Source organism: Gordionus sp. m RMFG-2023, chromosome 3 (assembly GCF_954871325.1).
Source record: "Gordionus sp. m RMFG-2023 chromosome 3, tfGorSpeb1-WG-v2, whole genome shotgun sequence".
In the NCBI taxonomy this organism is placed as follows: domain Eukaryota; kingdom Metazoa; phylum Nematomorpha; class Gordioida; order Chordodea; family Parachordodidae; genus Gordionus; species Gordionus sp. m RMFG-2023.
Window position 1 is genome coordinate 37,666,689 of NC_088777.1, and position 72,089 is coordinate 37,738,777.

At 26.2% G+C, this 72,089-nt stretch overlaps 4 protein-coding genes across 5 annotated transcripts; 2 read left to right on the top strand and 2 right to left on the bottom strand.

Moving 5' to 3' along the window:
* The first annotated feature begins 3,791 nt into the window (after positions 1–3,791).
* LOC135926250 (uncharacterized) lies at positions 3,792–5,519 on the top strand. The gene is made up of 3 exons (XM_065462053.1): positions 3,792–4,080; positions 5,016–5,145; positions 5,253–5,519. The coding sequence occupies exons 1-3, from the start codon at positions 3,960–3,962 to the stop codon at positions 5,368–5,370; spliced, it is 369 nt and encodes a 122-aa protein (XP_065318125.1). The 5' UTR covers positions 3,792–3,959; the 3' UTR covers positions 5,371–5,519.
* Positions 5,520–19,830: 14,311 nt separating this feature from the next.
* Positions 19,831–40,080, top strand: LOC135926945 (collagen alpha-2(IV) chain-like). Its single transcript, XM_065462878.1, has 15 exons — positions 19,831–20,135; positions 23,478–23,597; positions 25,615–25,835; positions 28,922–29,313; positions 30,007–30,265; positions 32,507–32,667; positions 32,838–32,963; positions 33,321–33,446; positions 33,872–33,997; positions 34,530–34,655; positions 35,175–35,552; positions 36,067–36,246; positions 38,475–38,547; positions 38,840–39,028; positions 39,390–40,080. Exons 1-15 carry the CDS (start codon positions 19,831–19,833, stop codon positions 39,929–39,931), a joined length of 3,324 nt encoding a protein of 1,107 aa, XP_065318950.1. The 3' UTR covers positions 39,932–40,080.
* A 2,739-nt stretch (positions 40,081–42,819) lies between these two features.
* On the bottom strand, positions 42,820–58,656 carry LOC135927419 (monocyte to macrophage differentiation factor-like). 2 transcript variants are annotated; one of them, XM_065463396.1, is made up of 6 exons: positions 58,499–58,656; positions 58,266–58,447; positions 54,229–54,303; positions 54,079–54,180; positions 50,369–50,441; positions 42,820–44,120 (listed from the first exon to the last, which is right to left on the bottom strand). In XM_065463396.1, the coding sequence occupies exons 1-6, from the start codon at positions 58,571–58,573 to the stop codon at positions 43,926–43,928; spliced, it is 702 nt and encodes a 233-aa protein (XP_065319468.1). In that variant the 5' UTR covers positions 58,574–58,656; the 3' UTR covers positions 42,820–43,925. The 2 variants fall into 2 exon arrangements, with proteins under 2 accessions (XP_065319468.1, XP_065319469.1); XM_065463397.1 differs by having other exon boundaries at positions 58,495–58,614.
* A 4,781-nt stretch (positions 58,657–63,437) lies between these two features.
* Positions 63,438–67,304, bottom strand: LOC135925653 (N-acetylneuraminate 9-O-acetyltransferase-like). Its single transcript, XM_065461060.1, has one exon. The coding sequence runs from the start codon at positions 67,288–67,290 to the stop codon at positions 63,781–63,783; it is 3,510 nt and encodes a 1,169-aa protein (XP_065317132.1). The 5' UTR covers positions 67,291–67,304; the 3' UTR covers positions 63,438–63,780.
* Between the last annotated feature and the right edge of the window lie 4,785 nt (positions 67,305–72,089).

Consider the following 72,089-nt stretch of genomic DNA (forward strand, 5'->3'; position numbering starts at 1 on the left):
CAGTAGGACGTGCTATTATTAGCAGTCCATAAATCTGTACTTAAGGATATCATATTACTTTTATTTTTTAATTTATCAATTAAATTATTTTTTGCAAATTTAAAAAAAAAAATATATATTAAATATAAAGATTTCATAATTTGGAAAAAAAAAATATTATACATCATCTGATATATCATATAAATTCCTATCCAATTTATATATATACTAAATACATCATCTGATATATCATATAAATTCCTATCCAATTTATATATATACTAAATGCAGACACTAAATCAAAATAAATATTATCATTCATAATTAAATATATCGTATGTGTAATTCACATTACACCCTATTTCATAAAAATGGTTAATTACTTCAAAATAAACAACATTAACTCACCCTCAATAGATCCTTTAATAACATATCAACCTTAATTGAAACTAAATTACAAATACATTATATTAACATTAATTAACAATAAATGATCCCACACATGTCCATACCTTTAAAACCCCAAAATGCATAATTGTAATATACACTTTATTACAAAAGTCTATTTCCATATATATTTTCCTAAATTTCAAATATTTAAATATTTAGCAATCCTTTCTGTCCTACTGATCATGAGGTCTTTTATCTTCCTATGACGGAATACCTATAACACCATTCAATGAGTCTTAAGGCATATCAAATAATAATCAAAATTGGATGTACCATATACATCTACACATAAGATAATATACCAAATATTACTGTCTTAAATTCCTGATCTTATTTCCATATTTCTGCCTAATACTCATTACATACTTTCTATCTTACACCTTTTAATAAAAGTATAGAAATCCTTAAACTCACCCCTTAATCTCACTTACCCCTGTACAGTGATTAGTACTTATGCGTTGTGTACCTAAATCCATATGTTGTCGATCCTGGTCACGGCACCACTTTTACAAGTTAACTTAAATATAACAAAAATGCCTTTTACTCTCAATTATATAACATTGACCATTAACGACGATCCATATTTAACATAACCCATTTATTCAAAATTATCTTTATCCATAATAAAACAACAACAATCTATCCATTAAAAATAATATAATATAATAAATCATAATTATCCAATTCTTCATTCCCCAAAGGTCCACAGCTGACATCTTCTACCATTAATCCAATATCTTCAAATCTCCAACTAATGGCTTTTTCCTAACAATAAAACCCCATGTGATCATCATCTCCACTTCTTCCCCCAAGGAAAACTTAATTCCCCTGTCAGAAAATAACTGACATTTTATGTATTATATTAAATTTATTTCTTCTTTTTTTCAACAATTATAACAATATCAATGAAATTTTTTACCTATTAAGCATAAATCACTTTTATATATCATTTTTATTATAAATATATTGATATTTGAACCTTAGATAAACACTTTACATCATAATTTTATTTACATATTTTTTTTATATCATTTTGTAACATTTTAAAATTATTCCATTTTGACTCTCTTGGCAAAAGCTATCAAAAAATTTTAAAATAACGATAAAATCGTAGTTAAAGTCACATTAGAATTTATTTAATATATGTTTAAAATATGAAAGCTATAAATAATTTTATTTCTAAGATATAGCATATCAAAATTGGGGTTTCTTGTCTTTTTTCCCCCTTTGCTATGAAGGGGTAGATTCTTTATTACTAAAAAATCTTAGATATTGTTCTATGATAAACTAGATATTTCTGCAAAGTTTTATGCATTTTTATCAAATTTAAATAAAATCTAAATTAATTCCTGATTATTGAGTGCATAAACGTAACAATGATTTTCCTGATGCTTTTTCCTTCAATAATATTTTATGGATATATTACAATTTTATTTTGTAATATATTTTTTCCTATACATAATTTGATTTTCTAAAATTATTTTAATTAAATAATCATTTATTAAAATCTGTTCTCCCAAAATTATGAATATTTTTGGATATTAACAATAAAACTCCTATTTTTTAGAAATTTGACTCCACACTTCTTCGAAATAAAATCCCAGATTCGCCTCTGGCTGTTGTAGACTATCATTGATTTGAAGTAGATAACTTTATTTTTTAAGGACAAATATTGCATTCACATTGTAATTGGTTTCCTTTATATCTTTTGGGATCCAGAATAAAGATTAGGTTCCCTTTGTATTTTAGGACACATTGTTATGGTCCCTTTATATCTTTAGGATCAAAAAATATTTGGAATATTTCGATTCGTTCTCCCATTCTCATTTACTTTTATATTTATTTCCGCCAATTTTTGAGTATTTTATTTTAAAAAATATACTTAATTTTTCATAACATTTTATGTATTCTTCACACTTATTTTTTCGTGTTTTATCACATTTTTTAAATAGTTTTTATTAATCAAGGATAGATTTTATGGTCTTGAGACGGCTCAAAGTATTATAAAAATATACAAGAAAAAAATTCGACTTAGCTGATTGTTGAATTCCGACCGACGGGTCCCACCGTCAGAGTGGGGAAAACACAGTGATCGGGGGTCCAGGATGGTCGATAATGGGATCCAGGGGGCCGGGTTTGGGTATCGATTTTGTCATGGGATCACGCGGACAACGTAGTGTAAATATGGTAAAACAAATTTATTTTTAATAGTTACAAAAAAGAAATTAATCAATCTTTCATAAAAAAAATCACATCGTTTACATTTTTTTGGTGGTCTTTATATAGATAAATTAAATAATAAAAAAAAGAATGTTAATAATCCAAGTCCATCTCGAAAACTGGCTAGAACCAGTTTTGAGGATGAAATCAAAACAAGCTTGGTATACGTGAACAAAGAAAAAAAAGATATACATGATAATGAGAAAAACACATCACTTCTAATTGAACAAAGAAAAACAAAAATATAAATGGTAATATAAAAACATATCACTAGAACAAAGACATAATAACTATTATAAACTAGTTAAAACACAACACTGATCTAAATTATTTTTGGATAGTTTAAAAATTTTTATTTTCTAATCTATATCGAAAATAAATCTAAGGAATGTACGAGTAAATTGCCTAAGCATTGTATTGTTAAATAACTTTAAAAAATGAAATAGATAGTTAAATCATTGCATTGGGGAAATGGAGAAGGGGGGGGGGGGGGTATAAATGTAAAAAAATATGTCTAATAAAGTAGATGATCAAGTAAAATTTAGATATATCAGGCCAAGAAATCTTTAAAAACTTAAAGTAAAAATGGATAAAAAATGCAAACAAATTTTTAAAAAAATTTGAGGAAAATATGCATAGTATATTAAATAAGAGAAAAATCAGATTTAAAATTAAAAAACATAAAATACTCCAAAACTTGAAAAAGGTTATAAAACAAAAATTAGCCAATTTATTTATAAAAAAGCATCTAGTATAATTGTATAGTTTGTATGATAGCTAAGCCTCTATCTAGTTTGTATATTAGCTAGCAGTGTGAAAAAAATTTAGCAGGAAAAAGTAATCCAATCTAAAACTAGCAAAAAAGGAAAAGAAATGCAATCTAAAAATTATCAAAAATATTAAATATTTCGGAACTCATTCAATTGCCTAGCCTAGTTTGTAAATTGCATAAGCTCTTACTGTAAACTGGTTAAGTAGCTGTAACAGAGTCATTATCATTACACATTTTGTTTATTTTTATAAATAAAAAAAAATTTATTGTCATTTTTTTCTTTTCTAAATAAAATATTTTTTTAAATTTTACACCTGTTAAAAAAAATTTATATGAGATGGAGATCTTTAATAAATAACTTTAAAAAAATATATCTTATCATTATGACTCCTCCGGCATTCGATTAAAAAAACAATATTAATCCGAAAATTTGAAATAAATATAAAATTGTTCGTACATTTTATTATAATTAATTTGAAATATTTTATAAATTTGAAATAACATAATTAATTATTATATAAAATTGCAAATCTCAAAGATGTCTCAATTAAATAATATTCAATCTATTCTGGTCATGAGTTTGGTATTGGTATGTGTCATAATATGGCCAACCCATAATGTTCAAGGAGCCACCTTTAGTGTAAGGTCTTTTAATACTAGTAAGCCAGAATTAATATATTACAAAATTTTAAGCATACTAATTTTTAAAATTTTTAATTAATTTTTTAAACTAATATTTCTTTCTTATTTATTCTCTTTTCTACTTTCCTTTTTCTAAAATGTAAAATTGGATATGGATTTCTTTCTTTTTACTAATTTTAGATTATAATATCTTCTTAATTTTCTATTATTTTTTCTAAAAAAAAAGGGGTTTAAATTAAGAAAGATGAACGCAACAAATTTCTAAACTTATGAGTTTTTTGAAGATTTAGAGGGTTACGTTATTCTACATTATAGGGGAGACTGGCTAAAGCCGTTATAGCAGTAGCATTATTAATCCCAATAACTATCTCTGCATAAGGACCTTAAATCTGGAGTATAAAAATTTTTATTCATGTTATTTTGGAATGCACTCTTTTAAGAATAGCAATCTTAATTTTTGCATAACCCTATTTCTTACTATAATATTTTGCCAATCAACAATATTTACCCTTTTACTAGAATGTAAAATAAATTCTGAGATATAAACGTCTAATATACTAATAAATGATGAAAAAATATTAATAAAAGGTTATGAAGTTTTTTTAGTAAATAGTGTAGCCACATTGCGTCTTTTTTAATATAAAAGATCATTTTGCCACATATAAATATTTTTTGTCCTCAAAAAATTCCTGCAGGCTCTTCTGCTAGGGACATCTATACTCCCCCCCCTCCCCAAGCCAACCCTCTGATAACCCCCCCCCCCAACTAACTCTTACAAAATTAAAATTAGCAAAAAGAGGAAATCCAAAATAGTCTTTATGACTAGTTACTCCACTCCAATTTCAAAGATGTTATTACATCCTACCCACGCCCCCTCCCACAGAGTAGAAGTTTCTGGGCTCTGCTACTACGCATCATGTATTTCGCTAATTTTTTTTCATATTTTATTTAGGCAAATGTTCAATGAATGCCTTAAACTTAAGTTTTACTTTGAGCCCAGGTGATGAATGGAAATGTGATCAACCTTGTATGAAATGTATGTGCTCATCATATGGTCTTGAAACGAATATGGAATGCCACACGTATATCACAAACATTTTTAATATGTGTCAGGAAGGGATAGGGAAGGAAAGAAGAAAATTTATATTCTATTATATTCATTTTACTTATAAACTATTTACATTTTAAGGTGTGGAACATTCTCGTCACCTTGTGTTACTGTTGATAAAAAAGCTTTGTATCCGGATTGTTGTCCACGCCCCTGCAGCGTCATGTCATCACAAAATACCAATATTAACTTTATTTGATATTTGTATAATTTATTATTTTTGAACTGGAGCAAACATATTCTAGCAACAAATTAATTATTATTTAATTTGACAGATTGTATTATATTTAATATTATGATATTACTCATTATTTTTGGAAGCAAAATTTGAAAAAATAAAAAAATTTTAGTGATAAAAATAAAAATTAAATAAAAATCGAAATGGTGATAAAAATATTATATTTTTGAAAATGATGACTTTCATTTTTTTGTTCGTTTTCCTTCTTCGTAAACAAAGCTAACAAATATAATAATATATTGAGATAATAGTATCATGTAAGGGTTCTCACGCAGGAGCATGTAATTAATAATGTAATTTAATTGGAAGAGTTAGGTTGTCATGTTATTGTAAAACTAATATAATATTTAAATTAGTTACCACACTAAGTGCATTATGTAAAATACGAATACTTGTCATATTTTTTTAAATTCTAACTTGTTAATACTTAAATGCGTAAAAAAGACTCTCGCAAAGGGTGATAGGAAAAAGGGGGGGGGGTGCTATAATTTTGCAGATAAATTGGTCTTCAATTATTAGGGGGAACAATAAGATTATTTCAGGACCCAAAATTTTTGCGGTACAACTGTCAAATTGACAAGAGTAACATACAAGAACAATGAAAATAGAATAGGAACCTCCATTAGTCGTGTATCACAGGTCGGTAGACCACTTGGTGAAGAATGGTCTCACGGTTTTAGAAAATTTGAGGGTTCCTAAAAGGAAAACATATTTTTTTTATTTTTGGGGGAAATTACCAACATCCAATCTTCATTCATGTTTAACATATAAAATGTAAAGCAATTTACGCTGTCATGAATAAGCTAAGGACAATTTTATCAGTTTTGTGAATTTGATGATATAAAGAAGGATAAGAATAAGAAATAATTATGAAAAATACATTAAGGGTTCATGTAGGTGTCACAGAGTCCAAATTAAAGAGGAATCTTCGGAGAAACAGATCATATTTAATGGAGATGGAAGATATAAACAACCAATTAGGAGAATTGTGGCTAATCAGGGGGAATAATCTTAAATAAAATTAGAAGGGACTTCTATAGTGTCAGTTAAGAATTGAGAATATTCTAAGAGGATAATAAGGGCTCTTAAATTTATGTCAATTAAAGGGAAGGAATAAAAGAGTATGGGCTTAAAATTAATATTGAAAAGGAATTTGGTTATAGAGAAATAGGATATGATTATCTTTCGGAAAACTCCCGTAAAGGAAGATGTTTTATTTGTTGATATTTCATTTGTGTATTTTTTTTATATTATTTCAAATAATATTTGGTGAAATATTAGATAAAGTTTGATCTTTACGTTTTGCATATTATATAATATTAGATTAAATTTAGTAGAAAATAAAAAGGGGAGCAAAAGAAATAACAGTGCGGGTTTTTTAAAACATATTTATTTCTACATATAAAAATATAGATTTAAAAAAGATTTTGTATTTTTGATTATTTTGTTTTGTCACTTTTAAAACAAAAAATATTGAAGAATTTTTGTAAATTAAAAGAAAGTATACCGTGCTTAATTAATTTGTTAGGCTGAATTCACATTTGTTTTAAAAGATCCAATCTTTAATTTACTTAAATTTGCCTGATTATATTAACTTAAACTTTAATATTTCAATATTACTTTCAAAACTTAACATATAACTATTTACTAAACCTTGTATATCTTTGGTAATCATTGAAATAATTACTGATATTACTCGTAATTTATAGGGTTATAAGCCTCCAAAAGATTTATAAATTAAAACTATCACATTAGTTTCAATATAAAATTCTCTATCACATTCGTTTCTCTATGAAATTCTATGTTGATATTTAATAGTTTTGAATATACCGTTTTTGACATTCTAATTTGATTTAAGGCAAATGATCTTTTAAGAAAACCATTTAAATAAAATATACTATATTTTTTATTCCGCCGATGTTCAGAATTCGGATATTGCTTATAAAAGTGATGTTAACTAAATTATTGATAATAGTTGTCAGAATTAGACATACGATATTGCATTATAAATTGTAATATGTTATACAAAGCATTAGATGAGTTTAATACTACATTATAACTAATATTATGCTTGACATATTATATTTCCATTAATAGACCATCTTAAATTGTCTTCCCTTAATATTGAATCTTTAATGACAATATTCTCAAAAACATAATATTATACTATTTAAAATAGTATCATAGGCGCAGGCAAGTGAAGGGGGAGGGGGGGGGGATTCCCCCCTGCCCACTCTCTTTGGAAATTTGCTTGTTTTCTTAAATATCATTTTAAGAGAATAAAAATTTTCCCCTACATACCTTCCTCCACTAAACTACTTATCCATGAAAACCATTTTAAATGACGACCTAGTTCTATATTACAATTAGTTTTAAAGCTTAAGTGTAGGTGGTTTTTAAATGGCCGCTAAATTTATTTTGCTCCATTAACAAAAAACACGGTTTTGTATCTTACCTATCATTTTTATCTTAAATAATTTGATTTATTAATTTCAAAAATTAGGCTAAGGTCATTTAAGTCATTTAAATAAACTTTTTTTCCATTATAAAGAGGTCATTCAGATTATAAATGTTACAATATTTGCTTAGCTATATTAATAGAAATTTTTTAATTAATATACCTAATCCGAGTAAACTAATTATAATATAGGACAATATTTAAAAAAATAAATAATTAACAATTATATAAATCTTCCTTGATATATTCCAATATTCATTTACAAAATATTTAAATTATAATTAACGCCAGATATCCTTAGATATGGATTTTATGGGGTTTTCAATATATATCTACATCTTGTTTGATATATGTATATCAGCTCAAAGGCCCAATCATTCAATATCCAAAAGTATCTCCACTACCCTCAGCAATCTCATCGTGAATAACAATAAAAAAAAATCAAAAGTAACCAAATTACCATTTGGAGTCCAATTGGCTTTCATGTTAACCAAAAATTCTTCTTATCCGGATGGTTTTGACAGTGACGATATGCTTAAAATCATTAAGGATATGGAAATTCTTAAAAATCGGACAATCGAGGCTCAAAAACCAAAAAAAAAGAAGAAAGTTAAGCCTGGTAAATAATTATATTAAAGATGCATATAAATATTTTCTTGTTGTCAAAATTTTTTGTCATTTTGAAAAATTTAGACGGTAATCATTAAAGGAAAATTGGAAATATGAGCAACAAATGAATAATAAACTCTTTTATATGATTCCGATTAATGGATATAATTTAAATTTATTAATAAATATCGACCTGGCTCAGGGATGTTGTAAAAAGTCTTTGTTAGGCCCCACTCCGATTTATTTTTTTTAGAACATTTTGACTTTCGTCCAGGTCTCAGCTATTTTAAAAAAATTTCTTCCTGAAAAATTGAAATAAATGTATTTAAAATATTTAAAAATTTAATAACATTTTTCAACGTATATTATAAGAATGCAAAGAAACTAATCCACATTCGCTGTGTTGCGTGGTATATAAAGATATGATATTAAAGACGAAAGACATTTCGCCAGAATTAGCCAAAATCGAAGACATGTAAAATTACTAATAGCTATGTATTTTATTCAATTATCGCATCATTTTAATTTTTTTTTACATATATAAATGATCACCAAAAAATAATACGCGCGAGTAGTATAAACCAATGTTCGTAACTATTAACATATTGATAGAAAAAATCAATAAAAAATTTATATAAGTGAATTTTTAAAGCGAAAAGGGAATATATTTCAAATAATCAGCACTTTATATAAAATATTTCATATAAGTTGTTAACTTTTAAATTTTACATAATTTTTTTTAAAATTATATGTACAGTCCCGAAGCATTTATCTTACTAAGAAGAGGGGCAAATGTGATCCTTCCGCTAGATGTGACCGATGATCTCCTTCCAATTAAAACTAATAAATCATTGAATATTGATTTCAACAGTTCAATATCAGAGCTAAATTATCACATCTTGAAATCCATATTGAGTAACGTACCTGATGTCAAATTGGAAATAAGGAGTGATGTTAATATAATATTATATGTGCTATTGTTTATTATTCCATTATTTTTCGAATATTTTTATGGCATTTGATTATTAAAAAATGCGTAGCAGTGTCATAACAACCAAGGTCTTAGAGGTTAAGACAAAGCGGTACTTTTAACCGGGTTTTGTGCTGAGGACATTTCTGACCGATTATTACTAAAAGCATTTTTTCATTTATATAAATCTATAAAGAGAAATCATGACTTTTAGAAGAATCTTAAAATTTTAGTAATCCCGAAATAATAATTTTATTTCAGAATATTTTTTTAAGATGTTGTGACTTGTGAGAATGTATGTGCAAAATTTTAGCCTTGAAATCTACGAAACCTATTGAGATAAATGTAATTGAATGTTGAAAAAAGGTTCCACCTTACGTCTTTTTTTTTAACCTTTTTATGGTTAAAATTTTTACCCTATTAATATCCACTTGTAAATAAAATGGATAAAATCGGAAATATGATAACCAATAATAAAGTAAAAATTTAAACAACTTTAATTCATAATTGATTATATTAAAAAATATATTTTTAAAGGTATATTTGAGATTGAAATATTCTTTTCCCGATTATCCCTATCGACTATGCTTATTGATTCTTCGCGAAAATAAATTAGAAACGAAATGTTTGATGCCAAAAAAGCGATTCAGTGTTGTAAGTTATCTTTGTTACATAAATTTTTTTTATTATCGAATATATAAAATCAAAAAAATGACTCAAAAATTATGGCAGACTAGCTTTAACCTAGTTTCCCAATTAACTCAAAAATGATTTTGAAAAGAATTGACTTGAATTTACTTTATGTTTAATAACATATGTATGCTAAGGGGAGGAAGGGGATAGATGCGTATGATGAATTTATTGAAAGTGTTTTGGTCCACTTACTGTAAAAAATCTTTGGTCATTATATATTTTTTTAAGTAATTTCATTTTTTCGCCTTTTTTTAATTATTAAAATGCTTTCTTTTAATGGTCATTATTATTAAAAAGTTTTATTAACTTTTACATCTTTTTCTTTCAAATTATTGATAGATTATATAATTTTGGGGGGAAGGGGGAAAGGAGTTTTTTTTTATTAGCATAAATGATATTTACTAACACTCGGACCTCCCCCCTCCCCCTTCGCTGCGCTTATGTAATAATAGTGCCATTACTTGAAAAAAGTATCACGTTATTACCGTTACTCGTTATCTTGTTGAAAGAGAAAGTGTTACTCTCTATTCAAATAAAGTAGCACGTTACACGTTACTTTAAAAGATACTAAATATTTTATATAAATTTTCTTTTTATTAATTTTTTTTCCCCGTAGATAATAAATAATATGATTATACAAAAATAATATATAATAAGATAAGATCTTTTAATTGTTAAATCTTAAATTTTATGTTAGTTAAAAACATTTTACACATTTTATTTTCAAAATTTTTATCAGATAAACAAGAGCACATAGTGCTCTACCGCAGAGGATAGGAGGGTTGTATTATATTTATTAAATAAAAATTTAATTGGGGTATTTTAAAAATATTTAAAGAATGATCTTCATTTTTGAAAAAACTTATTAGACCATCATCTCAAGTATCTGCATTCAGAATCCTTATCGATTTTTTTATTTCCTTTAACAGAAGTTAATCTGGTATGTGCAAAGTCTAATTTTTATTTCTTATGGTTCAAATATTTGAATTAAAACACATTCTACGCTTACAAAGTAGACATAGAGCATTAACTTCCTTTATTGGTGTTAAAAAAGTTTCATAATGGGACCAAGGTAGAGTTATATTATCTTCATCTGAATAAATAAGTACTATTGACATATATTCTTTATAAACTAAATTTTAATACTAGAGAATATAAATTAACATATCTAAATGATTCAATTTAGATTAATAATTTTGATTGAATAAAATTCAAAAACAAAAATGTAATAGATAAAATAAAAATGAACTTTTGGGGAATGATCTGAATTAAAACTCGGTTTAGATTATTTATAAAATTTAAAGCAATATATAAAAAACATATTTTTTAAGAAAAATTTTAAATAACTAATAACATTTTACATTGCCATAAACAAAAGCGTTAACCGTTACCTCTTGAAACAAGTAATGAATGACGTTCTTTTTCCTCAAAAAAGCAATACCGTTAGTAACGATGTTACTTTGATCAACATTACTTTACAGCACTAGTTAATAATATAGATAAATAATAAAAATATAACAATAAAAATTTTCAAATATTAATCTTAGACCGAATACAAGCAATTGAAAGATTCACTGGTAATGCGAAAGAAACACAAAGGAAAAAAATCTTCCATTACTCTAAAAGATAGTTTCTTAGATTTAGTAGATTGGCCTCAAGCCAAATATAAAGGAGGTCGTCACCGATTTAACGTTATAATCAAGAGTTGTTCAACATTTTAATAACACTATCCAAAACGATGTCCGTAGATTATAATAATAATTTTCAAAAAACATAATTTATTTTATTATTAAAATTGTGGATAAAAAATAATATATAAATAAATTTATTATAATTATACTCTCGCTTTGATTATTTGTCAAATTATTAGGAAAACAATAAAAATCATGGTTCAAAGGGCCTTCATTTATTAAATATAATGTTTTTATTAAATAACTTATTATATTTTTTTAAAAATGAGCAAAATATTTCTTAAAACAAAAGGTTTATAAAAAAAAATCCATAGTAAAAACTATAGTCTACCAAAATAAAAATTTTTGGCCTAAGACTGCCCGTCGCGTGGCCTGAATTTAAAAAAAAAGGTCATAGGGAAGGAATCTCAAACTCAAAATATTTATTTTATTTTTTATTTGAATGTTATGTATTTAATTTAAATATTCACCAATAACTTTAATAATTTACTGATGTTTATTCATTTTATTTTTATATTTATTACAAAATATGATATTAAAATGATTAAAAAATATTTCCCATCTATTGATTTTTTTTAAAAACTTTACACACTTTTTAAATTCATTTTATAATTATAATATTCAATCAGAGCAAAGAGGGAAGGAAGAATAAGAAGAAAATATAGTATCATAATTTATCGGGTCACGAGGGCTCTAGTAAGTATATCCTCTAAAGAAACTTAAAAATAATTCCAGCAAATATATACATTATGACTCACGAAGTTTTGACAAATTTGTCTTTTCCTCATGTTTTTATTTTTGTGGGTCAATGAATATTTTCATTATTAATTTAGATTTTTCATAGATTAATAATTTAGGTCGCTATGATAGTTTCCTTTAAGCAGCGTAAAAAGGAAGAGGCTATATTGATCACGTCTTAGTTTTATTTGTACCAAAAAAAATTATAAATAACAATTAACTAATCTTTATTTATTATACAAGCTTAAAACAAACCAGAATAAGGTGTCATGGCTCAAAAGTTGTATACCTTAGGCTAAACAGAAATAAGATTTAAAGATAATCTGAGCGTTGACACGACCTTAGAACAACTTACTCTTCAGACCTGACATTGCGCAATTATTGTTAACAAATCATAATCTTTTATAGTGATTATGTATTTATTTATGCCTAGCCATTAGAATCACTTTATAAATCATTTATATAACACATCATTTTTTATTTATTTTAAATATAAAAAAAATTAGAAAATATACAATTTATTTTTATAAAAATATAATTACCTGGAAAATAATTCGGAGAATAGAATATATTTTCACCTATATAAAATATCAGAACATCATATATATATATGGACTGATTATTTTTATAAAAATTCTGGCTTAGTAAATTTTTGTTTGCCTTTAATAATAAACTATTTTAAAAAACATTTGGTGTGAACAGCATTATATTAAATAAGAAGTAATAATTTAATTTCTCTTTAATTAGTTCAAATGATGGGCCAGATTTATTTTTAAATTCCAGGTTGGCATTTTCATATGGCAATGTTATATGCTTTCTTATAACCATAATTATAAAAAAAGTCTTGTTGGCATCTTATGTTGCTACTAAGTATAATGTATGACAAGAACATCATCATTCCTTGGGAAGGTAGTCAAAGTAATTTTAATTATTAAGTTATTTTACTTTAATTGATAATTCTTTATAATATTTAGCTAAACAAAAATCTTGTTTCATGTACATCCAATTAAAATTTTATAATTATTTAAGACATTATGTGAAAATAATTTTACAAAGATGCGTTACCAGTTTGGCTGTGGATGACTTAGATGCGAAATATACTTTTTTTGGAAGGCATAGATTGTTGGAAAACGGAATAAATTGAGTCGACTTTTAAAAACGGCCTGATTAAAATTTTAGCCAAAATAGCATAATTTAAGCCTCAAGATTCAATAGAGGTCCAAACCTTTCTGTCATCTATGAGCAAAATGTCTCTTATTTTGGAGAAAATCTTAATCGGTCATTTTTTAAAAATAAACCTAAATTGAACCGTTTAACAATACTGCATAGGAAACACTTCACGCTAATATTGTCTATACTACCAGTTTTCACTATGTGAAATCCAAAATACTCTTTGGAGCTTGGCTAAGGTATTTAACATCTAAGTCTATTGTTTTGGTAATACTTTTAGAAAGGGATGGTGCAATTTCTATTTCGTCATTTTGAATCATTTGAATTTATCCTCATTAAATGGCGAGTCAGAGTCAGAATTCATATTAAATTCTGTATATCGGAGTAGTCAGGGAGGGAAAAGGGGAATTACGTCTGTTCTCGTAAATATCATTTTAAGCTATGAAAATTTTCTTCTACCTCAAACCAATGGCAACATAGTAAAATTTTTAAAAAATTATTTTTTTACATGACTAAACTACGCGTCCCCTATCAAAGAAGCTTAATGTATAAAAAATGAACCCAGAATCGTATATAACTTATTAAAAGGAATCAAAAAATGTTAATACTAAGTTTATAAATTATTTATAACTTATTGAGAGTTTGAAAAAACACTTAATTTCTTCTTTTTTGACTAAATATTTTTAAAAATTTTACTATGTTGACATTTTTTTAAAATCAAAACAATATTTTCTAACTCATCTTATGAAGCTAAATACGATTCTGTATTAATATAATTTAAATTAAGCTTCTTTAATAGGGGGCGCATAGTTTTCGGGGCGCGTATTTTAGTCATGCCCTCAAAATCATCTCCAAAGAATAATAAAACATGCTTTCCATTTTTGAATTGAAAATTTTTCCTTATTTTACAAGTTTGCTTGAAACAATTTTTAATACTTTCAATTTATGATCTTAAACTTCATAATAAATTTGTCTATAATATTCATTAACTGACCAATGATGGAATGATAAATTGGAGGCTTCGAATCTTAAAGGCGTTTTCCGCCTCTAAATTTAATTCCTTTGCCTTTAAATTCACTTTTCTCCAAAACATAATATCGAAACTATCATTTTGTCGTATTGCATCTAGAACTTAGATCAAAATTTTTATCCAAAATTATTTTAAATATATAATGAAGAACTTTGGATTTCAGCATTTTAAACCTCTCTCAAATATTGTTATCATCATCTTAAGAAATAAAGAGTATTCAAAAAGCTTTAGTTGGTGTTATAAATTTTTTGCGCAAGCAACGAAATGTATTTCTAATAAAAGTTTTATTATTTAATTTTATAATTGCTTTCTAATGATTTCGCCATATTATTCGCATACATCAGTATGTAGGGCATAATAGCATTAAAGAAGTTGAATCATTTTTATCTGCATGGAACTAAATATCTCAATGCGTTTGGGAGAATCTCAAACAAAAGATAATAAATCTTTCATTAATACTTACACAATCATATTTATATTGTTGCGATGTCCTGATTGATTTTTTTAATATTTATTTTTCGCTATCTATTAATTCATTATTAACCTTAAAGATTGATTTTTTTTTATTCTTTAATAATAACCTCACGGACTCATTTTATGATATTAACTCAATAGTTTGATATAAATTATTTAATAGATTTTTTTATATAAATTGATATTGAAAACTATATAAAGAGAAAAATTATATTGTATTTTTAGTTAAATATTTTTTAAATAAACTTAATAAATAAAAATTTTAAAATTACTTTCTTAATCTTTGTCTAATTCCCTGCTAACCATAACATATTTTGAATCAACTCACCAAGTTTTATTTTACAAACCAACAAAGGACTGCTCGACCAATCTCGCAGCACACCTAATCACAATAATTATTATTGACAGCTTATGACATGCATAACATAATATTGTCATACGATATAATCTACGAATCGACATTTAAACATTACTTGGACATGATATTATATAAAGTTAAATTTATATATATAAAATGAAAAATTAAATTAAACAATTATAAAACTACATTGCAATAGTTTAAAATGAATTTTACCATAAAATTAACTATATGACATGACAATGCGCATAGATTGCTCTAGATTCTTCATTAGGAAGAAGCGTTTGTAAACCAGATATTTTTCCACTAACGTTAGAAGTTCGGTTATAACATTGATTTGAGATGAGATATAATAATCCATCCATTTTTTATATGGGTCCAGCGAGAAAGGAAAAGCGTAGCAATATAGGAATAATATAATAATTAATGATTTTTTCTCGTTTTATTTCTTTATGAGATAAATATATCTTTTTTTATGAGGCATAGCTACTATAAAAATTTATCGATTGGGACGAGTGCTCCGCGGTCTCCACGAATTCAATGTCTTCTGGAAAATATATACTGCTACCAGGAGGTAATGTCTTAATAAGTTTGACAAATGAGGGATTATCAACATAGGAAATAGACGGAACTTTACCAATTATAAAATTGATCATGATTTTATCATTCAATTTTTGAGAAACACCTGGTTCTGATGTTGTATTAATTAATTAAGTCTGAATTAAATGTGATTTATTGGGCGTAGCCTCTTTTAACACCTAATTATTTAGATATTTTTCAATTTCATTGAGTGTTGGCATTCTAAGTTTAAAACAGTTATATTTTATTAAATTTATGAATTACCTTTGGATGTTTTTTAGAGTGCTGCTTGATTTATTAGAATATATTATCCTTCTACATTTTTTTGCATCTAAATTCAAATACAGCATTAGTTTCTTTTTTACATTAAGTTCAAAATATTTAAAAATTTGGGAAAAGAAAATTCCACAATATCATAATCGAGTGAAATTTTGTTATTATCTACTCATTCTCTTTCATCTATATTTCTGTTATCCGTATTTATATTTTAAATTACTTCTAAAAATTCATAATGAAGATTTTATAATATAAATTTCAAAGTTAAATTATTGCTTAGGACTATAATTGTGTAAATCGTTTTGCCAGATCCTTTTCTACCAAGTAATCCACGAGAACAAAATTTAAAATATCCAGGCTGTTTAAGACATCTGTAGTCCATTTTGACTTTTAGCCCTTAAAAAGCTAATTATAATAGCAGGCAAGAAAATGAAGTTTTACTTGCAGCAAAGAGAACCTAGAAATAGCTTATCCAATTATATTCCTATACATGGATCATTAAGTTATATACAGACTTTAATTTTTGTTTATTTAATAGGCTTTTTTCTTTTTTAAAATATATTTTTATTTTTTTGGGTGTATATATTAAAAGCTTAAATTCAAGTGATTACAAAAAAGTCTATATTCATTGTTAACGTTATTGTATAATATTTCTTAAATTGCAAAATAAAATATAGATAAATAGAATATATAATAATTTAAAATTAATTAACTAGTAGATAGTCCGTCAAGAATGGTTGATGAATCATAATTTTCTCCTTTAATATCAGAAATTTGACTATCTTATGAAGTGTAAGTCAGAAATTTGCCTTTATTTTGATGAGATGTGATTCTGAATTTTTGAATATTATTTTATAAAATATATTATTGAAATATATATATCGATTTCATATTATCTGAAAAAGTTGTCTTTATTTGCACAATAAATATTTTCGGCTAAATTTTTATACATTTGTATTAGTAAAAAATATAAATCTTGCTTCAATTTGTCAATAAATCTTGTTTTATCAAGTTAGAACAAAGAGTTTTCATTAGTATTTTAAGATATTTAATATTTAAATAAAAAAAATTTATATAAAGCGATAAAATCTATTAATTCTTTTACAAGCTTAAATGGCAGTCAACATTTTGAAGCGATGAAATCTATAATGAATAACTTTTACAAATTATAAATGGTGGCCAATATATGAATAATTTTTTTACATCTTAAATGGCCGCTAATATAATTGAAGTGAAAATATAAAACATAATTTTTTTTACAAATCTAATATGGTCACCAATATATTTGAAGCTATGATTTTATAATAATTTTTTTTAAATTATAAAATCATAGTACTCTGATATTATGAATTATTTCATTTAATCTTATATTTTTATATAAAATAAAAGGATAATATTTAAAAAATATTAATAGAAAAAATGAAAATTGTTTTAATACTAATTCATTATATAATAAACGCTGTCAGTCACAATTTGTGAAAAAGTGCAACAATATCAAGAGTTTGATTCGAACTTGCGAACTAAATATGATATCCTAGCATTTGTGACAGCTAATTACGCCTATGCCACCACGGGTTCTAATGAAATATGTTTTTTAATCTATTTATTTTCCATTTTATAGTTTATTTTAATAATTTAATAATTTTGAAAAAATATATATCTTACGATGAAATATTTATATAACCTTAATTTCTCTATTTTCATACTTATTCGAATGAACTTTGTATTATACGATTAAGTATTCATATAACATTAACTTTGTAATCTTAATACTTATTATAAAGAGTGCTATCACGTTCTATTCTTAATTGCCATTTTAGAATTTTTGTATCGATATGAGGTAATTTATTTTTAAATTCTTTTACTATTATATTTTTAGATTATACCAGAATCACGAGGTTTAGATTAGAGAAAGTCACATTATCGTAGCAAGAAAAAGAACATGAATTGCTTTAACATCGTGAGAATATTAGAAATAAATGGGCACGTTGTCTTAGCCAGATAAGGCAAGAGCAAGGTCTTATTGGTTCAACAGCAAATCTTATATTCTCAACAATATATCTTTATGATATACATCTTTTTTAAATTTTAGATAATAATATTTTATTTTATAAAAATTATATATAAAATAGAAAATTATTCTAATAATCACATCTTTTGAAAATCACTACGGTAGTGCTAGTGATCCAACAATGAGTAGTGATTTCTTAATCCAACACCGGGCCATAATATTTTCTAGATACAATTGATTATTGTCTATTAAAAAAATTTACTAATAATTTTCAAGTTGTCACAACTTGCTATAAAATTATATTTATTTAACTCAAGATAAGTATGATCATGATGGTAGTCTCTACCTGGTCTCTGTAAAAATTTAAGTAAATTATTAAATAAGTGAGGGAGATCGGGTTTATATGACTGGTGTTTTGCACTTTTCCCATAAAGTTTTAACTTTAAACTTTTGGCGAAAATTTAGCTCCTTCCCTAAAACAAAATTATTTTTACCTACCCCCAAAATACCTTTAGTAAAAAGAAATCTAACCATCAAAATTAGTTCAGCGATACCATACCTCCTACCTACCTTTTAAAATAAATTTGTTCTTGAATCAATATCTAAGATCTCACTGAAAAATACTTACTGGAATGATAATAATCATAATTTTGATTGAATATATAACTCCATTTATTTTATTTGCAGCTTAAAAAAAGGGACGCTGAATCTCTTTCGCAGCTTCCAGAATATAAATTCATTGATATCATATCAGTATTTGACATGCATAACTTAAAAAATTGTCAATTATATAGAATTATATATAATCTAAGAATCGAATCTACGACATTATACATTATTTAATTGTCATTTGATATTAGATAAAATTATATCTAACGTAAAAATACGAATCTACGACACCTTCCACTCCTGTTTTAATTCAATCACAATATTGAATTATACCTCTTCCCCCATGGTAAAAGTGCTCTACCATAATTAAGATAGTGACGGTTAGAGAATTATCAGCTGTTCAGAGACCAAAATCAGCATTTTGGTAACACTAAGAATAACGTGATTTATAAATAGATTTCCCAGGCAGAGAAACCACTTTAAACATTTTGTAAATCGCTGCCTTAGGAAATTCTTAGGGAATTCTTGCTTAACATGTCGTATTACCCTTTTCCATATAAATTTTAAATAAAAATTTATGATCATAAAAAAACATATCAAAAGCATTATTTACAATTCAATATACGTAATGATATCATTCAATTATTTTTTTTACATTCAAGATAGTTTTAATGTTTTATTTTAGACTATTTTAAAATCCGATTTTTAATTTTTTTTTCTAACTCTGCCCAAAAACTTGGTAATTAAAAATTACCATGTTTCTACAACCTAGTAATAAATATAATCCTATGTTGAGTGTCTTATCTAGTTTTCCTAGCAACTCCGCGTTAATTCCTACATATGAACCAAATTTATTAGGCGAATCCTTATTTGACTATCAGATAACCAATGGATCACTCAATGTTAATCTAGGGCTACCAAGCATTGGCAACCCTTATTCGACATCATATAATAAGGAAATCTGTAGCAATAGTCTACCTAAACTTTCAATTGATGATTATGACCCAAGACTTTTTCTTTCTGAAGAAATACGTGAGCCGAATAAAATTAATACATTGGGGTAATTTATAAATATTACCTTTTTCCTTCTTTTAATCAAGAATCGGATAATGTAGAATTTATTCTATTCATGATTCAATTATTATGCCATGATCTTATTGAATTAATAATAATAGGGAAATTACTTAAATGTAAGATTAAATAGGCAACAAGGGTTATAAATTGAATAGATGAGGGAAAACCTTTAAATGTATATTGTAAAAATGATATGATACAATGATAGATCTACGTCTAAATTTGAGTTCCGATCATATATTAAGGTTTACCTATACCCTTAGAAACATAGAATTTGAAGAAAACTTGTGATGGAAAATTATCGTGATAGATTAAAAGTTTATTTTGTTTTAAAATTATATATGACAAAAATGTGGATTTATGGCATAAAAGATAAATTGTAAGTGGCAAATAAAATAAAGAGGATGGAAGGAGTGACAAGGAAAGGGATATAATAAGTTTTAGTTTGAGGAAAATAAGTTATTAGCATAGGTTATAAGCCAATGATAACTGATGCGATAGGTTAAATAAATTGAGGCGTAATAAGAGGTCGTTATGACCGGATAACTGTAAGTTTTACGAATTTAGTTCATTTTCTCTTGCTTTACAAATTTAAGTAGAAAAAAATAACAAGTTTTATTATGTAATCAAAACTAATACCTTACTTTAAATTTAAACACAAAAAGAAGGTTATGGGAAAATTTCAATTTTTTAATTTACTGCTTCATTAAAAAATATCCAGAGCAGTATTGAGCGAATATATATATTTTTCTTATTTATATCGGAGAATATTACGAATTTATATATTCCATTTCTTATTTGAATTTATGTATATGTCGTAGGAGTTAAATTCGGGACCAGGCGCGTAACCAATAAGGGGGGGGGAATTCCTACCCCCACCCATCGCAAATTTGACTATTTTCATAAATATCATTTTAAGCTAATAAAATTTTACTACCACCCCCCCCCCAATCAAAATTTTACAAATATTTGAATATCAATTTTCCAACATATAATTCAAAAATATTAATAAAATGTTAAAATATTTAGTCAAAGAGATTGAAATCAAACGATAATTTATAAATAAGGCTGAGCATGAAAAAGTAATGTGTCGTCAGAAGCGATATCATTATTGAATTCAATTGATCAATCAGAGTTTATCATTGCTGCTAGTTGCATCAATAAATTATTTTTAGCTCACTACTTTGTAGAAATTTACAAAAACCAAATTTAGATTTGGTTCAGGTTATTGATTTGGCGGAAAATATACATGAACTGGTAGATACAATAAGAATGAATGTAGATAAATCTTTTTTTATTCCTATGAGATTGATACTGAAATAAATTTAATCAGTGAATTCGAATTGTGGTATAAATATTTACTACGTTTAGCTATTTTACCTGAGCATGCTATTGATGCGCTCAATCTGTGTAAAGAAACCTTGGCTCAATTTCCTAATATTTTGAAGTTGTTTTATATTTTATGTTTGCCTATTACAACATGTACGAATGAAAGGACTTTTCCCAACTTAAGAAGGTTGAAAACATATTTACGAACTACTGAATCTCGGCTAAATGGGTTAGCTCTGTTAAATATACACAGAGATTTGGTTCCAACGATAAACGAAATTCTTGATGAATTGGCAACATTCCCACGAAAATTAAAAATCTTGTATTTGATAAGAAGTTAAAAAAAAACATGTTAATTTAATCATTTTCTAGTCAATATTTTATACACACTACTATTAGTATTTTCAATAAAAAAATTATATTCTACTTATATTGTATGAGAATTTAAGCTGAGGCTAGTTTTTAAAGCAAATTTTATAAAAAAAATGACATTACACTTTATTTCAACTTTACATTTAAAAAAACTTTATTAAATATAATATACCTAACTTGAAATAATAAAAAATAGGCTTGTAATATCCTATCCATAAGCACGAATTAGTAAATAATAGTTAATAGAAATAATTATTATTAAATTATGAATAATTTAATAGAATAGCTAAAACATAAGACTAAAATGGGTTTGGGGGCGAAGCCCCCAAAAAATTTTCCCCCTCCCCCATAAGAAAATCTTGGATACGCCACTGTTCGGGACTATATATTTTTTAATATATTATAGAGCTTTTTTCTATATATTTATTAAGTTATTGTATATTTTGGCAACAATACCAATAAGTATATGCCCAAATCTAAGAAAATTATTTTCTTGATTACTGAGAATAAAATCTATCACAGAAGTACTACATCAGAAAATTGATCGAATAGCTCTAAGTAATATACATAGATATTTGATTCTCACTACAGAGTAGCTTATTGAAAAATAAGTTCAATCGCAAAGATTAAATCCTTTTAATTTATATACTTTACCCATTTATATGTAATATTTTTACCAATATTAAATAATTTATATTTGCTCTTACTAATATTTTGTATTTTCAAATATTAATATAATTAGAGGAAGTGTAATCGGGGCATCTTGGTTCACCTTTTCTTAAAACCTCAATAAATTTAATAGTATTAAACTAATCTGGATGAATAAAACAAATTTTACATCCTAAAATTACATGGCGTTTCGTGGATGAATATTTACTAGAATTAATCGTTCCTGCCAAGATTTAAATTCTGATTTTAATTGGCTAGGCCAGATATTTATTCTTCTCAAAATTAAGAATGAATATATGTGTAATATTTAGGTCAATAATATCTACAAACAGGATAGAGATGATCACTGTAAATCTCAAATCGTTATGATTTAGTTAAAAAATATAACTAAAAGTGGTATAAAGATGGTTATTTTGTAATAACCTTTAATCGAAGAAACGCTAATATTGAAACGATATGTCCCTCTATTAATCAAGACTTGCTAATCACATAACTATATAACTTTAATTTCTCCTCAATAATCGTATATAACTAGTAAAATTTTTGGCATTTATTATCTTTTACTCTTCAGGTTTTAATACAACAATATATGCAATGGATTTTCATAGTTTCCAAAAAATCAATGTAATTTTTTTTTATATATATTGCATAAGATAGTTATGCAGCTAAATAATTTATTTATACATACTAAATGCAAAAAAAATTTCTCAAGTTGTAAAAAACCTTTTTCTTCAATAATATTTTATTTTATAGATAATTTATATATTCCCGCTATGTGGTTACCCACCTATTTGAAGCTTCACAATTTGTTTAATTTTAAAGTTCGATCTCGGTGAGCATTAAACATAAATAAATATGATTCAAAAAAAATAATATAGATTTATAAAACAATTATTAAAACTCTGTCATCAAATTTTTAATGTTTGTTTAATATTACTTTATTATATAATATTTTAAGCATCTTGGAAGATTTTAAAGAGCCCATCATAACAGGAAGTTATGCTAAAGAAGATATTTACAATATTAATAGCACTGTAGTTGAGGGTATGGCCAAAAGAGTAAAAAAATATCCTGGATTGTAAGTCAAACTTTAAAACTTAATCATATTTAATTAGGTGCCCCACTTGACGTTTTTAGGATTTTTGAGTTAGGAGTGGATTTTATTTGATTAATTTGCACTAAATATATAAATAAATTTAAAAAATTAATTTTGGCCACGTTAGAGCACTGTCAGTTTTAGGCTTTTCGTAATTTTTGCTATATATGCACTATATGATATTATCATATCTATAATCATCTGTTGTGCACCTTTTTTAAATTTTATAAAAAATTATTATAAAGTATATATGGAAAAATTATCTGTTAAATAATAGCATAATTTTTTATTCATCCAAATGATTACTTCTATGAATAATTATAATTAAATAAAGATTGGTCTATTTATATAATTTGATGATTTATAGTAATTATCTCTGTTTATTTTGTTTTTATTTAACAATTTCTCAAACAAAAAATAATTCATAAAGTGTTTATTTTGCTACACTTGCATTTTGATTTTATCAAATAAAATTCTCACAAAAAAAATTTTAGGCTATTATTTGGAAATAGTATTATAAATTACCTCTAAATTTTTTATTTGTATTAATCTATAATTTTTATATTTGAATCTAAGCTTTAAAATAGTTTTTCTCAGCTTTAACAATTTTGCAAATGGAGCATCATAATTCTAGACCGACGATTTGTCTGAGCATAATTAATGAATTTTACGATCCCTTAGCACTAACTTCTAATCGAAATGATGCCCATTTTAATAATTTATAAATATATAAAAATAATGTTTATTTCATTACTATCAATTAATTTTTGATTCATTTTTGAATGTCTTAGAAAAGATGTTAGGAGATAAAGGAAGGGGATTAACTTATAGCTGTAAATGATTCTAACAACACTAACACTTTTCCCCCATAAAATTTACTGGAAGTCTTCTTATAGCAATCCTTCAGGCAAATTTCCTAGGGAGGGAAAGTTTCCCCTTGCCCTCCCCCCCCCGGCTACTTCTATAGATAACTATAAAATTACAAAATAAAAATAATTAGTTTTTTAATAAAGAATATTATATATTCTTTGATTAATAATTATTTAACATTTCTTGAGAAAATCAATTAGCCATATAAAATTAGCACTAATTTATTAAAAAAATATCGTTGAGCCAATTCACGTTGTCCTTGATGATGGTGAATAAAAAAACGGCACATAGTGTACTGCCTATTAGATTTATAAACAACTCATTAACCGCCGTAGATAATATTATCGGCCCTCGGGTTTACTTTTCATTAAAATGATTCATTTAATATTAGGTATAGTAATTAAAAATAACATGTAAACTCTGTATAAATTAACTTATAAAAATAAAATTTAAACCCCATATTAATAAAAAAAAAAATTTAAAAACACATTTTAAAAAAGCTAACATATTTTAAGTGGTTAAAAATAGTCAATCCTCCTCTGGAATCGGCCAGGTATCTTTAAATTTAAAATTATAACGTAAAATTTCGAAGCTGATTTAGATCAAAAATTCCCTTGAAATTGTTGTTTTAGTGCTCCCTTTTGACTGGTTAGGTTGATTAGGGATTTCGCTTCCCAAATGAACAATTTGTTGATAACACGATGGGTAATTCTTGTCGGCTTTTGGTGAATATTTTTATATTTTATCTCCTAATATGGAAACTTGTTATCAATTTATTTATTTGTAAGATGTTCTGTTGGTAACTAATATTTTATTCCCATCATAACTTTTGGTTGAATAAGTGTAAAACAAAATTAAAGTTAACATAATATACTCCTGTTTTCTTTTAAAGTTTAAAAATGAAGATCTGAGGGAAAATAGCTTATAAACAATAATTTTGATAAGGTGACCCATGATTTTTAAAATAAATTTGATCTTCTAACTGGTATGATATTGTAACTGAGGCCAAACTCCTATTTATACGATTGCTTTTAAAGAACGATGTATATTTTATTTACTCTTATAAAAAAATATAATTAATATCTTATTAAAATGATTATTTTTTTCATTATCATTTACTTAATTCAAGATTTGAGCCTAGCACCTTTGATGTACCATTAAAAATGTCAAGCTTTAATGAACCAGCTAGTAAACCACTATTAGTTGATAGTCCTTATATGAATACTCATGCTAGTTCTTATATTAGTGCGCAAGCTGAATACCGCGATGATGCCGTTTCCAAAAAAGGCCCAATATTTTACTTTGACTTTCCTGACGATGATTACGGCATCACTTTCAAAACTTATCATGGTAACAAACCTGTTAAAAGTGAAGGAGCTAAGATTATGCTTCCCCATCTACAAGAATCAGATTATTATAAATAATTGTTTAATATTCTATTCCCTTTTTGTTTTCTATTTTTTAATCATTACATTTTATTCTAAACCCAAATTTATGTTACAAACCTAATAAAAGATTTTTTTTCTACCTGTTATGTTCTTTAAGATCTCCGGTTTCTACCTATGACTAAATTGTTATAGGCCGACCCTAAATAATATGAGTATCAATCATTATTCCTTCCAGAATAAAAAATAACACTCATAAAAAAATTTCTCAATTAAGCAGAAATTAAAAATATTTGAAAGTTAATAATAATTTTTACTTATATTATCTCATCTTCTTTTTAATTTAAATTTTGTTAGACAAATAATTTATTACAAGAAAATTTTAGAATATCTCAGAAAAAAATATATTAAATCACTCGAAAGTTTTTACTCGAATGATTTATTTTTTTAATTTATATTTATCCCTTATTATTTGATGGACAAATTTAGGTCATATTGGGTCAGACTCGCTCGAATTTTATCTCATACAATAGTTTGATAATAAAAATATAAGGTAATGAAAATAACTTTTGATTGATTTATTAACACTTTAGATCCTTGTGGTAAGGGGGGAGGGGGTTTAAAATAAAAATTTTGTATTGGTATTTAATGAAATAACAAAAAGATCTTATGTATTTAACTATCTCTTTAGGTTCTCGAGTCCATTTCGTGGGAAGGGGGAGTGGTTATAATTTTTTTTAACTTCTTCTATTAATATTTTATATGGTATGGGTATCAAAAACAAGGTTAATCATTAATCCATCACCATAGAGCCATTGAGATATTGAATAACAGTCATTTTTAATCAAAATATTTATAAATATCGATAAATTATTTATTTATTTATATTTAAGAATAATTTTGTTGATATTTTAATAAAATAAACTTTGATTTTTAATATATTATTGAACTACTAGTTTTTGGCGTTATAATCTCATGAATATTAGATGCATGCAAAGACTAACGCATTTTTAAAAAAATTTACTATGACGAAACATTGTGAAATATGCCGAGTAAATAAAATTCATAATAACAAGAATTTTAATATTTTCGGTATTTTGACATGGCCGGATTTAAAAATTAGTTCACTATGTAAATTTTTACTATACAATCAGGGTTTCGATGATTATTCTTAAAATAAAAAAGGATAAAAAAAATTTGGAAGTTAGAATTTTCAAATCTCTGGATTTAGAAAATAAAGAAGATTACATAGATAAAGAGTTTAAGAATAAATCAAGGTAACTATCAAATTTTATATAAAAGAAAATTTTTTTTAAACTTCTCTTTAGATAAGTGTTTAAAGATCGGGTTGTAACAATTTCATACAATTGATAGGTCAAATTAATTATGACAATTTTATTAAAAAATTTATAATATTGATATGCCATTACCTTTTATAAAAATAATAATAACTTTTAAATTAATAATAATTATGGAAAATAAAATAAAAAATTGGGTTAAGGGAATTGAATTTTAATCCATTTTAAACTTTCAAGTCAAAAAATTAATTTATAAAATAAATTCATAAAAATGGGAGTTTTTCTAGAAATTTTTTGTTTAATACACATAAGATAATTTATTAATATGATGGGAAGCAAGGTTATTTATGCATAGATTAAGACATTTAATGATTTTAAGGTAGTGGCGGGGTGTGTTTAATATTTTTTTATAAATAACTCCATTTAGGAAGGAATCATTGATTGATGAAAAATATATACGTGCAATTATTAATGCTTTTATTTAATGAGAATTCACTAATCAGATTATCATTTTTTTTAAAAAATTAAATAAATTTAATTTGAATAAATTATGAATTTTGTCAATTTTTTTAAGAATATGATCTTCCGACCTTTTTATTTTAAAAAAATAGTAATTTAAAATTTTTTTTATTAATATTTTAAAAAGTAAGGTGTGAAAGAGTTTATATATATACTTTTAATAAAATAATTTAATTCGCCAACATTTCCATTTCTTGGTTAAGAAAATTTAATCAAAATATTATTAGTATAATTATAATATATATTATTTAACAGGTAAAAAAAAAATTATTAATTTTGATTTTGATATGTATTTTATTGCTTTTTAAAAATATTAATTTGATAATTATTCTCTTTTTAACTGACCACAGTTATAGCATAGCATAACTGGTCAAGTGTAAATATAACTTAAAGTTATCATGTAAACTCTATGGGCAATTATTCTTAAAATATACAAATAGTTATAATATAGGCAAAAAAAATATTAAAATTTTAAATTTTTTATACATTTTTAAAATTAATATTAACCAATCTCGAAATTCAAACCATCAATATATATTCAAATATTTTAGCGAAGATATAGGTCTCTAAATTTTTTTTTAATCTACGTTTCCTAGTTTATTTTTCTCCGACTTAAAAATATTTCTATAGACTTAGTTACATTATATAAAAATATCCATCTTTCCCTAAATCTGATAGGGATTTTCGCCAATTTGCTTTGTAGAATCTGACAGAACAATTAAAATCAATATAAAAAAAATTATCAACTAACATGTAATATCTAAGAATGGGTTCTAACGGATAAATAAAACACAAGCGAGACCAGTAAATAAATCAATAAATTTGGGTTCATGGATAGCAATTTATAATATTTGTGATATAATTTTCAATATCATAAAGTAAATTAGTCCCGTCCATGTAGAGTTCCTTTATTTTTTTCTTTTCTTAATCGAACTAATCAAAAATATTAATTTTTTTTAAATATTAACGACGCAGAATCTAAATATTACTGTTATATTTTTTTTTAATCTTTGACCTATATACGTAAATGTGGCCAATATTTATATTATTTTATTGAACATGAACTTATGAATCGTACCATACTTGATAAGATGTGACCTTAATTTAAATTTACTAAAAAATATATCTAATTGGCATGCCAAATATATATTTGTTTATTTTTGAAATACTATTTAGATTTACTAAATAGGTATAATAACCTTTTATGCATTTATATACACTATAAAATATCTAGAAAAATTGAAGCACAAAATAATTGCCATAGATACGAGACGCGACATTATAGATAAAGTATTCATGAAGAAAAATAACAATAACTCGTTATTCGCTATCTCGGAAGAAGATTCGAACGGTAGAAGCGACAAAGAAGCAATTTTAGCTGAAGAAAATGAAAATAACTCTAGAAATTCCCACATTAAGGTACCAAAGGATGTTCCCGTGAATATGCTTTCCCTGACCTGTTTCTTGATAGCGGGAGTAGTGGCCTGCGTTGTTTTACCTTTTCTATATTATAAGATAAGCGAACTGAAGGTCGATCATAGGAATATGATCGTTTCGCTAGAGAATAAATTGATGGAAAAACAGACGGCAATACAGTTTTTAAATATGGAGATGACACGGATTAGAGTAAGAAAAATAACTTTGATTTATGATTTTTAAAACAAATTTATCTGAATTTCATTATTGTGGATAATTGAAAATGCTATAAAACAGATTTTTTTCGGTCTATCAAATTTATAGTTTTTCTTACACTCAATATTTTTTTCCTTCTAAAATAGTTACGAATGATCATTTATTAATTCTAACACCTGCTTTTAATAAAAAAAAACCACTAAAACTCAATCGGATGATTGTATTATTTGTATTCGTACGAATTAAATAATAATTCGATCGAATAATGGAAGAAAATTATTCTACGAATAACACATTTTCCTTATTCGTATTCGATCGAAAAGAATAATTTTGTCATAAATTCGAATAAGGAATAATTCGTTATAGGTTATACCCATAGATTATCAAAATATATTATTGTCGTTAATTTCTTTTTGCAAACTCTTAGTTGTATCTAAAATTAACTAAGAATGTTTTTTTAAGGTTTTTTAAAAATATTTAGAAAAACAAACTATATCTTTTAAAATCTCTTAATATATTTTTTCTAATCAAATCTTATAGAAAGAAGTTTGTTTAATCCAATCTGGATTTTTTTTCTCAAATTGATTTATAATTCACATATTAATCATAATAGTGTATTCCATGGATTCATTTTCATTATATATCTTTTTACCCAGTTATATATCTTTAACATTTAAAAAACTGAAGTCAGGAAAAGACCCATTGTATTATCCTAAAGACCCTAAAGATGCTATCAGAGTTCCTGATTTAGAAAACAGGATTAATTACGAAATCGAAGTTCTTAAGAAACAAGACGAAGAAGAGGAAAAGAATTTTATAATGTCTCAACTCAAGGTTAATAACTCCAAAAGAAAATCTTTCAGAGCTAAAAGATCGGAAGATATCGATAAAAGAGGCAAAAGAGCCTTCGAAAGACCTAGAAGTCCTTATAGATACCAAGCCTCCGGTATGTATTTTTTTAACACATTGTAATGTAAAATACAGAGAGGTAAAAGTAAGATCTTTTAAGAAAAATTATAATAAGTTGATAAATAAAATTTAAACTACTTCCGCAGGAATTACTGTTGCATACTTATATTTATACATAAACAATAGCATGGGCTTAATGGGCAGCCCCCCACATAAAAATTCAAGCCCCCAAATTGGTCTCCTTGATAAAATTTTTGGCCCCGACAAATGAAACCCAAAAAATTTTAACGGTCCTAAATTTTAAAAAAATATTAGTTATTGAATTTTGATTCGCCATTAACAATTAAATCCAAAAGAAGAAAACGAAATTTTTGGTTAGTTATTAGTATGAAACCAAATTAATTGGGTAAACAAAAAAATACTTTTATAAATATTAATTATAAAATATCCATTAACTCATTAACCATTAAATGAAAAAACATTAAACAATATTCGTGCTTTTATTCATCCACAAAATGGCACTGATGTTTGTGAATTCATCAATTCTTATGATGATTCTCTCAACAACTTCTTGAAATGGTAAGTTAGTCAATGTTGGCGAGATTTAATTAATTAAACAATTAGGATAAATTATAAATATTGCTAACTACTCCTTGCTTATCATGCGATAATGCCTAAACGTTAATTAGGCCAATTCATGTCAATTATTAATATAATATTTTAAAAAAAATGAAAAAGGACGAATACTCTTATAGGAGAAGAGATAAATATTTTTTCAAAAAATCTATTTTCCTTGGGAAGTTTAAGATATCAATGAAGGCAAAGTATTTCCTGCCTATCTCATGTTTATACTTGAAAGTTAATTATGTAGCAATACATATAAAATATTAAAATAATATAAAAAAATTAAAGAGGACGGAGATTTTTATAAAGAATTTACTATGAAATGGATTAATATTCTTTTAAAATACCAATTTTCCTAGTGGAGTATAACTGAACCAATCTTGAGTACCGGGAAGTACTAAGGTAGACATCTTACATTATAATTATTATTTATTTCCACCCATAATATTTGTGTATAAATGATTTATTCAATATTTTCATTTTTGACATTGTACTTCCAATTGTTTAGAGTCAATTAGTGTTTTTAAACGGTTCGATTTGAAAGAATTTTAAAAACGGCGAACTCTATATTTAAACTAGAAAAATATTGTCTAAGCCTTGAGATTTCGCTTAACTATTTATTTATTCCTTCCAAATAAACAACCCCCCCCCCATCATTTTTGGCTACGCGGTCTCAATCTAATAGTTTCTATAGATATGAATTTTCTTTTTTCCATTACATTGAAAATACTTTATGCCTAATATTTTTCAAAACTAGTTACATATCTTAATTTATTCTTTGTGTGTACAGTAATTTATATAAATATCTAAGCAGATTGTAATTGATTAAACTTTCTTTTATCAGGAACTAACTAATTTCAATTATTATTCCTTACGATGTATGGAAACCTTCAGAAAGAACTAGTATTTATTTTTGATTCTTAAATCATATAAGAGCTTGATAATAATATTTATGGAAATAGGCATGAAAAGGAATAAAAAAGATGAAAATGAAAACGATATGTAAAAAGATATAAATAAAAAATTTAGCAAGGATGAAGGAAAAATTTAGATATCACGGATAAAGGAATAGAGTGATTATTATATAAGTGAAATGGCCTGATACCTATAACTGATTTATAATTATTCTAAGAACTGATCCTGAAAAATTAATATAGCTGAGAAGTTTTAAAGAATTACCATGATTGATAATGATAGGTGGAATCTAAAATTCCTATTAGTAATTGTAACTAATTCATCATATATAGCCTAAAAAATGTTAACTCGGTAAGTCGATAATTTAGCATACGGTTCTATATATTTCTGCTATCCCGAATATAGAGGAAAATTTTGAGTCAATTAAGATGAGGATGTTTAGATGGATATTAATATGAATGTTAAAATATAAAGAGAAGGGTATATTGATTCATGAGTAACAATCTGGTTGTAATACTCTAAGATTGTTTACCTCTGATAAAAAGACGAGTAAAAAAGATTAGTGGATCATGTAAATATATATCATAAAGGAGACAACTAAAATGGAAACATTTTATAGAAAGAAGTAATAAAGTAAATAAAATTAATAAGAAGTGTTTCAATAAAATAAATAAACTGATCAACAGTCTCCCAACAATAATTTTTAATACATTATGCAACGTAAATAAAAAATATCAAGCCAATTGCGCCAAGGATTGCAAAGACGGAATTCCTGGGACTATTGGTTCACCCGGTGATCTAGGTCCCACAGGGCCTCCAGGCGCACCAGGGTTAGATGGTTCACCTGGTAAACCTGGATTTCAAGGTAAGGCCGGATCTGAAGGAAGGATTGGTGCCCCGGTATATATTGACGCATACTTTATTTTAAGGAAAGTTCGAAATGGTTTAAAATAAAGAAGAAAAAAAATTTTAAGGAACATTTATTCTTGTGATTTTAAATATGCTTTAGGAATTTTCTTAATTTTACTTTGGTATGAATTGATGATTAAATATCTTTATTAATTTTATAGGGACCGGCTGGAGACGTCGGTAGAGATGGAGCACCAGGATTAGATGGAACCCCTGGCTTACCTGGATCAAAGGGTCAAGATGGCAACCCAGGAGCTGATGGTCTTCCAGGAGCTGATGGGGAAATTGTAAACTATTTAAGATTTATAAAATATATAAACAATATGTTTTAACCATGTATCAAGTTTTTCTCTTGAAAAAGTAAACTAGTGCCAATATCTTGAATATAAATATTAGTGGTAAAATATAAATTCTCTGGGACAAAAATGTTTGTTTGTAGAACTCCTATTGGACAAATAATATTGTATAGTCTTTTTTAATGTTAAAGTTAGGAATTTATTCAAAAAATTTAGCAAAATTTTTATAACAATTTTAGCAAACTAAATTTTTGATTTTTTAAAATTTTTAAACTATTATATCTTAAAAAGGAAAAGTCTCATACACTTAAACTGAGTTACAAAAATATATTTATTTTAACTAAAAAGGGAGAATCGGGTGCCCCGGGAAAAAAAGGTAATGACGCTACACCAGGTAGAGATGGTAAACACGGAAAAGATGGACTTCCCGGTAGAGATGGAAACCCAGGTCAACCAGGAAGACAAGGATTCAGGGTAAAATTATTTTATATATATATATCAATTCTTTTTTTTTCAAATCAATAATATAAATTTTTCTTTATTTTTCTGACGTGAAGCCGCCAATAAAGTTTAATTATTCTTTGTAGGTAGAATTACAGTGTCAATTTCTTGTCTTTTCTATATTATTTTACAAGAGTATATATATATAGTATACTCCGTTCTTTTAAATAAAACTCTTTTACCTTCATTCCAACATACAAAAATAAGTATTTCCAAATAAAATTTAATCTTTTTTTCAGTACGTTTTGTTTATCAAGCCTATTTTACTATGATCTATTTAAAGAAACAAATATCCCTAAATGTTTTTCATATGGAATCATGTTAATCAATCTATTTTTAGCATATTCAATTCTTTTTAATATTACTTTATATATTTTTTTAAATAATTTTAAATAAAGGGAGGCGCAGGGGCTCCTGGAAATGATGGTGATCCTGGAGCTGATGGTTCTCCGGGTAAAGAGGGTGCCCCAGGAGAGGCAGGAGGGCGTGGGAGGGATGGAACACCTGGCAAACAAGGACCCAAAGTAATAATATATAACAAGAATCATTTATTTTGTTATAAAAAAATTATTATCTTCTTCTTTATCAAGATTCTGCTATCATTGATTTAAGGAGTGGTCAAATATATATTTTTTTAAATTACGTAATATGTAAATCATCGTCATATGAATAACTAACTGATATCTACTATATATTGATCATTTGACTTAGATTATTGCAATTTATTATGATTTTGTATTTTGAAGAATGATGTTTATCTTTAGGCCAAATAATCAGAGTTAATGGGAATAATCTGAACTATTAAACTTTATCAAAATTTTGGTATAATTATTTACTTTATGATATTAGGAATTTTTAATTGTAAGAAAGGTAAAAAAAATAATTGATTTAAGTAGGTAATTAGGCATCAATAAAAAAACGTAGTTCTTGTTCTCCAAAATGTTTTGTTCTTAATTCATGGTTTAAATAATCAAATGTAAATGAGTGAATAGACTTTTAATTCGTTTTCTTAAAAACATCATAAATTTACTCAAATTATTATGTAATTCTTTCAAGGGCCCAGCAGGAAATCCTGGTTCTGATGGAAGGGATGGAGATCAAGGCGAAAATGGAAACGATGGCTTTCCGGGTCAAGATGGTGAACCAGGTAGAGATGGAGGACCAGGGGTTGATGGAAAAATAGTAAATTATTTAAGTCTATTGTTTGTAGGGGGTAAGAGGGGGGGGGGGGGGTTAAAGTTAAAATATTATTTAATTTATATAATGGAAATTAAAAGGGGGAGGGATAAAGTTAAAATATTATTTACTTTTATATAAATTAAAGGCTCTAGTAAAATCTTTAATGGCAACGGTTCTAATATTTATTATTGATAAGCAGATTTAAATTAATTTACTTATGTATAATGTATTATTCAATAAGATTAATGGCTAGTTATTTAAGGTACATTCATGCACGAGCAAATCATTATAGAAAACATTCTGTTTATTAATTTAGACTGAATGCCCAAAGAAAATAATCGTAAGAGCTATGGTCCAAATTATAAGCTTTTCTTAATGCAGAATAATTATTTTAAGCAAATGACCTTAAAAAATTTTACAGATAATTTTGACATCATTGTTAGTAAATTCCCATTTCCGCACTTAAGTATAACGTATCTATGCACTCTATGCAAATATCACAAATAAAAAAATGAAATATAGGGAGCCCCAGGTAGAAATGGTAACGATGGTCAGGCAGGTTCAGATGGACGACCAGGTAGAGATGGTCAACCAGGTTTTGACGGTTCAGCAGGACGAGATGGGGATGCTGGCTCAGATGGCGATGCAGGTCAATCAGGAGACTCTGGTAAGCCGGGAAAGGATGGGGCTGCAGGTAACCCAGGACAAGATGGTGCAGCCGGTAATGATGGAAAGCCTGGACAAGATGGACTGCCCGGATCACCCGGTATTGACGGAAAACCCGGAGCACCTGGAATTGATGGGCAAGCGGGCATTCCTGGCGGCCCCGGTAACGATGGATTACCGGGAAACGATGGCTTTCCGGGACTCGATGGTGATTCTGGCTTAGATGGGCAGACAGTAAGTTTTTTTTAAGCTAACATATTTAAAATTTTATTTTTTTTGTACTTTATGACTCTTTTTACATTATTTGATTAATGTGATTAAAATAAATGTGACAATAATTTTTATTGCTTTTAAAATTTTTAATTTAAAAAAAACCTTTAAATATTTTTAATATTTTTTATAATTATTTATGAGTTGAGGTTGAGGGTATTAATGTTTTATTATAGTTATTGTAAAAGAATTATATATTTATGAGTTGAGGGTGTTAATGTTTTATTATAGTTATTGTAAGAGAATTATATATTTATGATTGCGAGGTAATTTTACTTATTTTTTATTAATTAATTTTGATTTGCGTCCAAAATAATTTATTATCTATGGTTTATCATAATTTATCATATTCTGAAAGTTTCTAGAATACTTAGTATTAACCCGAATACATGTCTAAAATCTCACACTTTCCGGTTCTATAATGGTCCCGGCCCCTATATTAACATCACTGTCTAAAACTCAAAATTAATATCGACAGGGAGCCCCAGGTGAAAGAGGTGAAGCTGGTGCACCAGGATTAGATGGACCTCAAGGACCCATTGGTTCTCCAGGCTCATCCGGGCCTTCAGGTAGACCAGGATCCCAGGGGTTGGCGGGATTAGATGGAGCACCAGGCAAGGATGGTCAACCAGCTGAACGTGGACCGCCTGGAGAAGTGGTAAACTACATTTTTTTCCTAAATGTAAAATTTTAGCATTACTTCAGAATTAAAATATACTGCATTCATTTTTAATTTATAACTCAAATCATCGTGTTTATTTGTTTTTTTATATTCATCTGTTGATTTATCCTTAATTTTTTTAAATTAATGTAGGAATTATTTATTTGAACAATTTTATTAATTTTTCATTTCAATTTTTTTTGAATGTTATATAACATAATATAAATCAATCCTAAATAACATTAAGGCATTGCGCATTTCTAGCGGATACTTAACTCCCCCCCCCCACTTGCCTATTATAATAGTTTTAATTTAATAATCAGGGATTCAGAACAAAAACCTTTTTGGGTTCCCGTTCTGGTGAAAAAAATTGTTCCGTTCTACCTCCGTTTTAGTTTTCAATGATCAGGAAAGTTCCTATAAAAATATTTAATCATATTTGTTCACATTTTAATTAATCTTTCATTAAATGAATACATTGAAGCAATAATATATTTCTAAAAGATTAACATTTATATTGGTTCTTTGTGGTGTAAGTACAAATTTGAGTGTCGAAAAACAACGTTTAACACTTACCTGGCTATGGATGATTTTAATATATCAAAAATAAAATCCATTTAAAATTTTATTTAATAAGAAAAATTTAATTTCATAGAAATAAAAGCAGTTAAATAAATTTTTTAAATTTGATAAAAATGCTTTTCCTCATTTTTAATTTTTTAATCTTTTAATCTACTACTTTGCTAATTGTTATTACTTTGCTAGTATTGCATAGTTTAATATGATTAATCTGATTAGAGAAAATAAAAAGAACTTAATATATGCAACTGTTAGATGGATTAAAAAATATAATTTTTTTTATTCTTTTATATAAGAATAAATAAGAAATTTATATATCTTTTTAGGAACTTTCCGGGACCGTTCTAAGAAGATTCAGGAATACACGCTCCGTTCAGGGAACGTTCCGAAATTTACAAATTATAAAATGTTAAAATAATTAAATAATCGATATTTCTGAAATCGGATATTTCATATTTTTTTTAACATTTTATAATTTGTAAAGTTTTTGAGTCCTAATCAGAAATGAAAAGAATTTTTCCCAAAAAACGGTGTTACATTTAGTAATTTAATGAAACCTTGATCCTTTGAACCGTTTTAAATATGAAACTCGGGGACTTTTTAATTTATTTTTTAATATTTTTTATATTATAAAATAATAAATATGCGATCGTGTGGATATTGGTGGAAATTTTTTGAATTCAATATTTTTCAAGTTATAAGAATCTTAATGAAATGGATATGTTCATTACTAGGTCAATCACAACAGAAACTTTATAGGCCCAAATGATATATCAACCCTTACTCAAGTATTGAGCGTTTAAGGAGGGATCTTAAGTCGAGCATTCCCAGAACTGGAAAAAAATCGTCCTTTCATTTATATATATGTGAATTCTTATTTTCGTAATATTAAAAATATGATAAATTTAAAAATCAAATTTTTAAATGATATAAATTTATATAGAACTATTTTTGTTTTTCCTAAAAATATATATCTATTATGTTTATTCAAATAAATTGCTTGTAATATTAAAGAATTGTGAAAATTTTAACAAAAAAAATTATAGTCCTCTAACGTAGTAACATCTACTATAAGCACACGCCTTTCCCATTTTTAATGTAAAATTAAAGAATTTTTAAAATTTTCACAAAAAAAAATTTTCAATATAAACGATCGCATATTTATTATTTTTTTAATAAAAAAGATATAATAAATAAATAAAAATTTTAAAAAAATAATATTAAAAATTTCCCTGAGTTTCAGTGACTTACCAAATATAATATTGTTTTTATTTATTTGTTAACGACCAGCTTAAAAATCTCGAAACACGAAAGGTTTGATGGAGCTTTTCTGCACCTCGGAGATTTGAAATCTTTATTATAAAGAAAAATCTGTATTTTAATCTTTGTTAGCATCTTATTTAATGTTAAATTATATTCTGAATCTATATTGAATAACTTTTAAGCTAATATAAATTGAGGCAGAAATTTTAACTTTCACCCTTAAAATAATTTTTAAAAAAGGAAGATTATTTAAGAATCTTAAATATTAAATTGATAACTCCATTATTATGAAAAGTTTTCTTATGAATTACATAAATAATTTGATTATTCTAAACGAAAAAGGACATTATAAACCATAAAAAAATTAATTAATATTCTCTCAGGGAGATCCCGGCGAATCTGGAGCTCCAGGAGCCGATGGAAGACCAGGTTTCGCTGGTACAGCTGGCAAAGCGGGTAAAAAAAATTTCGGCACTTTTTATTATTTATGAATTCATATAAACGAAAGAAATGCTACAAAAAAAAATGGCTTCTTATTTTTAAAATTTTTATATCGCACGTTCACAAAATTTAATTGACAAAAATTTTAATGTAAATGTGAATAACCAAGATATTAGAGACTGTCAAATTTATGAATACAACTCAATATACAGATTTTTAGGAATTAATTCACGATTGTACTTGATTTCTAATCTTACAAGATTTTAATTTAGATATTGTAAATAATTATATTTATTTTAAAAATAAGGATCTAGGGGATCTGCTGGAAGAGCAGGTGAGGCAGGCGCCCCTGGTAGAGATGGATCTATTGGTAAGGACGACAATTGCAATTGTCAAGTCTTCAGCATGCCTCAAATTGGGCTAGGAAGTTCAACCTATGTCATATGGGGGCAAACTACTTGCCCTAGATCTACCAATGCACAACTTCTCTATACAGGTTTAATTTTTAATTAATTTAATATTCTTGAAACAGTGGTGTGTGTGGCTGATATTTGGTGAAAAAACGAAAAGATTAAATTTTTGTAATTAGTATCCAAGATCAATGGAAATTTCTTAATTTGTTGCTGAGACTATCATCTATTAAACATAGTTTTTTATTAAAAGTAAACGTTTAAATAAATATGAATAAATTGTTAATCAATTACATCAGATTGGAATGTAAAATCGATTTTTATAGATAAAAATGACCTAAAATTCTATATATTAAATTAAAATCCTCCAAAAATTATTAATAAGTATTTAATTATATATTCATAAAATATTTGGAGGATTTTTTTAAAAAAATCTTATAAATTAAGGTATTGCCGCAAGCGGTCATTTTTACTTAACCGGAAGCGGAGGTGATTATCATTGCTTACCAGACAACCCAACCTTCTTCAAATTTACCGACAGTATCGACAGTAAAAGCAAAATCTACGGTGCCCAATATTTGATCAACCCAGCTTCTAATCCTTTCAGATCAGGTAGAGGAGGGGTTTCTGGGATAAAAACCGGAGGAATATCGGGAAAGACAGTAGTTTGCGCTGTTTGTCACGTGACCCGCAACAGTCAACTCATGATTCCAGGTAGCTTCAGATGTCCCGATGGCTGGACTAACGAATATAACGGCTTCTTGATGGCTAGCTTGGAGAAGCAAACTAGAACCTCCTTTATTTGTGTAGACGAGGAAGCTCAATCCACCGGTAGAGCTGGAGGCTCCAATCTTAATCTCATACCAGGTCAGGGTAAGAATAACAAGGACGGATCCGTGTTGGTTGTTGTAGAAGTTAAGTGCGGCAATTTGCCTTGCAGAAAGTACCCAGATGGATATGAATTGCCTTGTGCCGTTTGTACCAGATAGGAGAAAATGAAACTACTTATTGGTTTCTTAAACCTGCATTTATCTTCTTATTTTAACCGCCTGATAAATATAATTTATATTCTTTTTAAACTCGAAATCAAATTTTTATGTAATTTTTGATTAAATATATTTTTTTGGAATCTATTTTCTCATTTTAACCGCTTGATAAATATATTTATATACTTTTACTTTTATTTTGTTATAATTTATATAACTTTAATTTTTATGCAAAAAATTAATAATAATAAAAACAATTCGCAAAGCAAAACAATTAAGAAATCATTGTCTATTTTCCGTTTTGGTACTGAATTATATAAATCAATCTTTTATGGTAAATCTTTTCATAATAATTCCTTTTCAGTTATTAAAAAATAGAATTAAGTAAATATGATTAAAATTTCTATTACATTTAATATAAAAAAAATATATGGATTTTTTTAGTTGGTTTGAGGAAAATTTTCAACAGTAAACTTGGTTTATGAGATTGTTTCGACAAGATAACTGAGCTTCCGTTATTTATATCTACAATAATTTATTAATAAAATTCTCTAAAAAGTGGTTTTATAAAGGAAAACTCGAATTTACCTATATTAATTTAACCCAGGCGCGTACGCAGCGGGAGGGGGGGGACAAATCCCCTCCCCCCCCCCGAACCAAAGCCAAAAAATGCAGATGCCGGATATATTTTTCAATAATATTAATGTTTATATTAATTTATATTTGTTAATATTTATTCCTATCTCATATTAAATATATATTTAATTACATTTATTATCACATTCATAAGTTATTTTATCAATTAATTTCGATTTCAAGTTTTCCGGTGTAATATTTACTTATTATTTTCAAATTTTTAGTGACGTAATACTTATCTATCATTTTCAAATTTCTAGTCAAATAATAATTATTTCTGAAACTTCTTGTCCAACAGGGAGAAAGAAATTGCAACCTTGTCCAACGAGATAGAGTCTCTGCCATCAAGCAGTAACAGCTTTTAAGGAGTTAGAAGAGCCAATTATTTGCTATTACTGAATCACAATGGCCTGAAAGAAATATTTCCTCAGAAGCAAGAAAATTATTGGATTCAATGCTTATTCCAAATTTTTTTTTCTCATTAGAATGTATTATTTAATTATACAACTATTTTATGTATTACTTTTCAAAAACATGACATTGACTTAGATGAGAATAGCGGAGAGCATTTTATTATAACTCAAGGAAATTAGGGCTAATGTTGATGAAGAATTTCATATTTTATATGGTATTGTTGAGTCAAAAGCAGAGCTATACGTGTTTAATATTTGTCTCCCTCGACTTGTAGCAAGGCAAGCTCATCGTTAAAACATTAATATGGATCAGTAGACGAGTATATCTGATAAACAGATACATTTATAACCCAAATAAATGAATGGTTTTTTATTCATCATGCAGCACTTACCAATCTGCAAATATTACTTCCACAAAAGCCTTCCCAACCTTTTTCAGATGGTGATAGAAAAAAAAATATTTGTTAGATTTTTATCATGAAGATGTTAAAGTATCTTATGATGCCTTATTAGCTGAATAACTATGTTTATAAGATTAACTATGGTTGATATAGTCCCAAAAAATGCTATGGATGCTCTGCATTATTTCAAACACATTTTTGATCCCAATGTATTAAAAGGGTTTATAAATATTAGCAACTCTTCCCATTAATGAACTAATGAGAGAACATTCTCTTTTTTAAGAAGAATAACAGAGCCCTGCAGAAGTACCATTTGGATTTTTTTTTAAAATTTTTATGGCCCGGTCAGGTTTTTTTTTAATTTTCAGGCCCGGCCCGGTTTTTTTTAAATAAAATTTTCAGACCCGGCCCGGATTTTTTTAAAATAAATTATATTTATTTTTGATTATTATAGCTAATAATAACTATTTCCAATATAGGCTGTTTTAAAATATACAGCCCGGCCTGGGTGTATTTTTAAAAAAATAAATTCAGGCCCGGCCCAGGTGTTTTTTAAAGGTATATTTAAAAAATTAAAATACGGTCCGGCCCGGGGCCGGCCTACAGGTCTCTGAAAAACATACCAAGAAGTACAACTTCTTAAAGTAGATTGAAAGATTTGGATCTTTTGAATATTCATAGGCATTTGACGACAAGCAAAAATGAAATAATTGAAAAATTAGCTCAATCCCAACGAAGATTGGGTTTTACATTGTAAATATATAACATACAAAATACAATTATTCCTAAGAAACTTTTTGTGTATTAATTTATATTTCAACATTTAAATTTTTTATACTTTATATATAAATTTTAAAGGCTCAAAAAATTCAAATTTCTATTTTGGGTCATTTAGGTGATTCTTATAGTGGTTATATTCACTTTATATTTTATAATTCACATTTATTTTATAGTTTTTCATATACCGCCAGTTATATCCGTTTATTATTTTTTAATTCACATTATTTTATAGTTTTTTATATGCCGGTTTATACATATAATTTTTTTATAATTCACATTAATTTAAAATTGTGTATTAGAAATAGTTATTAGTCATAATAAATTTACGATTGATATTTAAAAAAAAACAATAATATTAAAAAAATTTATTATCCCCTCCCCCCAGACTAAATTCCTGCGTACGCGCCTGATTTAACCTAATTGTTAAATAATCTTATAATGATCCTGTTTTTTTGTAATAATTCACGGATGTTAAATGACACATCAATCCATAATTTGCAATTAAAATCTAAAAAAATTTGTCTGAATTTCAAAGTATAACAAAATGTAACTTTAAGCCAATAGATTTAGTTAAGGAGGAGAACTTGATGACTTGATTAGTATTTGAATCAACCCTGCAAAGCTCATAAGAATTTAGTTGATAAAATATTTGAGAATGAGGTAAATCATTAAATTTTTATTCGAATTCTGCATAATTCATAGACAAATAAAAAATAATTAGAAAAAAATATAGGAACATTATTGAAGAATAAATAATAAGAATTGAAGATAACAGAAAATTCTTTGAAAAACTTTAAAAATTATCATTATAAAAGATTATAATTTCATTGATAGTAATAATTTCCTAACATTAAAAAGTAAATAATAAGAAAACGAATTGATTGAAATAAATATGAGAAAATAATATATTATATAAAGCGATATCTTAATGTGTCGTTTAGGAGATATTTTGAGCTGTTTTACACATTTTAATCGAATTGTGTAATATCGTGGTATATATAATAAAAATCTATATTTTATAATTGAATGACTATATAATTGTTAGAAAAAATTAACGCATACATTGCAGGTTCTAATTGTAAAAAATGATTATCACAATCGCTACATAATAGCTTCTATTTTTATATAATATTAAATTTATTATAGAAATAATAAAAGATCCTAATAAAATTCAATTACCAAAATGTACATTCAAATTACACATTCATTATATTTTAAGTGTCTTCATAAATTAACGTTGATTATTTATCATAATACTATAATAATTCGATCATTAAAAAAAATTGCGGTAGGGATTATATAAAAACAATAGTTATATTCCTAGACGATGGCCTATATATATCTAGCAAACTTTCCTGCTTTTAAAAAAAAAATTCCAATATAGTTTTTGCAATCCATGTAAAAAAAGGCTAATTTTGTTTGATTTGGAGAAAATGAAAAATTTTGAGTCATTCAAATCTTGCGGTAAATAAAAGGATTCAGCAATTTATTTTTTAGTAAAGCACGAGGGAAGGAAAAAAAAATGAAAGTAGCGTCATGCATAAATAACAAATATAATATATGGATAATTTTTCCCGAGATATTAAACTGAATCAATATTTAAAAATTTTGACATTGAGATAATTTTTTTTATAAATTTTTATATAAAATTTATTTAAATAATTTATAAATAATTTTTAGGATACATTTTTTTTGGCAAGTTTCTACTAAGATTTTGAACTATTTTTAAAAAAAAAATTAAATATCGAATCCCTGGGGAAAAAAAAATTAGAAAGTTTTTCCAAGATGAGCCAAGAGCAATTGACAAATGGCTTGGTAATGAAACGTTACCCCGGCTATCACGAATAAATGCCATATGGCATGAGCGAAAGGGATAGAGCCATCGGATCGAAAGAAAAATATACCGGATACGTAAGCCAGGCCCCCTTTGACAAATTGGGATAATCCTGGGTGGTCTGTGTGCTGAAATAATTTATAAGACATTATATTGAACAAAAAATATTATTATATCATACTTTCCTCCTTATACTTTCTTTACAATCCTTAACTTCCCTCCATTTCTTTCTAGCCTATTTAATTATAATTGGCGTCCTCCTTTCTAACCCCCTCCCCACATATTTTCTATTATCATTTTATTGAATATCAACACAAATGTTGTTATTATACCATATCTCCCACCCTCAGAAATGAACGCCCATCATTAAAACTTAAGCCTAAATAAATTCCGAAATTTGAAACAAAAAAAAAGGTTATCGATTTGGAATAAATGATAAATATGATATTATATTTGTCATTCTTTATAACTCATATTGAATTCCAACTAATTTCATTATATACCTTCATTTAAAAACTATACATTTGAGATTTATAACTCGTTCTAACTCAATAAAATTAGCTCGAAATAATGGCGGCAGTGTTTAACCAAATTTAAACCAAGTCCTATGTCAGTGTTAAGATTAGGTTAAGATTTATTTTATTTTAATATTTTTTTAAAATCTGCATTCTTTTTGAGACAATCATTAATTTTAGTTAACAAAACTGTCTACTTCTTTATAGTGTTGTTAAAGGATAATTAAAAGTCTAAATATAATGTCCCTTTTTTGTTAATATTTTTCAAATGGTATTTCTTTATAATTTCATAAAATTATTAAGTAATGATCTAGATATAATTGTTAGAATTTTCTAAATATTAATCAAAAAAGATATATTCTTTAGGTTAAATTATGTTTCAACATTATAAATGTTTGAGTTAAAATTTATAGTTTAAATAAAATTATGTATGGGATAAATAGCATAAATGATCCTGTTTGTTGACTGGCCAGGCCATCACCCTTTAATGTTTTATATATTGAGCCAAATTATCTCAAAATTAGTCAAAATGTGAAAGGACTGAAATAAGTATTTAGTATAGATGAGCGGTTAATTTTAAGCATATTTAATATCCAGATAATAATTTTAAAATCATTAAATAGATGAATCTAATCAAAAAATTATACTTTAATAACATTAATAAATATCCTAATTATATTTTATCTAGGAATTGCTTAACAATTCAATATTCGGTTTCTGACCCCCATAATTTAAAAAGATCGATGATTGGAAAATTACAATTTTAAAAATAATTTTTAGACTACTAAATACATCTAATATTAAGAAAGGTTCAAAGATTTATTTTTTGAATATAATAATGATAATAATAAATTGGGTGAATATAATTTTACCAATAAAGAAAATGAATCCCATTTGATGTCAGTAAATATACTAAACGAATTGCGAACGTAATTAATCATTAACTTATATATTATTATATATTTATTTTTAGCTATGCCCACGAATCCATAAATCCTGCAATGGGGGAAATGGAGGATTATTTGTCAGACCCAGTGGTACAGATCACCCAGAATGTTTTGGGATGGTTTTCTCAGTAAACAAATCGTTTTCCAAGTCTATTCAAATGGCTAAAGATTTTATGGCACAACAAATGTCATCAGTAGCCGATGAGAGAGTTTTCTCAAGAGCTGTTGATACAATGAAGAAGAAAAGAAATAGGATGTCGTCATCCACTCTAAAGCAGACCCTGTCTTTAAATTCATGAGATGTGAATCTTTTAACTATTTGTGATAATATTTGGGAATAGCTATATTTGTGTATTATTATACTATTTATATTGTTTATACAATATTTTTTACATTATTTATAAAATAAAAAATTATAATATTATAAAATATTTATAAAAATCAAATTATTGCGTCAATTTATCTATCATAATTAAAAATTATAATCTAAGATAACAGAAATTATTGATAAATTTTATTTAAAAATTAATTTAATTCATATATGAGAAAAATAATAACATCAATATGTAAAAAATTTGTTAGGTTGAGAATATTATTCAATTTGTTGAATATCTATAGAATCAGGGCATAGACTTTTAGCTGCCCAGGAAGATAAATTATGCAGCCCTTTAAAAAAAACCTTTTAACCCATTCAGCAAATTGTGATATATAACATTGCATCAAAAAGGGAGATTTGTAAAAATATATTAAAAGTATTTAAATTGATATCGAATTCTTACAAGTTTGTGTTATGAGGGGGTATCAATAAAAATATTCCAATTTAAAAGTTGGTTTTTTTTTTCATTTTAGATTTTAATTTTTTCCTTTAAATTTTAATGATAATTTATTTAATCTAAAACCCAATCTAAAAAATGCCATATTTAGTTTACTTCATGATCATTCAACTGAAGTATTTGCTTTAATAAAAACTATCAGACCAAAATATATAATAAATTAAGCTATACAAATGGAATTATTAGAATTGACCGATTTTATGTAAAAGTATTTCCAAAAAAAATGCATTAAAAAGAGAAATTTTGAATGATTAATGTTAGCTTAAGGAAAACACAATCATGTGCCATAAAGAATATCTATTGCTAAGAACATTTTTTTATAAATTTTTATTGATAATAAAATATTTTTATTAAAGTTATGAATATTTTATCTCAAATTATATTCAATAAATTGATCTCCTGAAATCTTCCTTTAAAATTAATTTATTAAATTCCCATGGCTAGAAATATATTATACTCAGATTAATTTTATCAGTGTCAGAAGTAGAAATGATAAAACATAAATTTAAATATTCTTGTAAAGATATTAAGGATTATGTAACAAAAAATAAAATTCAATGAATGCATAAAAAATATGAATAAATAATATATATTTATAAAATTTTCAATAATTTGTTAATACAACAAAATCAAAGGAAATTTTAATTACCTTTGATTTGATGCCCATATAGAATTTTTATTTTTTTTTTATCTAAATACCAAATCCAACCAGTAGGAAGAAGAGAATGATATTTTAATTACCTTTAATTTGATACCCATATCTATATTTTCTGTTTGTTAAAATATTACCGACCCTCTGGGACTGGACTTGCCCATTAAGGAGAGGTTGGCCTCCTATTATATAAATATGGACATATATATTTACATAAGGTCAAAAAAAGACAATTTTTATAATAAATTTGAGATCCAGTAATGCATCGCGCTAAGCTGCACAAATCTTTAGTTAAAATATTCAGCGGCGATTCGCTAGTTCGATTTCAAATCAGGGTATATCACTTTTACTTTTTCGCAAATAGTATAAAAAATATGTGACATAAAATATTTATTATCACTGGATGAATTAACCTAATAAGATTATTATATAAAATAGATTGTATAATTCGTTATGAATTCTTATATATGATATAATTTATATATTATCGACTCGGGAGACCGGTCAAACGGCTCATTGAGCCGCTCGAGTCTGAGCCGTTTTTTACGACTCCGGCTCGAGTTCAGAGTCGAATAACAACACTAACTAGAACTAGTTATTTGTGAGAAAACGTATGCAGCTATTTATTTTCAAAAGTAACTAAATCAACACTATCATTTTCACATTTGATTTGTTTTTTGCTATAACAAGCCAAAAAAATAACTTGTGTTTTTTTGTTTGAAACATCACGTAAAACAATACGTAGAATATGACATAAAATAAAATGATGAAAATACCATATATTCGTTAACAATGTAATAAATTTATTTAAAAAAATTTTTTAATATAAATCACGACCAGATTTTCTATACTTGATGTAATTAAAAAAACTGATTTTATTTTTGTCATTTTTTAGCATCTATTCATAATTAATTTAGGTTTTATTAATATAATAATTTTATTACAATATGCCCGGTATAGTAAAAAAATTTCTAAAAATCGTTTTTTTTCTTCCATTTTATGAGGCCAAATTAAACATTTGTCTAAAAAAAACCTGTTATCAGCTATGTTCGTTAAGAACGAATACTTTACTTTATAATATGTGATCCTTTCCCTATGCAACTATAATAACTAATTTGTTGAAGTATGTTTAGATAATTTATACATATTAAGATGACATATCTTAATATATTATTGTTTCCGAATAGTAAATCAGCTTTAAACAAAGCGTTATATAATTATTTGTATCTTTGAGCGATCCTTTTTGCCTCACAACTTTGCCAAGAAGATAAAAATTTGAGGGGAAAAAACGTATGCCATTTTATTTGGTAACCTCTCTCAAATAAAGTCTAAAATATCTATTTTATATTAATAAGTTATTTATAACAATGCCATTTTTTCCGGTTATTTCAAGGACAATATCAAACTTGATAATGCGTTTTTATAAATCGTCACCAGAAAATTAGATTTCCATCTCCACTTTTTGTAATTTTATAGAAGAGCAATTATAAAAATTAAGTATCTATTGTTTTCAATAGGATATTCAACCTTATAGTGGCTTATCATTTAACTTATTTTATATATTTTTTTTGTGTAAATAAAATAGTATATAAAAAATTGTTATGTAAAAAAAAGCCATTTTTGAAAAAAAGTGAATATAGATTAATCTAATTCTCAGATGACGATATGTATAATAATATTTTTGTTCCCGCTTGTTAAAGTGCAGATTCCTATAAAATCTATAGATGCGGGGATAAAAATTCGTAATAAAGCCCTAAATAGTGAAGGTCAAAGACCTGATCGAGACTGGGCCCTAATCAAATAACTAGATAGATTTTTTTAAATCGTAAAACATTCCATTACAACCTGGGACCAAAACAACAGGAACTATTAAATCTATTGTTGGACTTTTATTTTTTTTTTGTTTTGCTTTTAATATTTTGAGGGTTCTTTTTATTTGAATTCACTATTTAGAAAAGAATTAAAGAATTAACTCTAATTTCAATAAAAATGACATTTTTATTCTTATTGTTTTTTTTAAATTTTTGCTGTTTTTTTTTGTTTTCGGTTCTTTTAAAAGTGGCATCTTTTTGCTTTTTTTAAAGTACATCTTTGTCTTATTTTTTTGCATTTTCCCCCCAGCCCTACCATTATTAAGTGGCAATTTTATGGATTTGGAGATTATGTTTTGGTCAATATAATATATTTTATAGGCATTTTAAATGGCAGAGTAAACGACCTTAAGGTGGTTAAGAATAAAGATAATAGTGAGAGGTGGTCATGATTATTAAGAAAATATTTAATCCATTTCGAATCATTTTGATGAAAAGATTATTAAAATAAGATATATGATTGAACGGGGGAAAAAATATTAACTATAGCAAAAATATTTAATATTATTATGAATAAATATCTTATTAAATTAATTTTTATAAATATAATTGCAAAACAAAATATCAGAAATCTCAAATTAAAATATTTAGAATTTTAAAAAATATTTAATGGCACGGACCAAAAAGACCGATCCAAGATTAATTGAAACTGGACTAAATCGAAAACCATTTTTAAAAGTCGGTCCCGGTTCTAAGTCTTTTCGATCAGAACTGTTGGCCTTCGCTAACCCTAAAAATTAAATTTTTCGGCTAGAGCTCGGCTTCAAATATTAAAGGCTATTTTTTAATTTAATATACTAAAAAAGAACGATTGTTTTGTCTTAATCCCAAGAAATTCTAATTAACATTTTTATTTAAAAAGAAAACATTATTTTCGGTTCTATATGAAAATTTATTTAAGCCTGACCCGTATTTCAAATGGGCTTAGGGCTGATTTACACCCTATCCTATAGCTGATTATTGTTCCATCCATAGGCGTAACCAGGATTTTGCTAGGAGGGGGGGGCAATATTAGATTATTATTTTCCCCATGAAATTTATGGGAGATCTTTAATTGTAAACCTTTGGCTATATTAGATTTTTATAAAAATAATCTTGGGTTTTCACCTTTTTTTATCATTTTTTATAAAAATTTTGAATTATAGCAGTTATTTAAAAAGTTATTAACTTTTACTAATTTTCCTTTTAAATTCTTCCTTATAATTATATATTGTTTACATTTTTGGAGGAGAGGAGGATGGAATGGGGGGGGGGGGGTAGGAATTTTTTTTTATTAGCTTAAAATGATATTTACGAAAAGAGGAAAATTTGGGATGGGGGTGAAATTTCCCCCTTTCCCCTCCATTGGTTAAGCGCATGATTCCATACATTTTGGTGGGGAGAAAATATTGAGACTTTTTTCGATTTTATGTTTATATCATATTAAATATGTTATAAAATAATTTTCCATCTACAATTTTTTTTAAATGATTATATTAATATGGCGATTTATTATTGGGGTTGGGGGGGGGGGGGGGGAAGAAGGTTACAAGGTATATGCATAAAAACAAATGCTTACATAATAGGCTATTATAACTGCTGGAATGACGCCTATCATGAGGTACAAAATTATTTCATAGTCATGTAAGAGCCTTTGTCAATATGATATATAAAAAAATTATTTTCAAAAATATAATCACATAAAAATTATTTTTTTAAAAAAAAGAAAAGAAATCAAGTAAAACATTTCCATGATAATTATCTTGAAGCAATCTTATTTCTTACGATATTTAAGTTATAGTATTAATATCAATAAATTAGGTTTTATTTATCAGAGATCTGCAAGCCCGTTTCGGAATCTAGCCTGAAAAGTGGTATGATTTTAAAAGAATTGGTTTAAAAATAAAAAATGAATTATGAATCCAAGGCCGAGATTAAAAATCAACTTTTTATAAAAAATCATTAGCGAAAGAATTAAAATTTTAAATTATATCAATTAACTAGTTTGAAAAATTTTATAATGCGATCATTTTAACATAAACAGTTTATAAAATATAGCCGAAATTATTTCAAATGATCAATATCAGAGTTTGAAAAAATTTTCGTCCAAAATTTTGAGCAAAAAAAATCTGAGGATCACAAAATTATCTGGCCCAGCTTAAAAATAAAAGCATAACTCGGAAATATATTTTTTTTCAAAAATTCGGGTAAAATTTTCAAATCCAAGCCAGGCCAAATAATTTAATTTTTGCAGGTCTCCATAATTTGTAGAACAGAGTTGGAAGTGGCTTATTTTTCGTTTAATAACTTTTCATATTCAAAAAAAAAATTGTAAAATAAAAAAGATAAATTATAATATTACTTTATAATAAATTCAATCATAATTTAATACTTGTTAGAATTCGTAATTATTCGTAAATTTTATTGCTAATTTATTATGCGAGTTAAGTGAACGCTTATTAATTTTATTAAATAATTCTCGAAAAGAAATCTGTAAAATTGATCATATATATTGTTTTTGAAAAAAATGTATATAATATTGTTAAGTCAATCTAACGCGTATTGCCTTGGTGGTCTATATCTACAAAATTGCCTGAAATTTATAGAATAGGTATTCTACATATGCTAGAATAGATTTAAGGGAAAAATTAGAATATTAAAATTTTTAAAAAGGAGCTATTGGTTTAAGGTTGGTAAATAGCACTATCATTTTTACCAGGGATTGAAACCGAACTCGATTAATCCCGTTTTTTGGTGAACCCTAACCTGAACCCTTTTTTATTATTTGCCCTGAAGCCGAACCTATAAAATATATACGGTTCAGATCGGATTCAGTTCGGGTTCAATAAGTTTTAAAATATAAATTACTATTTTCTTTAAAAGCCTATAAGATTTAAAAAATTTTACATCAATCATCTTTTCCTTCTATATTAGCTTATATTTCTTACAATCAGATATTTGAAAAATCTTAAAGCTAGAATATAAAAAATATTAGAAGTGATGAAAGCTTATAATATTTCTGCAGAGCAAATTTATACCATCGCCTCTGATAATGGTAGAAATATGGTTATAATCTATTAAATCATTAGACCAAGAATACCAACAGAGAGTGAGGATGAAGACTCTGACAATTTTCCTGATGATGATGACTTTCTTAGCTCCTTAGAGACCGAATTTCATAATTTTCAAAGCCCTTCAATATTAAAGACCCCCTATTTTGTGGTGATTTTAGAATGTGAAACTACATTCGAGTATTTATGGCATTCAATGGGCTTCTCATACTCTCTAGTTTATATAGAAGATGCATTTTTTATAAAATTGAAGGTAGTATTGTTTCCAAGAAATCGTTTTTAATTCTTATATCTTAAATAAAATGACAGGAAGATGACAATTTCTATCAAATTAAGGTCAGGTTAATTAATAAAAAACTAAGAACACTTACAGGTTTAAAGCTTATAAAAAGTTAAAATTTGTTAAAACCAATATTTGACATAGGTGACATTTTTACAATTGAGGAATGGAACGAAATGGATGATATTTTAAAGATACTGAAACCACTAAAATAACAACAAAGGTTTGCAGAGCGAAAATTAATGTTGAGTAGTTTTTATGCTTCGCGGCTAAAATTTCTCTCGAAGATTGAGACGATCGACAGTCCTCTTGCCAATATATTAGCAACTAGCATAAAAATACGGGAACGTTAACTATCTTAGAAATGATGTGCTCCTTTCTGCCCTGTATTTGGATCTAAAACACCAAATTTTAGTATCAGAAGCGACACTTTTATGGCATTTAATAAATTTATGGACGAGAATGCATAATCGTGAGTGTTATTAATATTATAAATGATGAAATTAGTGTATCATCCCTAATGATGAACTAGGCAGAAAGAAAGTATAAATTCTGGGAAGATTACTGGTTAACAAAATAATGATAGAAACATTGGAACTTAATTAACGCGTTTCTTAAATTAGATATATTAACTTAAGTATAATAATCTGTTTGTCCTCTATTTGATATTAAATCAAGGTAGAATATTCCAAGATCAGGATATATACTTCGATATTTGAAGAAATGAAGAAAACCCAGTCTGAAATTGTTAAACTTTCTCAAATTTCTTAACAGTTCCAGCCACGTCAGCGTCGAAAGAGCATTTCTTTCTGTTGCGATATTCAGTTAAATTTGTTTCAGAGCAGATTATGCAAATGAATGTATGGCTTATTCAAATTATTTTGGTATTAATTTTAAAGATAGCCTTTAATTTAACAGACGATGTAATAGAATATTTAAAAAAGGATATTTGGTTTATTATAAAAATACTTTTGGTTTATATAAATGAATAATATTATCAGACAAAATTTATTATGTTATAATCGGGTGATGTTAATTTTATATAAAAGAAACAATTTTTATAATTTAAGAGACTTTAAGTTTTTTAACTTTTACTTAATTTTTTTAACTTTTACTTAATTTTTTCGCATATAATTTTTAATTTTACTTTTTCTTAAATTAATTTTATTTTAATTTTTTTTATGTTTTCCCTTTATATTAATTTATATAACTTATAATTAATTATTAGTATTTAATAAAGGATTCAAACTATAATTTTAGTATTTAATTATATTTTTATTTATATTTTATATTTAGGTTCCTAATCTCCCAATCCAAATTCTCCCAACTATGACAGTATTAAAACTTATCATCTTATAGAACTAAAATGAACAATAATTTATTAGAAGATATAATAATTATAAGGTTGAATAAGCTTCTTAAAATAGATGCATCAAAAATATAACTAATGTCATATTTTTATTTTGTTATATACTTTATTATTCATTATAAATTCTATATTTGTTAAAAGATATGTATATTATATTATAAAGCCAAACTATAAAATTTAATTTGAAAATTTAAATTTTAAAACAATTATTATTTGCCTATTTTTTTTAATATTAAATGTTTGATGTATTATTTCAAATATAAACATAATTTTTACGGGAAAAAAACACTCATATTTAACTTTAAAATTTTTGAAAAGCACCAGCCTGAACCAGTTTTTGCCACACCAAAACCGAACCCTTTTCAAAATGTCAACTTAAACCCGAACCTGAACCCGACAAATTTTTTAAAAAAAGTTTCAATCCCTGTTTTTACACTTTCAAAAATATGATTTTGCCGAAAATGTATTTGATTCCATTCTGTGTAAATAAAAATTGTCAAATTGATCACATTTTATTTATTAAGTAGCAATATGCAAATAGATTGTATCATATTTATATATGGATTAACCTTTCATTTACAACAAATTGGGCGGCGACACCAGATAAGGCTGCTATCCATATACTCCATATCATTAAATGTGTAAATGTGTCACTACCTGGTATACTTAGCCTAGGATGAAAATATAGATATAATTACATATAATGTTGTAAAATATACCAGGGGGTATATGAAGCTGCTATGAAAATGTAAATGATTGTGCGATCACATAAGTGAAATATTGATCTCAATTTTCTATATTATTTTAGGGTTTAAAATTATAAAGTATATATATTTTTTATATATAATAAAAAAATATTGTTTTTGCGTCCATAACTTTATAAATTTTAAAGAAACATAATTATAAAGTTTGAAAATTTAACAAATATGTTTTGACTATATTTTTAATATTAAAAAGGAGGCTTATTTCCGTGATTTTTGATAGTTTTTTGAAGGTTTTTGAGTTAAATTTTTTTGATGTTTTGGGCACAACTTTATGAAGTCCATTTACATTAAATCGCATCATAACTTAAATACAACAAAGTGTAAGCCCCTCTGCCTGAATTGAGAAACTGTAAAATTTAAAAATGAATGAAACCAACAAAAATACTTTTGCTTAGATAAAAATTACAACTAAGTACACAAATTCTTTTTATAATGAATTATTATAAATAAATTGGAAAATCCCTTAAAAAATTTGAAGATGTGTGTATATATATATTATAGCAATTAAAGGTTTGCTTCTTTTTTTTCGTTGTGGGCAAGCTAATATCGATCAGTCAAAAATAAACCAAGCTAAAATGGCCATCCTTTTTAATTTAATAATTAACCCTAAGTGTAACCATAATTTTATTAATTTTTTAAGAAATGTCACAAAATTAGTGGACCTAAAGTTATGGATAAGTCAATATATAGAATTCTACCTAATAAAGAATCTTTTTAAACTTGATTAGAATTATGAAAAATATCAATTTTAAATGATTTACACATAACCTATTCCCGTTAAGTTTGAATAATACTTTAGTGGTTTGACCCAGGGTTGGTTAAATTAATAGGCCAAATTTAGTTGACCTGTCAATTGGCCGGAAAAGTATTTGACCTGGTCAAACACTCTAAAAAATCTGAAGAAAACAAATTAAAAATCTGTATGAAAAAAGAAAAAACATACAAGTGATAACAATGCTGTTTATTTATTGGGCCCCCAATATCAAGGGAGCATATTACTAGTAGTGAAATTAATTAAGTATGTGATATAGAAGTCTGCAAAGTGATTTTTCCGCATTTCGAGCTCTCCGTGCCAGAATTTAAAAAATTTTTGTCCGAGCCCGACCCGAGCACACATTTCTTAGTCCAACCTGACCCGAGCCCGAATAAAATTTTACAATTTGAGTTTGAATATTATAATATCAAAAAAAAAATTAAGTGTATTTAATCATAGTCACCTTAAATAACAGTTTATTTGACGGCCATAATCAAATCAATATTATAAAAAAGTTAAAATACAATCGAATTTAAAAATTATTGTATTGCTATTATATAAAAACAATAAGCATGATTTATATCGAATGCAGATGATATAATAGTTAATATAGACTAAAAAATATAATAATAAACATATTATAACAAAGTGAATAATTGTGATATATAAATAATAAGGTCCACTTTATCTGGCTTTAAACGGGTCCTTTTCTCTTCAAAGGCCTTACTAGCAGCTGATAACGCTCTTTCAGTGCTAGCCGACTAAGCAGGGATATCTAGGAATTTAAGAGCCAAAATACTTAAATTTGAAAAGTCATTATGGTTCGTCTTCCACCAATTTTAAATACTATCATCTTCAATATATAATTTAGCATCTAAGTATTTTTGAAGTTCATCAACTTCAATGCTAGCATCAGAAAACGCATTGTCACCTTCCCATAAATAGAGAAATCCAAAAGCGTAAGTATTTTCTTAAGAAAAAAAAAAATTCATAATGTAATAATTTTAAAAGATATATAATTACTTTATTATTTTTTAATCATAATTTTATTATTTATTTAATGAACCTTTATTCACTACTATATCAGCAGTAGGAACTAGATGGTGAGTTGGTATTTAGATTTATGCTCAATCATATGTTGATTTTCTCGGCATTAATCAACGTGTTAATATGTTGGCACAAATCTTTATAATGTTCTTGGGATAACTCATATCTCGAAATTTTGGGCATAAAAATGTGGAAATTTGGTGGATTAAATCTATTTAAAATTTATCCACCATTATTTCCCGACATTTTTGCGACAGCAGGTTAAGCTGCGAGTTTAAGTTTGGATGAGGTAAAAAACTTAATATTTTGCAATAACACAATATAACTTTGTAAATGGTGGGTTTTAAATCACCCTCAAATTCATCACTCGCAATTTTAAAAGGCGTCAGAAACTTGATATGGTCCCTCATCATTTCATAATCTATATTTTCGAGCATAATCGACTGTCCTTAAGAACTGAGAATCTCCAATATTTTAATGAATTCCATAAAATTAGAAATGTGATTGATTTTCTGAATTATTGAAAAAAAAATTGAGGCAAACGAAAGCCCAATTTCTAAAATTGTAGGGGTCAAAGAAAATGTAAATATAATATGCATTAGCTTAGCAATACTGAATCATAATAGAACTTCAATAATAAATGTAATTTAATAGATGGTTTGTCAATGAATAATATTCATATTATGACTAGGGTAACATCTCTCTAAGTGGGATTTTGTACCATTCTTTAAATTATAATAGACTTGTGATTGTGATATATATTTTGTGAATTAACTAAAACTGAACAATGTATAAATGTGAAAATATGGAAATATCTTTTGGTATTTGATAATAAAAATAGAATTTGCAGAGTAGCTAACAAGCTTTATAAATAAAATGATTCTGAATCTACAAGGATCCTTCGATTTAAAAAAATCATATCTATTATAAAGAAGCAGTTGTTAAAATGGTAGCACTGCATTGGATATAGTTCCTAGTATATTGAGTTACAATTATCTATATCCAAATGAATTCATTGCTGGCAATGTCAGTTGAAAATTTTTTTCCTACCTCTCTATTTGTTCTAATTTTGGTGTGCTCAAAAAAGGATGATCAAATATAAATAATTTTAGTGATCATGTTGAATTTAGGCATGCTGATTATATTTTTACTTTTGATATCACTTGTGAAATATAGAAATTTACATAGCTTAATATTAGAGTTTTTTATACATAAATTTGATCAGGACGGGCATTGGATCTTATAAAAAAAAAGGTATCTTTAACTCTTATATGTATAATCTAAATTAAATTCAATATGTTAATTAAGTTGGGACTGTTGTATCTTATAAGATTAGGGAGTAAAAATAAAAAATTGGGACTAACCTAATATTTTTTTACTCTTGTTTTGAAGAAAACAATGATTAAATAATTAATCTTTCTTCCAGTCTGGATATGTTCAGAAAAAAATAAGCTAGGTTTGGGTTCATGAATCTAAATCCAGGTTTGAAAAAAAGTAGTCCTGGACTCAGGTCCAGGTTTGGTCTGAATCTCTGGAAACTTTAATAGAATAAATCAATGAATCCATTTTCTTAAATAAAATAAATATATATTTAAAAAGAACCAATTAAGAATTTGCTATTTTAAAGGGAATGGCTTTATCTAAATAGGAACAATCTAGACCAGGCCAGTATATCCTTACTTATTATTATTAGTGAATATTACTGTGCAGTCTAAACCATAAAAAATACTTAACCATGGTAGTGATTAGATGTGGAAATTTTTAATTGAATTTTTTTGGCCTAGTCGATAAATTTTTTATTGTAAAATAATTTTGTAAAAGTTGCACAGCCAAGGACATAATAATATTTTATGAAGGAAAAATGCATAGGCCAAATTCTAAGCTTTAAAAACTAAGAAAATATTTTTTAGTCATGATTTCAAAACCTGTAATGATTTTATACACAAGATATTTTTAACATTATCAAACTTATTTTCATTTTCAATTTAATTATAAATTGAATTTTTTTTTATTTTGGTCTTTACATTCCCTCCTATAAAATATATTTGGTGACTAGAAGCTGGCATTGTCTTATTATAAATTTGGTTAGATTACAAAAGAATTTGACCTTCATTGTGCCTATTCTTAAAAAAAAATATTTTTTCTATCATAATTAAAAAATTCCAACATAAAATAATATAGAATATAGTACTCGTTGTTTCCCAAATATGAAAAATAGTGGAATAATGAGGAAATTATAAAGGTGAGAATCATACACATTCCATATAAGGATATGAATATTAATTCTTGTTTGGTCAAATCTTGTTTTGTTAGATCTTGATTAGTTAATTCTTTCAAATTGTTAAAACAATAGAAGCTAGGTATGACTGGCAACTTTAATATATAAAGTGTTTATAATACAACTATTTTAAGTTGAATACTTACAGCATGTGTGATAATATTTGCTATATGTTCTAACGGACTTGGCTGATAATGATAACAATTTTTCCGTTTATTCATAAAAGAAAAAAGAGATTTTGAAAAGAATCAGCAGTGATTGCCAATGAATGATGAGAATATTTTCTTCTTTAAGTTTTAGTTTCGAAATTTAAATGGTTAGTGCTAGATATTACCCAAACAACTAAAAATTATGATTTGATGAAACGAATGTTTTTTTAACTTCTGATATTATAAATTGAATAAACATGTTCCAGCTAAAATCGGTGGCTTTGTAGGGGGAGGTTAGTAGAGATCTAAAATTTTAATGTTCGGCTTTTAAAAATTTTGATTTTTTTCTACTTATGCTATTTAATTTAAACTAAATTTCATTATTTTATATTTAAATTAAATGTCCATGCTTTTATTGCTACTTAATGAATGAATTTTATTTTCTGCTAAAGGTTCAGATCTCTTGATAATGGCCCTATTATTACATATTATGCATTAAATATAATTTTTTATCATATTAAAAAAAAATATTACTAGCATACATAGGTACGGAACTTAATTAAAACAAAAAATTTTTATTACACAATTAATTTAGGGAGCATTAATTACATAACTTTACTTAATAGTATGGAGAAAATTTTAAGGATATCTTGTATTTTCCCCTACATAGAAATAGCTTTACACCTTAAAAAGAGGCGGAGAAACTATTATAGATTTTATGATCAAATTAAAAAATATTTGCTCACTATGTATTAATTCTCCTGTTGATGAACTTTTAAGAGATATCTTTATCTTGGAGTAGGGCTGACTGAGTTGGATAAAGCGCTTCGGTCTAAGTATATCGAAAGTAATATACCATGATGCGATCGAGCTGTCTTTCCTGGAAAAGGAAACCTAGATAGAAGTTAACAGAATAATTAAACATAAGCCGACGTAAGGTTCCAAAAACAACTATTTCAGGAATAAAATTTATAATAAATGTAATAAATTTAATAATAATAGTTATAATGCCAACAAATTAAATTATAATAATTATATTCCTAATAATTAGAAATCTAGTTTTAAATCTAACTTTACAAAGGCAAGGCAAACCACATAGCAAAAGATTGTAGAACACATGCTATACAGATGATTCTACCACGGACATCTCGCCTGTCATTTCCTAATAAAGCTACCATTGATACGATGATAAATGATTTGTGGCTTACAATAGAATTCTATACTGGTTCTCGAGTGTGATAGATAAAGTTGCGTGGAGACGCATTGGCAAACCATCACTATAGCCTTATAATTGTTATGTTAAAAATAATATGTACAATAAGTGAATAATTTTTTAACTAGCGGTATTTTCTTGAGTAAATGTATTTTCGTGAATGGTAGCTTTGTAACATAGTAGTGATAATATGGATAATTTGCAATATTTTGTAAATAAGACAAAATTCTATTTAATGTATTACCTTGACATCCAAAACTTGCATAGGAAATGAATGCTTTAATACAAAGTTAAATAATGTTAGATGTAGATGACAATCATAATATGAATATAAAAACTGTTTTAGTTTGAGAAACTATATTTGCACAGGCAATTGTTATGCAAAGGAATAATTAATGATTTGTAAAATTTTATAAAGATATATTAAAATAATATTTGAAAAGTTACATAGGAACTGATAAAGTTATACTCATCTGTTTATATAGATATTAAATAGAAATTTTTTTACTATTATAGTCTTTATGCTTTTTAAAATAATTAGGCTTAGCTATTTGAAACAGTTTCGGTTAAACACTTATATTTTTTTTATAATGGATCACGTTTTTGAGCTATAAATGCCAATCACCTTTTTAATCTTTTCGTTAGGCGACAAAACGTATAATAATAAACACATATCACATGACATTTCTTTTAAATGAATGAATGAAGATTGTAAAAATGTGAACATTTTCTAATTTTTTTTGAAGGGGTAGGTGGTAAGCATTTAAGGGTGTAGGCTTGGGATACAATAAATCGATTGAGGGGGGGGGGGGGGTATCTATTAAATTTTTAGATGAAATAGGGCAAAATGTATTGCTATAAAAATTAATACCTTTATTATAGACCTATTATAATACAATTATAGTGCGAAACATTGACCAAATATACATATTGCACAAAATATCATAGACATTATTTTCCAAGTAAAAATATTTCTGATATAGATAATAATAATAATAGCGATTTAATATATTTGTTTTAAAATACAAAGCCCTATCTGCGTATTTTTTTTTTAATTTTTAAGCCAAAAAATTTAAGCCCCTCCCGTGCATATTTAAAATATTTTAAAAAACGGCTTACATGTCGCTGGTTTAAATAATTAGAGTGTGGACAAAGCCAAATCATTGACCGTAACTTATTTCAAAATTTCCGGGAACCGATTCTAAGAAAAATACAAGTAATTCATGTATTCTATTGTAAAATATTGTATAATTCATTTACGAGTTCGTGATTGCTTTAACAAAGTTAGATATTTTAAGCCAATACCTATTTCAAAATTTTTGGAATCACTTTTTTAAATATTCACAACCGATCAGAACCCCCTTTTGTCGGAATTTCAAACTCTTGTTTAAACCTACCCCAATTTCAGATTTTTAAATCGAACCCCTTTTACTTGTATTTGTTCTTTAATCAGAAAAACCACCTTATTACTTGATTAAAATTTCAGTTAATCCTTATATAATATTCGTCTAAATAAAATATAAATTACGGAGAAGTTGATGTTTTAATAAGATTTTAAATTTTAAAAACACCCCGAAATTTATTTAGCTATTTTTTTGCGCTATTTGACACTTTTTTTAAATTTTAAAAATCTGATTTTGCCGGAGGTGCAATCCAACTTGGGTAAAATACATACTCTATTTCACATTTCAGACAATTCTTATTACACATTACCGTTAGCATATATATTGTATACGGGGAAAACTGTTTATAAAAAAGAAAAAATAAGGTGCTTTTTAAGTGTATATGAATATATTATAAAAAAACATTGGATTGGTTAAGTATAAGGAAAATATATGTTAATAGAGAGGAGATATAGAGGTTCATATGTATTAATTCTAAATATTTTGATTATGTATATAATAAATCAGAAGGCGAAAAAATTAGGAGAATGATAATTTAAAGGACCTGTTTTATACGTGAGTCAAAAATAGAGATTTACATCAAAAGCGGGAGGTTCCTTAATTTTTAAATTTATACAATAATTCGTTTTGACATCTGATGTAACGAGTTGATATCGAAAGTTGGGAATTATAAAATTTTCCCTCTATATGTTATTTTAAGTATAAAATTAATGTTAAATTTTGAAAACAAAGGTAGAATGGAAGGGTTTGTGGAAATATTTGAAAATTACTAATTATATTTTTAAAAGATTACAAATTACTTTAAAAAAGTACATTTAACAGCTTTTAAAAGAAGTGCAGCACTAAGCATAATGATTACTATATTTACTATACTAATCCCTATCAGTACCGATTCGAGACGTCTGATCAGACCTAACTTGGATGAGTCAGACTCGAACAGATATTCTCTGAGGTTTGGTCGGATAGGACCGGACCTCGAGAAAAATTTTAATTATTTTGATTTCTTAATATTTTTGATATTATTTTCATGAAACCAAAATTTTAATTATACTTCGGTGTTTATAATTTTTTCTTTATCGTTGAAATATCGTACTTTATTAAAAGTCCAATAAAAAATAAATAGGAGGCAGAACTTGAACCTAGAGCAAGCGAAAGAAAGCAAACATTTAATAGGTGAGTACGTAAGTCTTCTAAAATAAAATTTAAGATCTTGGATATTAGGAAAAAAAATTCATCCTTTGAATTGGGGGAAAATATTTTTAAAATTTTTCCCGGATCGGGTTGGACTTGTAAAATTAGTTCACGGCTCTATTATTAAGGGATGTGAATTAGGACCCGAACCTGAACCTTGGTATTTTAACTGTACTCGAACCCAGACCCTTTTCAAAGGTGAAGGGTTCAAGGGTTCTGGGCATCAAAGAATAAATTAAAAAATTTCCTTTAAATTCGTGAAAAATAAATTTATCTCTTCCCATTTTTCAAAATTTTCGTTTTTATACTTCCATTTTATCTGTAATATCTTGTTTTAATTTATATCAATTTTAGAAGGTGATATATATAAATTTTGTAGTGTAAGTAATAATATTTTATTATAAATGATAATTTTATAATAGGCTATATAATAAGAATACGTTTACTTATCTTGTTTTATATCAATTTTAGAAAGTAAAATATAGGAATTTTATACTCTCACATCCACAATGTAAACATTATATTAATTCATATAAAAAAGCATTTTTATAGGAAAAATGAAAACCCAATATTATTTTTATAAAGATCTAATATAGCCAAAAGCCTACAATATGTGGACCTAAAGATCTCCAATAAAATCTATGCGGGGAACCCACCTAAAATGTCACTAATAAAATCTCTGATACGCTTATTTTTTGTAGTGTAAGTAATAATATTTTATTATAAATTATATTAAGGACTATGCGATTAAATAAAACATTTAAAATATAAAATTTTTTTACTTGTCAATTATGCATGTCTATTATTTATACGGAGTATATAAAAAAATAAAATTGTGTAATTAGGTCAATATTTCTTTATGACCTCCAAACCCTGAACCCGAACCCTTTTTTTAAATTTTATTCCTGAACCCGGGCCCTTTTTTTTGTAGAGTTCACATCCCTGCTATTATTTACTAAATTTTTAATTTTAAGTGATAAGATTTAAAATTTAAGCATATATAGATGACATGTTGAAAATTTTATACTTAGAACAGGGGTAGTAAATTTATTTGGCAATAAAAATAGAAATCATTATATATTTATATCGAATGTATAATATACTAAAAAAAATGTTGATGATTAGCTAGTGCATATAATGTAAGGGCTAAAAAAAGGTCTAAAATTCATAGAATTGATTTATATCGAGACGAGATGGTCTATTTTTTTAATGGGTGTTTGTAATATCTTTATGATATCGTAAAATTATTGACTGTAATATAACAAGATTGGGCAGACCAATAGTTTGACAAGAATATATCATGTTAAATATTTGGATAGATACTTTTGAAATTTAACGTTTTATAACGATCGTTTAATAATATCATTCTAAAATATAGTTGGTATGCGACTTTATATCTTGTATTCATTTTATCGTATATCGTAATATAGATTTTTTATCTGGACGATTCCCTCCATATTATTATTCAAAAATTAATATAAATACACGCAAAAACATATGACCATGGCAATCCCAAGACTATAAAAGAGAGTGCACCAAGCCTTGCCTGACTTCAGTTTCATAATTTTTCCGCATGGGTTATAGTGGAATAATTTAAGCCAACAAGATCGACCAGATACTGAGTAAGAAACATCGTTTCTATTTTCCCTATTATTTGATTGTTTGAATCTTAAGAAACAAGACAAGGAGAAGAAAGAAAGAGATAACTTCTCAAAATATGCTGTGATCTGCTTGAACTCCCAAGCAGCACATATACATAGGAAGCCCGAAAGAAGAGCGTTAAGAGTTGGATAGTTTGGTAAATATGTTAATATTCCAGCGTGAGGCCGAGTGGGTTGAAAGGATAAGCCTGGCAGAGGCACCGATTGCCATAGATGAAATTGACACAAATACAATTCTAAGGAAAATTTACCTAGCCGGGAAAATATGGAACTAAAGCTACGGTCATTTCTATTGTATATGTCGTGATAAGCGATGAGCAATAAGAAATAACATACAACCGGAATCCATGAAAGGTAAGAACTAACTTCGAAGCAATTGTCCAGCACAACGGCGTTGGTAGAGATTCTTTGATTTTCGTATTGAGCGATGCTAAGGGAACTAATTTCTTCTTCAATTAAATTAGGAGAGAATTTGTAGGAATTTAAGTCCTTTCGGATAGTATTGATGTTAAATTGGTCTGATATTGTATCAATCGAAATTTTTGTCCTGTCCGAGTTATTGATAACTGTGTAGGAACCACGGCAACTTAGCAACATAACTGTCAGGTATACCAGGAAAATAACTAGAGGTAGTAGAAAGATATGACAAAAATTGGATAAACTAGATGTTGCCTTACTATCCCTCACAAATTTCCTGTCCGTACTAAGGGAAGAACTGACTTTGAAGAACCGTTTGAAAAACAAAAAATCTATAAAACAGGTGCATTTAATTAGGTAGGCGAAAATCATGCCCACACAAACCGAGTATCTGTCATTAATCCATATGTTCCACCATATTCTTAATCGTTCGTCGCTTATTTGTGATGAGATTCCAGGATCGGATGAGGAAGGTATGAAGGAAAAGAGGCGAGAAAAGGCTTCAGCAAAATTGGCCTCTGAGGAATATAATAGGCTAATACCAACACCCAACATAATAAATTTGATTATAATACATAAATGATTCCAAAAAGAAAGGATAATCGTATAATCATTATTATCATGGTTAGAATGTTCAAAATATTGAGTATCATCTTGAAAATGATTTGAAATGCAGTTATTACCATCACCCAAGAACTTATCCATCATATTGGTATAAATTTCTGATTCATCACAATTTGAAAGCAAGGCTACATTCTCATAATCAAATTTGTACTGAGATGAGTAAACAAAGTTTATGTTTATGAAAGGTGGTGCCAAAAACCATAGAACTATTATTAAATACCAAAAGGTTACAAGTGGTACAAATGAATAAAAAACGTAAGGTCGATTCAGGGCTAAGCAAAGGAGGCAGGCTATAAAGTTGTATCGGAACACAATCGAAACACAGCGTCGCAAAACTGCAAAGAAAAACCGAAAGTATTCACAATAGATAGGAGATTTAGATGGAGTAGCCTTATTGATATTAAGAAATTCTTTCGAATTTCCGGGTATTTTGGGAGGAATACCTATTGCTTTACATCTAATCAAAAGGTTGAAGATGTCATTAAAATGTGTGTAACCAAATAAAACTAAAAAGGCTGTATTTAAAATGTTTAGAAAAATGGTTATGGATACATATTTGATAGTGAGATTGAGGTCATCGTTACCAGAATCATAACGGTTGGTGATGGAAAGATGAGATGGGGTGGCACCAGTCATATAAGATATCAAGAGAATAGATTGCATCCAACCCTTTAATTCATTTGTTTTATTCCTCGACATGGCAAAATATCTTGAATTAGTGTCAAATTTTCCATTTGAAGACATAATGCCATTTGCAGTTTTATTATTATCATTTTCTGTCATTGTACCTGATCGCTCTGTGAAAAATGAACCAATGACAAAAAAATATGTCATAGGCAAGAAAAATCTCAAATGGGTGTAATACTTATTTTCTTTCATGAATAAGGATGTTTTGTCACATATTATAATGTAGATGAAAATGATGGCAAGTTTTATAAGGTTTACAAATATCAAAGGGTATCTTTTTGTCGGTTTTTCCTTTGGAATGGAATACGTTTTATTGAGAGATGGACTTAAATTTAGCATTTCTTCTTCTATGTCCATTGGCAAATGTGTATAGTTACTTTGAAAAATTTTATTAAAATTTGAATATAAAAATGGCAAAAAGAGAATTACGGCTGATATAAATGTTATGGTTAAACAAATGAATATGGTGTTATGAAACAAAGGTTTTGTTGTAGTGCAACAGGTGTCTTCTGGTAAATTTTTATTTATACTATTTTTAAAATGGTTTTCAGTATTTCGAGAATTACATAAATAATTAATTAAAATTTGCAAATCAATAGTTAAAGGAACTAACGAAGACTGGACGCCATCTGGTGACAAATGCAAATATTTTTGATTAACTTTTTGGGTTGATGTCCATAATTTCACTACATTGAAATGACTGATCATCATTTTATTAATTTCTTTGATAATAATATCATCATATAAATTCATAATATTATTTGTAATAATTCCTTTTTTATTCTTACTAGTTCTATTATATTGTGTTCTAAGGTATAATTTGCGCTCAAATATAGAATCTTGAAGCATCCAGAGAATTTTTAATTTTGTATTTTGATCCAAACTACTGTTTAATATATTTTGCAATAAATATCTAACTTTGGTTATTTGATGCTTAAAGACTTTGATTCCATGTGTATCATTGAATTGATTAGAAGCTAAACTTACATTATTAATGTAATCTTCATAATAATATTTAGAATTCCAGTATCCAACACTAATTACAAGAAGTTTAAGATTTTTAAAATTTACTGATTGAATTGCAGTCAAAAATTTGGCATCTATAATTGGGGTGAAAATAAATTGGAATTTAGAATTTAACAAAGCATCTTTATAACTAATTTTATAATGAGTTGCATTTAAATCAGTGATGTTATCTTCAATCTCCAGTGATATTTGCGGATGTGTAATATAATTTAAAAAAGATTTATAAAATTTATATAATTTCATATCTCCTAAAAATACATACAAACTAGTTTCAGCATTTGTTGCATTATTTAGTTGTATGTTTTTATTGAATTCATATCTTAAACAATTTCTTGCTTCATATTTATTGTAAGTTTTTATCATACAGCCATAAGGTTGCCAAACATGGGCTCCATGATAACGTCCATCAGATAAAAGCCAATCACATGTATCATTTGAGTTTATTATATACATGTAATATCTTAAACACAAATGATAAATAATGAGATAAAAAATTATTGAGCAGGATATAAATTTAAAAACTACTTCCAAATTATTCAACCAATTTTTCATTATATATTTTAGCATATTTATAGCAGCAATTCGTAAGGATAATATTGAAGAGAAAATTTTTAAAATTTATATAGTTATAGACTTAACACAAAAAAATCTGAGAATCAGCTGTTTACCTAGAAACGCATGTATTTGGTTTAATGATTAAAAATTATTGTTAGTATTATATTTTTTAATGTATTGAAAATAAAATTTCATATTATAAATTATAAATAAACTTTTATATCTATCACATACGTCTAGAATTAACATATGTAGTTTTTAAACAAGTAAAATATAAATATAGAAGTTTAAACTAAATATATTAAAAATGGCTCAATCGACAGAATAGATAAAAGTATTTGAATCTGTTGCAATATTAAAAATATACTTAAATTTTAACTTAACTTATTTTATTCTTACTTCTATCACTTACTATATTATGTTATATAAGACTCTTATTAACGCTTGACCCATTATTTTTGTTATCATATTTTAAATTTCTAATTCAAATTTATATCTTACAATATTATAGAAAATAATATAACGTACATTATAGTATTAAGTAAAAATATAATATAATATAAAGTGCAATTATGGGATAGGTTCTAAATCGCTAAAACAAAAATCGCTAAAAATTGGGAACATGGCTTATATCTCCTAGAAAATTTTTAAAGTAATATTGAAATTAATATTAATAGATACTAGGGGATTAAATACTTGTATTTAAATTGAAAATTTTAAAAAAATCGCTAAAATGGAAGAAATATCATACAAAATCCCAGTTTTGGGAATCAAATTGGGAATTTGGATGATATTTCTTCCATTTTAGCGATTTTTTTTTAATTTTCAATTTAAATACAAGTATTTAATCCCCTAGTATCTATTAATATTAATTTCAAATTTACTTTAAAAATTTTCTAGGAGATATAAGCCATGTTCCCAATTTTTAGCGATTTTTGTTTTAGCGATTTAGAACGGGAACCGCAATTATATCATTAAGAGAAATATAAAGTCTATTACTAATTTATCTTTAATCGACCACAATGATATACCATGCTAACCAAAAAAATCATAAGAAATTCTATAAACAAAAGATGAGCAAAGTTATAATACCCATATTCGATCAGTGGAGATTACGATTTGATTTTAAATTTGTTGGAAGTGTGGTGTGGTCGTCTAGATATTTATATCTTTTATTTTTTATCTTATATGTCATTTATTTTTCTATATTATGTCATATAATTTATTTAATATTGTCAATTTTATTAATTTTACAATCGGTTATTACATTATGATCTGATCCTTAATTTCTTACAGGCTTATATATACAAAACAAAGTTCATTTTTATAATAAATAGTAATCTTATATATAACTCAGTTAATCGAATTCCTATTTAATTAGTAATCACATAAGCATATTCACATAAAAACATCACATAGAACTAATCGATAAAACGTCCACACACAATTCAAGGGATGAAATTATATCTATATTGTTAGATAGCAAAACATTCTCCTATATTATATATATATGATCATTATAAAACATATATAATAAACGAAGTGATTAATAATATATTACATTATAAATGCACATATATATATTCATTATATCAATAAATAAATTTTTAATTAAAAATAAAGTAAAAAGGTTGATATTTCGATATTCAAATAATATTTTTTTTATATATTCAAATAATATAATATTTAATTATTATTTTAATTAATATCTTAGTAGATGATTTATTTTAATTAATATCTTAGTGGATTATTTATTTTAATTAATATCTTAGTAGATGATTTATTTTAATTAATACCATAATTTATTATGATTTATTCATATTTTTAATATTATATTTTTCTAAATTTTATAATTTATTTTAATTTATATCTTAAAAATATTTTAATTTATTTTAAATTATTTATTTTCGTATATAATGAATTATAATTAATATATAAAATGGTTCAAACACATGTTTCAAGCAAAGTGAAACTATAATATTGTTCTATATTTTTATATTTTTGTCGTTACGATATTGTGTTAATATTATATTTTTATTTCGAAATTTTTTTAAATGAGTAATATTTTTATATTATTATTATTAATAGATTTATGTTAATATTAGGGTTTTTGTTTATTATAATAATAAATGTATATTTATAGCGATTAAGGAAAAAAAAGAGAAAATTAGTTAATAAAAAAGTGATTTAGCTCAACGATAAAGCAAATAAAAGGGAAATAATTAATTAGCACAATAAAAAATAAAGGTAAATAAAAACATTTTATTTTCTAATAACGAGCTAGATGTACCCCGAACCTAAAATAAATATCAGCTCAATTGAATTCATTAGAATTATGAGATATGAAGGAGAATCCTTTTTTATAATTGAATGAGCTATAAGCCAAAGTGTGAATTCTATAAATCAAAATTGCTAATAAATCTTAATCTCGTTGCGATGTATTTTTATCCTAGTTAGTGAAAGTTGTCATAAAATTTTTATTATAAGGTTTTTCAATTTTATGAATTTGTAAAAATGAATATTATATATCCCACTCATTATTCATCCCACCTATAACAATCTCTGAAAACTTTCGCAGTTTTTTAAATTTATATAGTTGCTTAATAAAATGATCTTAAGACACCTCATCAGGACAAAATCTGCCTTGAACATGATAGTAACATCGATTCATATCCCCCTCCGTGTTAAATTAAAAAGAAAATTGTTCATTCCTTTTAGTTGTTTAACGAAAAAACCCTTGTATCTCAAGCAGGGACGTCATTAGCCTTTACAATCTCAGGGAGCTCAACTAAAAAAAAATTTATAAGGCTCACATGTCATCTATTTTGCGGGTTTCGGCCATATAACGTTGTGTTACCATGACAATGTTTTATAGAATGGACTAATAATGTTGGATAAATTTTAGATTTAAAATTTACGAATAATAAGCTATAAAACAAAATAAATACTGAAATTTTTTTTAGAATCCTTTAATTTCCCATTTTTTTTACTTGCCCATATAGCCTTATGTGTTATACCAACAGCATTTTGTAAAACACCTCATTACTTCTATATTTTTCGTTCTATCTTAAATTTTGATGCTAATTATACATTTTTATTTTACTTATAACTTTTAATTTATAATATATACTAGGAGTATTAGTATTATTTCCTGACTCTCTAAATAAAAAATTTAACTATATATTTTAAAAAATAATTTTAGTTTAAGTCTTGGAAAAGTTTTTATCCGATTTAATTTATTTTATTATTTATTATCTTGGAGAAAAAATTATTATTATTTAATTTTAAAAATATATATAATTTAATTAAAAACAATTACATTAAAAAATAAAATAAAAATAATATTACTTCCCGGTATCTTTTCATAGCCAAAAAAATAATTAGTTTAAATGGTGCCAGTTATGGGTATGGGTGGAAAAAATTAAATTAAATTCTCCAACTTACTTAAGCTTAAAAAAAATATGAAAACTTGTAAAAGAAAGAATTTTATTTATTTTTCCCATTTTTGTTTACTCTTTTCATACACATTCATTATATATATTTAGAAAATGTTTATTTATAGCAAAAATGGACTATATTTTAGTGGAGAGTTCCAATAAAATGATGATATTAAAACTGCAGCAAGTAAAATGTTGATAAAGGCTACCGGAAATTTATAAATTATGTAGCTACCATGTTATCAAAATAATTTATTGAGAACTATTAATTTAATATGATCAGATATATATATATATATGTTTTTCTATTTTTATAAATTGTTTTAAATACATTAAAGTTCTCCCCACTATAAATTGAATTCATCATAATAACGTAATGGGGGTTTCGAAACTCTTTTTTTTAGAGTTGTACTTCCATTATGTTATGCAAGTCCTAATCCTCAGTTATTGTTATGGGTGTTTCTTTAGCTTGAACATGAGCTTCCTTCAGTTGGTCGGCAGCTTGTTTTTTTTACAATACCCTCAGACTCAACATCATACAATATCGCTTTCCGTTGAACCACTGTACCTTCACGCCATCGTTTTAAAGAAACGTTTTGAATTCAGATCCAGTAAACTGAGTACCGTTATCTGAGACAATGTAACGAGGTAAACCAAATCTAACGAAATAATTACGCAGATTATTTATTACACTCGTCGAATTAGTATGTGTTAAAATTGCAACTTTAACCCATTTGGGGAAAGCGTCTACGCAAATTAACCAGTACTTTCCAGACACGGGCCTGTCAAATCAATGTGTATTCTATCCCAAGGTCGGGTAGGAATATTCCAATTGTATGATGGTACTTCTCTGGCTCCCGGTCTTCCTTCCTGACAACTCTTGCAGTTGACGAATTCTTCAACATCTCGATCAAAATTTGTCCAGAAGACATAGTATCTGCATAAGAATTTCATCCCCACTATCCCCAGATGTCCTTGATGGATAACATTCAAAACCACTTTTTTTTAGGTTATCAGGAATGATTATTCTATCATTATAAAATAATAGCCCTTCTTCGAAATAAATATTATCTTTAATTAAGAAGAATTTTTTTAAACTTTCCGAGTAATTATTTATATTATCAATATGCCAATGATTTTTTATTAATTTAATGATCTCTTTTAGATTTGTATCATTGATTGTTTCACTTATAACTTTACTTCGAGTGAACGATAAATCTTATATTAAATTGATCTTTACTTCTCTAATTTCATTTTCAAATTTTTTTTTAAACTTTATTAATTTTTTCTCTCTCTACCTCCAAACGGGACAGAGCGTCGGGGCATCTGTTTTGATTACCCGGCCTATGAATTATCTCGTCGTAATTTAAAAGC

Excerpts from the sequence above, each read along its gene's own strand:
- LOC135925653 (XM_065461060.1), bottom strand. The coding sequence starts at position 67,290 with ATGCTAAAATATATAATGAAAAATTGGTTGAATAATTTGGAAGTAGTT.
- LOC135926945 (XM_065462878.1), top strand. The coding sequence starts at position 19,831 with ATGTTTCTACAACCTAGTAATAAATATAATCCTATGTTGAGTGTCTTA. Across the intron at positions 20,136-23,477 it reads AATAAAATTAATACATTGGG|CATCTTGGAAGATTTTAAAG; the intron begins GTAATTTATAAA and ends TAATATTTTAAG. Across the intron at positions 33,447-33,871 it reads CAGGAAGACAAGGATTCAGG|GGAGGCGCAGGGGCTCCTGG; the intron begins GTAAAATTATTT and ends TTTTAAATAAAG.
- LOC135927419 (XM_065463396.1), bottom strand. The coding sequence starts at position 58,573 with ATGAATAAACGGAAAAATTGTTATCATTATCAGCCAAGTCCGTTAGAA. Across the intron at positions 54,181-54,228 it reads GCAGCTTCATATACCCCCTG|GCTAAGTATACCAGGTAGTG; the intron begins GTATATTTTACA and ends TTTTCATCCTAG. Across the intron at positions 50,442-54,078 it reads CAATTTGTTGTAAATGAAAG|GCTCTTACATGACTATGAAA; the intron begins GTTAATCCATAT and ends ATATTGACAAAG.
- LOC135926250 (XM_065462053.1), top strand. The coding sequence starts at position 3,960 with ATGTCTCAATTAAATAATATTCAATCTATTCTGGTCATGAGTTTGGTA. Across the intron at positions 4,081-5,015 it reads TGTAAGGTCTTTTAATACTA|GCAAATGTTCAATGAATGCC; the intron begins GTAAGCCAGAAT and ends TATTTTATTTAG. Across the intron at positions 5,146-5,252 it reads ACGAATATGGAATGCCACAC|GTGTGGAACATTCTCGTCAC; the intron begins GTATATCACAAA and ends TTACATTTTAAG.